Source organism: Drosophila suzukii, chromosome 2R, assembly GCF_043229965.1.
Source record: "Drosophila suzukii chromosome 2R, CBGP_Dsuzu_IsoJpt1.0, whole genome shotgun sequence".
Classification (NCBI taxonomy): Eukaryota; Metazoa; Arthropoda; class Insecta; order Diptera; family Drosophilidae; genus Drosophila; species Drosophila suzukii.
In genome coordinates, this window is record NC_092081.1 from 12,829,295 (window position 1) to 12,899,378 (window position 70,084).

The window sequence follows — 70,084 nt, forward strand, 5'->3', positions numbered from 1 at the left end:
TAAATTGTTAAATGCGAAATCCTTTGATTTTAATTACGCCGAGAATTTTTATTGCCAGACATGCGGATGCCGAACTCGGACTTTCGCTGCTTTTTCCAGCTTTTTCCAGCTTCCGGTGCTCCTTGCTGCTTTGCTCTAGCCAGGCAAATTAATTTTAATTGTGGTTTGGCTGACGTAATTAATTGCAAGCAAAAGAAGGCGAAAGCCAAAAAGAAATTCATCTAAAATATGCGCCGTGCTCGACGGCCTATCAAAACAAATCAAATGAAACGCATATTTCTGCTTCAATTAATGGAATTAATTGAAATTTAATGAACTTAATTGTTATGCGGCGGCCGTTTACTTACCTTACCATACCTTTTTCCACCTGCAGGCCTTATAAGGAAAATATGCAAAACGGAAGAAAGGAAATGACTGCCAAAAATGGCTCCGAATCGAAATCAAAGGCGGCGGCAAAGTACTCAAAGCATTTCCTGTGCTGAAAATTTAATAAAGTCCCCTTCGAGGCGCAAAGACAAAATGGCCACGCGCCTGTCAACGATTCCCACAGGAATCCCCTGGCAAGGATCCTCTTTTCGCCCCGATGTCTTGGCATTTATTTGCTCACCCCATCCCCTAGAAAATGTAAATCCTCCCCTCGGGTCGCAGGCATTTTTCAATTTCTTGTGATTTTTAGTATGGCCCAGCAAATGACAAAGTCTCAACATTTTAACAACGTATTATGGCTAAGCAGGATAATAACACTTGGACTTCCTTTCCGTCCTGCGCGAGTGTGTGTGATGGTATCTGTGCACCAAGTGTCCTGGCGAGTGTGTGAGTGTGCAAACAAAGCTGAAATAAAGATACTTCCGGGCCGTGACCAGTGACAAGCACTTTAGCTGCGGCCAGCGGACAATGGAATCGGAGCTGGGACCCCAAGCGATTGGAGTTGGGAACTCGGAGGATTTTCAGCGCGAATTTTGGGGGAATTCAGCCAGAATTTTATTAGGAAATTGGCCAGATCTTGGGGTAAACAGAATATCTGGAGCAGTTTGGATAATAAAAAACGGTCTCTTATAATGATTTTCACTGACTTTTGGTATGGCCATGTTCTAATTTGATGATATATCCACTAAGGTTCAAGTAAAATATATTTTAAGATAGAAGCATATCATAGGTACAATGAAAAGCTGTAAATATTACTTAAGTAGAGATACTATTTTTATTAAATCTTTTTTTAAATCTCAATAAATTAAAAAGAAAATCTGTGGTCTAAGAGCCCTGGCCATTTTCTAATTTGTTGATATTTCCCCTAAGTTTATTGTTTGGCTTCTTTGTGCTTAACTTTTGTTTGGGCCAGCGAAATTCGTGGACGCCAACTGGAGTTGGCCTGGCCGTTTGTTTGAGTTGGCCGGTGTGTGTGAGTTTCTCCTCCATTTTTTTTTATGAGCTGCCACGAGGATGCAGGACTTTGCTGGTCAACACTACACAAATTGTTGATGTGACCGGGTCCCGTGTCCCGTGTCCTTTGTGTGTGTTTGTTGTTGTGCGTCGTCGTCTTCTTCTAGTGTGTTGTTTGTTGCTGGCTCGTTCATTGTGTTTGCGCCATAAATCGCTTCCGTTTATGTTTTAGAGCCACACAATGGCCAACGGGCCAAGATGAGGGGAGCTGGAGCGGGAGGGGATGGTCAGAAGAGGAGCCATCGCCCTGATCACAAGCGTAAACAATAAAGTTTAAAACAACTAAGCAAGATACAAAATGTTCTACGGAATTTCATTTCAGACCCATACAGTGGAAAAAGTCAGTGTAGTCATTTTCACATAGTTATAATCCCAAGTTATATTTTATAAATATATTATATTAATTAATTATATGTTTCAAAGTATTCGTATTAAATGTATAAGTGCTTTGTTCATTTACATATTATTTCAGAAAGGTCAGTAGTCATTTTTACATACATATACGTTTAAGTTTTATCTTAAGAATATATTATAAAATTCAGTTATTTTATTTGGAATTTATTTATAGGTGTTTTGAAATTTTTTAAACATATACTTTAGGCTTTTTAAAATTCTAAAACTTTATACAATTTTTACTGTGTGGTTTTGTATCCTGATTTTCCCCTTGTCCTGTGTGTGCTTTATAGCCATGGTTTGCTTCACGCTCTTGACCATGTGACCAGCTAGCCGTGTCAGTCATTTTGAGCGCCGTTCCGCTTTTGTGCCCCCGGAGAAGAACAAATCTCATCTTTGTGTTTGCCCTGTTTCAGTTGCCCAGTCCCCTATCCCTCTCGCTCACACCTCCTCCGTCTCGCTTGCTCGCATTATCATTGTCCACGCCCTGGACCGGCATAAAATAAGTTAGTCCTGGGCAAACGTCCTGTCCCCGGACACGCAATAGCCCAGCTCATGTTGACTTTTCCTATTTTAAGTCCGTTTATTTCTTTTACACTTGCTCCATCTTTTCGCCTTGCCCCCCGCGCAACCTCTTCGCTGCCCTTTGACCCTAGCCCGCTGTTGTAGTTGGCGGAAAAGTTTTCCACTCGCCTGCCAAGTGGCAGGACACAGAGGAGCAGCAACAATGCCGTGGAAAATTGTGTATTGCATTTGCTTAGCGAAAACTTTTAATGATCCGGGGCCGTGGAGAAGGGTTTAAGGCCAAACCGGATCCAAAATGGTATCTTTATCATAGCAGTAACTAAGTACATGGTAGTTTCATTACAAGATAATACGACTAATTAGGGGATAATCCGCTGAAACTAGGAGTTGCTCCCAAACAAATATCAAAAATCGTTTCAATAAAGAGAAATCTCTTATAAACAACAATCAGATATGATACTTGGTCAAATATTCAATGAATATAATATCATTTCCCTAGTTAAGTATTGTAAATTGTTATGTTTTTTTTGTATAATGACAGTAATGCCAAGTATTAATAAAAATTTCCTTAAAGCACCAGATCGCGCAGCTTTATACGTTCGACCCAGATTTTATTTTCGTAATGCTTATCACTTGCCCCTGCTACGCATTATTTTGGTCTTATCGCCTGTTACGCAACGTTCTAATGTCTTTTTGGGGGCTAGGCTCGCAAGCTATTTCTATCTGCGTCGGCTTGTCGAGCATAATCGAACTAATCAATTTGCGTAAATAAACTGCTCACGGTTTATTATCGACTAGGTGCCACGTGCCGCGCTCAGTGGCGTCCCCGTGCGACATAAATCTTTATTTACAAAAGTGTAAACAAAAATTACTCACTCACGCGCATTCACGAGGGAAAGCGGCAAAATGGGAAATCGGAAAAGTGGGAAAAGTGGGAAAATGCACGGAGAGGAAGCGTGTAAAAGGCTGAAATGCGAAAAATCAACGACTTCGTCGTGGGGATAACAATGGGGGCTAACCTCTCGAACCCGAACTCCCCATCGGATGTGAGGGGGTGTGCGAATTAGCATGTGAGCCGTTACAAAGGCCACCCACTCGGGCACAAAGCCACCCCCTTCGGAGCCTGCTAATGGCCCTCCCGTGAGTCTGATGCTCCCGTTGAAAAGTCAACGATTGCCGCGCTGCGGAAATTAACGGAAAATCAGCAGCAGCGCACAAAGAGAGCGAAATGTGGGTAGGCGAGCGGTACAGGTAAGCCCCGCTAAGGCAATCTTGGTAATGTCGCCAAAAAATATTTCTTTAAAACGATGCTGACGTTGTAGAAAAAATTTAAATGTTTTTTTACGGATATGATATGTAAGTTATAGGTACATTTAAATGTAGTTAATTTCCTTATTGTATCCACATAAATATTGTTTATAAAATTCTTAATTTTAAAATATTGTTGGGATTAATATTTTATCTTAGATATATTTAATATATAGTTATTGGTAAAAAATATTTGATTAGCACTAAGACTTCTAAACCAATTTTTGGTTTTCATATGACAATCTTCAGCAATTCCTCAACTTTCTCAAATCAGCTAACCTACTTCAACTCATTTAAATTGTTAATCTCCTTCTCTTCCCATTCATATGTAAATTTCTAGTTATTAAGTAAACATGTAATTACAATTTAGTCCGGCCGAAAGTCTCAGCAACTATGGCCGATTCCTCCCTGTACCTTAAGTTTTAAACTTTTGGCAACAGAGTACAATAAATAAATAATATTGAAACTGTTATAATATTGTTATTATTAAAATATTTTAAAATGTAATATTTGGTATTATATTTTTTTAATACCTATAAAATACTTTGTTATTTCTAACACTTATAAATTTGTTTTCGGTAAATATATTTTATTAAACAAAATATCTTATACGGCCTACCGATCAAGGTTTTAAGATCTGTGCCAACAGATTTCCAAATATATTTTCAATTAAACCATGCATTAGTAAACCAATTTAAATTTTATTTAAGTTTTTTGAAAAACTATTTTTGCAAATAAAAATGGTTTAAAAGGAATTTATTACAAAATAAATTGGAAGTCATTTAATCATAACTCTTTCCTAAAAAATTGATCTTTAAAATTAAAAATATATTATTTTCTTCCAATGGAATGATCTTAAGAGCTTTAGGTTAAATAAAATCTGAAGTGCTAAGTTAATATAATAAGGTTCTGAGTTTGGGTTAATTTACAAACTACAAGTTGAAGACCTCTATAAAAGCGTTAATAGGTTTATCTCTCGTAATCGCCGTATATTGAATTTCCCACGTACAGAAGCTCCACTGTAACCGACGTTAATAGCAACAAATGGCGAAGGATGCTTGATTTAATGTACAAAGTTTTTGATGTTCCTCCGTGGGTAGATGATGGCGGCGACGTGAAGAGCCTCTGCACCCCTGCCCTTTGTCCCGTGTGCGTGGGTTAACTGTCTGCTCATTTCAAATTGTAATTATGGCCCGTTCCTCCGCCCCTTTCAGCCATTTCTTCACGGCCTGGTGTCAGTATCAGTCGGCTGATACTGAGGGTCCTGCTCGCAGGACTGTCAGTCAGTCGCGTTGCGTTGCGTTGCCAATTCAGTGGAGCAGAATGCAGCAAATCACGGGTTCTCGAGCCTCTATGTTTCGCATAAAATGTATACAAATTATGCGTATTTATCGGGCAAATTCAATGAACTGTAAATGGTGTGGAAGTTGTTGGGCGCCCGAGTGTGTGTCGGCAAAGGTGTTGTGGCATTGTTGTTGCGCGGTTGTCTGTTACAACATTAAGCCTGGTGGATTGGGGCTGAGAATGCGCACAGGTGTGTGTCAAAAGGCATGGCAGTTCCTCGGAGGAGGGTTGAGTTTTCCAGGTGGTGAACCGTGCTCATTAAAACGGGCGTGGGGGCTCAAACAATTGGTTGGCATTTAATTCCTTAACATAATGTACCCTTTTGGGCATTCGATTCCACCCAAATCAGTTTTCCGATTGCACCTCCCACAATTAATAATCACTAATAGCTTTGGCAAGCAACTAGCATACAAATCGGAAATCAGTTTCTATATTTGGCTTGATTTATTTCTATATTCCATTTAGTCATTTACCGTCAAACAGTCGAGCCATTACCTTCAGCTGGCCCAAGTTCATTGATTTGCTTTTTGGGTTCCCTTTTTCTGTCGAAGGGAAACCTTGACCCTTGACCCATTGACAGGTGGCAGGCGCATAAATATTCCATTGGCTCTATCAACGGGGAAAAGCGGAAAACTTTCACGTTCAACACATCGGCCCCACAGCCGTGTGCCAGTTATTAGTTAATAACTATTTGCTTTTTGTTTATTTATAATGTCTTAATTGCCTGAACGTGGGCCCCAATCCATCCAGGCATTGTAATTTAATGGTCGTCGCACAATTATTTTCCAATTCACAGCCCAATCGGTCCCAGGGATCCGTCGGAGTTCGTCCAATTTGGGACCCCAGTTGCCAGCTCCCCAGTTTGGCCGGGCTGGCTCTCTTCCCAGCTGTCAAGTTAATTTGCTTGCCGCACAGCAGGTGTTGAGTTTGGCTAATTAATAGGCTGCCCGAGACTGCCTGGCTGGCCCACAGATTTTTAACGACAGGTTTCAAGGGGAATCGGGAACAGGGAACAGGGAGCAGGGAACAGGGAGCAGGGAACAGGGATCCGGGAGCTGGGAGCCAGGAACGGGTAACGGGTCACGTCCTGGGCCGTAAACGCATCCGTATCCGCATCGCAAACTATGCGGGCGACAGATGGTGCTGCACGGGGAACAATTTCCACAGAGTTATACTTTATTTTAATTTGGGATTTAATTATTGCCGTATTTCCCTATCTTCTGAGTTTACTCATTCGTAATAAAAGTGCTTCATTTTTGTTTACTAGAATTTTAAAACGTCCTCAAAAACCTTTACTTTAAATAAAGATTTCATTGATGCAATGTTTCCATATCTTCCGAATTTACTAGGACTTTAAAAAATCGTATATGAAATCTTTGCTTCAATTTTATATACTACAGTTTAAGTTCAGATCATATAGGCTTTTAAAAAATCATGAAAAACATTTTCAAACTTTTTAAGCTTTCACCATTTTCCTTAATTGATTTTTTATCCATATAAATACACTTATATACGAGTATATTTCGAATTTATTAAGTACTACTTTTCTTTTCGTTTCGTTTCCTTTTAAGTATTCTTTTTGCTTGAAATATTTATACCATATTGCAAAGGTTTTTATGGTCTTGACTTATAACCACTTGTTTGTTGTGATTTAATAGATTAGATTAGACTTTCTTTCAGTGTGCTCCTCCTTTTTTATGGCTTTGCGTGTTTGGCATCGTTTTGTTTGGGGTCCGCGTTCCCGAGTTATAACTAATTTTTAATTTATGTGCATTTAATTGAAATTCGGCAGGGGCCTGCACTCAGCCACTCTCCTCTGAATTTGGCTCTGACTTTGGCTCTGACTTTGGCTTTGACTTTGGCTCTGGCTGTGCCCCTGACGGCGACTGTGACTCTGACCCACTTGCCAGACAAGCACGCATCGCATCACATTGCATCGGAGGCTTGGCCAAATGCCGAATGGAATCGCGCATCGAACATGGCCAACAAGTTGCAAACAAGTCGTCGCCAAAATCGCAGGCAACATAAATTTTCGCACATTTTCGGGCTGCGTTCGACAGGCAACACATGCAACCAGCAGGCCAGCAAAATAAAAAATCCAGAGTGGAAAGAGTTATATGGCCGCGCATTTTTGCTGCCTGCTGGCCGCAAATTTATTACGTTAATTAAAATAATTCTTAATTAATCAGAAGCAAAGATGCGGGCAGTGCCGATGGCCACGAAAGATGACCGCGCCAGATTCGGAGTGGGGGAAAAACCCTTTTGATGTCACTCTTCTTCTGCCCCAGCTGCAGCCAGTTTTGTCTAGTAATGCATGGGGCATCAATTATGGAGGAACCCCTTGCCCCATGTCCTCCAACCGATTTCCACTGCCCTCTGGAGACGCGCCCACTTGGCGAGTTTCTCACGGGACTCGCTTAAAAATGAATTTAATATGCTCTTTAGTTCAAGTGAAGAAGCTACGGTTTCAGCGGAGACAGTGGGCAAAAGAGTTGGAAAAAATTTATACCTTCTAAAAGCAGTAATATTTTTAGTTATATTTTCAATATATTCCAATGCTCTGATCCAGGGGTTAGGGATATGGAAGATAAGTCTCCAACCGGTTTAAAAGGTAACTCCAAAAAATATAATATAAGGGTAAAATATAAGGGTAATACAATAAAAACATGGATTTTTTTGTCAAAATTTTTGTTTTATACTCAAAAAAAAATTTTTAAGCCCCCCACTATCAAATCTTGGCCACGCCACTGTTTATTTCAATATCATAATTTAAAACTATATTACTTTACATCAAATCCTGATGAAATTTCCTTTATTTTTTAGAAACAATTTATTTGAAAATTGATATCTTTGGTCAAATTTATCTTGTTTTGGGGAATCAAATAGTTCTGAAAAAATCTAACAAATCCTTTCTAATAATATCATACCAATAATAATATTTAAATCGATTTTATCATAGTAAAATTGGAGTTACGGAACTTTGACTATAGTACTTACCCATTTATTTTAAGCATACTTTCTTTACCTAAAAATGTTTTTTAACTAGTCTTGATTTTTGATCTCCCGTTTGGAACTATTGTGCCACCACTGTGGCCCCGTCGAGCGACCCAAGCTGCACTTGTCCTCCATTCGCTGCAACTCATTACATTATTTTCGTGTGTTTATTGTTTCTTTGCAGTCTCTTGCCGCCAAAGCAGCAGCTCGACTGGCGCCCTATTGTTCCCCGTGGCCCCGGATCCGCGTCCTCCGGTCCCCCGGTCCCCCCTTTCCTGCGATCCTGGACGCCCGCCTCCTGGCCAGCAGTTTATTATGCAGCAACGCACCCCCAAAGCGGTTTGGATCGGTCGGTCGGCTGGCAAACAGACAGCGCCTGACAATGAGTTTTTAGTTTGTGCAGCGTTCATTTCGCCGCTTATCTGCGCTCTGGCAATGTTTGCTGTCATTGCAAATTTCCGAGTTTGACAGCTTACAAGCAGCCAGAGTCGAGAGCCCCCATTTGTCCCCCTTCCCGCCGTCCATGGCCTCTGTTCACCGACCGCAGGCTCAATGTCCGTCGGCTTTGGGCTCTCCCGCCGGACTCTGCGGCGCTGCTTGACGCACAGCGTCTTCGCTTAAGTGGCGCTATGCGTCGGACGTCTCATCGACCTGGTGCACTGAGAGAAATATATGATACTTCTGGTTAGAATTAAAAATTTAACAGCATAAGCAAAGGTTAAAGTTGAATTCATAAGGGCCCAAAGACACCTGCTTAAGTTTCGACTTACTGACTGTATATATTTTAAAAAGTCTTGGGAACGTAAAACATTTTTGTTAACAGTTATGTATTGATTTAATACATCATTTACAAGGCGGAGGATCTCTTTTTATCAAAATATAATACTAATAAACTATATAATAGTAACATCGATGCAAGAACTTCACTCTATCCCAATTATCTAACATTTTTAACAATCGAATTTAGGAAGTATCTATGTTAAGGTCTAATCTTATTTGAAATATAGTTCAAAATCATACAGGGCTTTGTCAGTACTATCAAGTATCCATCATCGAAAATTAGAGAACCTGATACCTTAAATACCTGAGTTTATAACTTTACTTGATTTTCCTAATATCTAACTATTTAAAAAGATCATAGAATATTATTTTATAAAAATTCTATTACCATGCAAATTGTTTCCAGTGCACCCACTCCCCGCTCTCATTCGCATTCTCATCGTCGGCGGTTATTAGTTGGCCACTGCCACTGCGTCGAGTGGATGTGGATGTGGATCCGTCGTAGATACGTGGATATGTGGTCTTAATGATGTCAGACCGACCGGGCGAACGGTACAGTGAACAATGCCAAACAGCCACGGACCTGATTAGCCATGTTGGCCCCTTTGGGTCTTGGGGATTGGGGCCTGTGTCTTGGCACCGCATCTCGTATATTGTTTGAAGATACACGTAATTAATGTGGACTTAGCAGTTTGGCACTCGGATAACAAAAGATATTGGCCAGACTGCACGGGTGGGGTTGCGGGAGGAAGCCTTGTCGGCAACGGGTAATGAGTTCAAGTCCTTGGCTTTGAGTTTTCCTCGAAGTTCGATTAAATTTATCTTGACCTTTTCTTTTAAATTAACCGTTCTGTAATAAAATAATAAAAAAAAACTCCTTTTAATTAAATTTAAACAGAATTAAACATTCTCAAAATAATTTTAAATGGGTCAATGGCTGGCTCATATAAATTCAATAAAACTGTGGCATATTATAGATGTAGACTTAGCTTACTTTCCGCTTTCCTAACAGCCCCTCAAGCCTTGTGCTAATAGTAATGACCATGCACTTTTTCTCATATTCTTGAAATATTCTCGGCTAAGGAGTAATCATATTAGCAGTCGGCCTGGCCCCGAAACCCAAATCCTTACCCATTTTTCCCCCTATTATATATGTCGATGCCAATTTAGCTATTACATAAGTGAGTCAGCTGAAAAGGAAACCAGCTCCATCCCGACCACAAAACTGATGATGGAACGCGAGTACAAGTTGGTTAGACGTCTCAAGCTGGGTTGTCAGTAAGTCGATTTGAGATGCTCATAGAAGGGGCAGAGTCATCATTACGTTGATTTGCAGTTCAAAAATGCATGCACTTATTTGCTACTGTCCATGATTTCAGCTGAATTTCTGCAAACCGAATTGGGTTTGGCCAATTCCCTGGGGACTGCCACAGTGACTGACTGACTGGCTGACTGGTCCTTGACTTGCTGACCCAGTTGGCCTTTGTTTCAGCCCCACCAATAATGTTTGTCCATAAGATATTTATTTGCTTTGCTTTTCCATTTGGAGTTTCCAATCTTTTTGCTTCTTCGTGTGCCATTTATTGCTCTCGAGATGTTTTCACTTGGGAGCTGGATGACGGGTTCTCCAAAGGTCATCCGCTGCAGGAACCCAGCAACAGTTCCGACTTCATCCATCCTTTGCCAGTCATCGGATTCCCCTCCGACTTTCACATTAGTTTGTGTGGGTCGACGTGCTCTATCGTTCATCGTTTATATTATCGGATCGGCATCAGCATCATCATCATCTCCAACCTCATCCTCAACCTCATCTTCCCCGTCATCGCTTTTGGGCCATGGCGCTGAGTTGGCCTTATCCGCTCGGCGCAATCGCCTCGCCCTCTCGCCTGGCCAATTCCTTTGATTACCGCACCCTTTTCGCTCTTTGTTCGGTCTTAGGTCATCATAAATTGTTTGCTTTCAAGTCAATTATTGATATAGGATTTGCAGCCGTGATTAGGCCGCCTCTTCCCCACTGGCCAAGTGGGTCAGTGGAGTGTGTCCGTGCCCGTGCCCGTTTGGGCCATTGTTTTAGGCCCATTCCCCTCGCTCCGGCGAAAGTTCAATGCCAACGCCAAAGGCAACTGCACGCCAAGTGCATTAGCTGCCCCCATAAACATTGATAAGCCGGCGATAAGGAGGTGTACCCACTCCCATGCCCATTTCGATTCCATTACGATCCGCATTCCCCGGGCAAAATGTAGCACTCATAATTTGTTTTTGATTGCCTGGCACTTTAGCCGGCTCCTCGGACCTAAGCAAACCGAAATATAAATCCAAACAAGTGCTCTCTGCGCCGTCTAGGGGACACTCGAAGCGCCGGGACAAACAAAACAGGACCGGGCTCAAGGGTCTTGGGGCAGGAGATAGGGAATCGGGGAATCAGGGACCTGGGAGCAGGGACCAAAGTCCAGACCCTGGTCCCATCTTTCCCTGTTTTGTCGGCTTCTTTTACTCTTTGCTGGCGCTTCCGTCGCTGCAACGAGAGATGCAAATGGGAATGTCTGGCAAAGTGCGCTGCGAGAAAAATTGTAATCATATTTATAGAATTTGGTAGAAATAAAAACTTTCGAAGTCGCAAAAGAAAAAGGTCCAATAGAAAACTTTAGAGAATCTCAGATTACGTTTTAAACTTGACATTTAAGTAATCGTGTAAAATATTTTAATAATTTGTATGAAAAGTAAACGCAAGATATTTAAAAAAATCGGAAAAACCTTTGAAGTCTTGTGAATGTTTTTCTATTGTACTCTCAAATCCCTCAGTGAGGTAGCCATAAAAATACAACTTTTCCATTGTTAGAACATGATACCATCATAAAATGTTGGTCATAAAGCTTCCAGAAGATGGCGTTTTAAATTAATATAATTTTTAAATTCAGTAATTTTACTTCCATATACTTTTGCTTCAAGTGTATGATTGAATGGAATGGGTCTGCTCGAAAGTCTTTTGACAATATTTGCGCGCCCTGACAATAAAACGCAAAGTGAAGTCTTGAGCTGCAGCTCCTCCATCTGCCTCTCCTGAATTTTAGTATTTCAGAATTCTTATATTTGTGTGCTTGTGCGGCGGGTCATTTAAATTTCATGCTAAATCAAAAATGCTTGTGTTTATTATTTGTTTTGTGTGCTGTGCCGAGGCCGAGGACTCCGCGGTTTGCTTTTCCTGTTTGTCTTTGAGTTCCAGTTCATTTCGGGCGAGTCCCGTCTGTGTTTGTGAGCTGATGTCTTTTCCTTTTGTTAGCCAAGAAGGCGCCCTTCTCCATCCCGCCTGCCCCTGCCCCTCCCACTCACCGATGGCCGGCGGCATCCTTTGTGGCCTACACAGGATGTCGATTACATTTGTTTACTGCACTCGGCGCACTATAATTTCCCCCTCGTTTAATGAACAGGTGCCCGTGTTGTTGTCGTTGCTGGAAGTGCATCCCCCCATCCCGGATCAACTGCATTTCCCAAGAGCAGGGGGTACTGGGATCCAGAGATATCGGAGACAAAAATGGCCATCTCCATCGCCGCTGAAATGACATTTAATCTCAAAAGCGCATCACCAGATTTACGCTCAAGACAAGATCAAAGCGTCAACTTAGCATTCAGCAGCCCACCAATCAGATGAACTGCGAAATCCACTCGAGATGTAAGACGATACTTGGACTTCTCCTCTGGATTCCAGAACCCTTCAGTGGCATCTTGAGTGGAGAACTGAAGTAATAACCGTATGATTTGCATTTGAATTATTGAAGAAGGGGCAGACTTTCCAATATTGACTCCATTTTTACAATCTAATTTATGTCATGAATAATAAAGTTAAGCTTAGAGTATTAGTATGTTAAATTGTTGTATTATAATTGCCGCTTTGCTTGTATTTTAAGAAATTTCATATATCTTAACATTACATTTTAAGAATTTATAGCCACTCCCTTAAAAACAAACAGACTTAAGACGTTTGGACAGATGCAAATGTGCTTAACAAAGTTGCATAAGTGGGATAAGCCATGTTAAGACCCAAGGTCTGGTGACCAGGGTGACCACTCCCGGCTAAAAGATAAATAAGCTATAACAATTTAATGACTAGGACTCGGATAGCCGAGATCGTGGGTGTCGGTGGAATGGGATCCCCAGGCATTACTCAATCAGCAGGCCATAAATGCAAGCTGATTAATGCAGCCGCCACGCCGAAGACAAGTGCAACATTTCCGGTGACAATGATGGGGACTCCATCGATCACTGAGAAAAATGAACTCCGGTATAAAGAACAATTCTTATATTTTGAAAAAACATGGAAAGATACATTTAATGCATATTGCAGTAACCATTTTTTAAATAATTTAATAGTAAGCCATCAAAAATAGTCTTACTTTGTTTTAATATTGAAAACCATTCTTAATAAATCTATATTAAAAACCATTAAAGGTGATCATGACATATATATTTACATATTTATACATATTTATAAAAATATCATATCATAATCCTTTAAAACAATCATACTTCTCCTTGGCTAATTACTTTTCTAATTAAAAATATATTTTTCTGTGCAGATTGGTTCTGGATGTAGACGACGTCATGCAGTCTGCGGATCACGGAGTGGCCATCAAACGGAGGCCACATTCGGGGCCCATGACAATGACAAGTGTCAAAACGCAGGTTGCACTCATTTAAATTGGCATGATTTACGCTTGCCCCTGCCCCAGCCAGCTACCGACTTGCAGCCCATCGTCTGTCATCCGCTGGATGCAACTGTGGCAATATGGCAAATTCCAACAGCACTTAACAAGCCGCAGCCCAAGGAAATGACAAACAGCAGTGCGCAGCGGAGACAAGACGCTGACAGGGCCAAAGGGATTGGTGTGTGGTATGGTATAGGGGCGGGAGGTGGGATATGGTATATGGGACATGGGAGGCGGGAGATCCGATCCGATCCGGATTCCGGATCGAGTCGCGTCGGGGCAGAGGGTCGCCGTCGCCCCATGTTGTCCATGTTCGTCGCCAAGTCGCCTCCATCCTCGCAGCCATTTGGTGTGCATGCAAAGTGTTGAATAATTTGTTGCGAAATATTTCTAGATACACAATGTCGGCGATTCTTGTGCACCGTACAAATACGTCAACAGTTAAATTAGGGAGTTCTTTAAAATGCCTTTTTCGATTCCTTACTGAGATAACTCAACTCTTTTGCTATTTCTCTAAACCTTTTGGTTTTCCGTCCTAAGTATCACAAGCCTAGTTTATATTAAAATGAAAAATCTATAAAATACGAAGATTTAATATTTAACACGGATCTTATAAATTTGTTGTTTTTATAATTTCTGCTATTTTTTCCAAAGCTTTTAGATGGTTCCAAGGCTGTGATAGGCCCAACTCAACTTAATATTTATGCCTTACAAATATATCCATTATTTTATTAAATACCACATGACCTTTCTATTTTTAAGAATTTTAGTAAGGTAGTACGGTTTTTATAATCGTGTGGTTTGAGTGACATACAGCTCTTGTACATTCAATAACAAGATATACCTCCTTACTCGCTTTTATTTCAACATAATATTGTTTTGCTATTATCTTAAAACGTATTTCAAAATATGAAGTTGCCCAATTTTCTAGATTTACCGTATACAATTTTTAAAGAACCAGCATTTTAAGGCTACTTTCCTTACCAAGGCGTGGAAAAGGGGGCATTTCAATGTGCCTTACTCACAGCGTTCTTTTTTTAATTTCTTTGGTGTTCTTTTGTCGGGTGCCCCGTGGCTTCGCTGGATTCCTGCGGAAGAGCTCTGCTCGGAGGCAAGCTTGTTAGTGTGCAACATGCTGTTGCAACGCCGGCGACTGCAGCAGCAGCGGCTGCAACTGCGCCTGCAACTGTTGCGTTGCTGCGTAATTAAGTGGGCGACAGTCTGGTAAATGCAAATTTCTTGGCCTTGTCGCACTGCTCGCCGCAGGACATGGCCAAATGCAGATGCTGGCGACCGATATGGCCGATAAGCCATGAGACCATGGCAGCGATGCTGCTGTTAGCGGGTTTCAGCTGCTGTTGCCGTTCCTTGTAGACGGCGATAAGCGCTCGCCTATGATCTATGATCCCGACCTTGGCTGGCAGCTCAGAATGCGCATACGCAATGTTGCACATTCTTAATTAAAATGTCAAAACTGGTTTAATGGCGTTAATGAACGAACAGCGCGCAGTTCGTTAGCCGGGCGAACAGGTCGCTCGAGGTTTGACAATATTGTTTGGTCCCGTCTTGTCTTCCCCGCAAAATACTTGGGATTCCTTTGGCTCAATGTTCATGGCCTGCAGATCGCTTTGCGGCTTTTGATCTGCCGGGCGATCTGGGCTTTGATTTATCGCCAAGTGCGCTGCGTTTTCGAACAAAAGCAGCCGCCGCCAGCGCCGGAAAATGGAAAGTTTTCCCCGTTGCCTTGACAGTTTGCGTAGCGACCGTTGATTTATAGAAATCAAAGCGCGGTCCGTTGGCCATTGTTGAGTTCGTTATCGTGGCTGGAAAACTGTGAGTTGAACTATGCCAAAAAATTGGTAAGACAACTCAGCGCTTGTTGTTTGATCATGGCCATTGCATAACAGAGTGTCGGCTGAATAATTAATGATTTTGATCGGCGATGCAAAATGATTTGAGTTTAAAGGATAAGCATTCGTGCTGTCTAAGAGCTGTCTTTTACCCAAAAACAACACCCACACTTCATGGTTATGTTGTTTATTTTCATTTAGCCATTGGAAACCATTTAAGGTCTTATAATTATGCTAATAAATTCTTCCTTTATTTGTTTAAATTGTTAACTCAACTGTGAGGAACCAATGCTAAAGCCCGTCCAACTCGTTGCATTCGCTCTTATTCAAAGTAGGCGCCTCTGCAGCAGAGCAACACTCGAAACAATTTTGATGTGAGAAGTACTCCACACCCAAATAATCATAAAATACAGGAAAGCACCGAATTATCTCCCTCGAAATAGCATAAAATATCAGTAAATTTTCATATTAAATTTTATTCCTTTAATATCACTTCCAAAACGATTTTCCCTGTGCACCGAACCCAAAGCTCGACTCTTGGGGGATCCCTTGTCTGCGAAGTTGTGTGATTTATTTGGGCGGCTCGGGTGTTTTTTGCTCTTTGTGCGCTGCGCTTTTTATTATGGCACAATTTTTATTATTTTTATTGGTGCGCACTCGAGTGGTTTTCGCGGCACGAAGTGGAGCTGCAGGAGTTGCAGGCCCATGACGCACCACCCGCACCACTTTTCCGAGGCTGTAAACAGAACTGCACTGGGTATATATGTGGATATGGATATGGATATGCATATCCAGGCGGGCTCAAACGAATATGCGCATTTATTATTTTACTTGGCTTGCTCGCATTTTGCAGCAACGATCTGTAGACACAATAAATTACCAATTATATTTTCATTTCATATTTCTGTCATTGATTTCGCTTCCAGACTGTGGCTCCATGCCTCAATGAAATGCGAAGGGGATGTGTGCCCCGCCCGGCAACTCAGTCGAAAATTCATATCCAATGTAAGAGACAGTTTGTTTTATCAATCAACAGACCAAATTGTATAACTTTTTTAATTGTTTCGGAAAGTACACAGACAGATTTACACAAAAATGCAGTTCATGTTGGGAGGTTGAAGTCAACAGCCCCTCAGGACATATAGATAACCATGTTGTTGCTCTTCACTTCTTTGTCTTTTCAGTTCCAATGCAAACAATATTGTCTGATATATCATAAAGAAACCTAGACCTGAAAAAAACGTTTATTATAACTAATATGCCATTAATTGCCGCTCCATCTCCTCACATGGGGCAACTAATATGAAAATAATTTCATATGTTTTCGTTCTGTCACTAACGGAATTCCAGCCTTTGCAGAGCCTGAAAATCTCGAAAGCAGTGGCTGCCACAATCACTGCGGACATTATCACTATCCACATCCACACCAGACATGCATTTTCCTAAAAAATTTCAAAAATATAGTTATAAATTGTAAACAATAATGGGCGCTTGGATACCAGTAAAGCACCCATCAGAAGACATATTCCAGCAAAAAGTCCAAAGCAGGCTATTCCCAAACTAATTTTATGAAACAAGCCAAAACGGTCGCCTGTAAAAAAAAATTAGCTTTTTAAGATCGTCGATTAAATCTAAAATATTCTCATCAATATTTACGGGTACACATATATGCTATAATTGCGATAGAAAGTATTATTACGCATATGGCCAGAATGCCGCTTTCCCATCGATAAGAAAGCTTATGGCGACAAAAATTGCACATTGTAATTTTGTTTTACTTTTTTTAAACAAAAATAATTTGACATTTTTTGTTACAAAATTGAATGAAAAATCATGCCACTGTTGATTTAAAACATACTTTAACTTACCGAGGGTATAAAAGTTTATTGAGAATAGACTGAAAAACTTTAAAATTAATGTGATACAATATTGTATTCCAACATTCTATATTCTATTACCAACAGATTAAAAACATTCAGAGATTTAGAAGTTATTTGTATCTATTTTTACTTTTTAAACTTTTTTTCGTTTTGACAAAAATATATGATAAGCAAGGTGTTTAAAACACAAAATACATAACAAATGGAACTTTTTTTAAACTCAATTAAATAGGAAGCATAATGTATACTATGTACTAAGACTTTTTACCTTAGGCCCAATTAAATTAATTTGTAAAATCAATCAACAACTGCAACAGTCTCCTGTAAGTAATTTGGATTCATTTCCTTCAGTGTTATAATTTTAAACTCAAACTTTAATGAAACTGAGCAGCCGGAAAAGTGCAATCTTAACCGTAAAGCCAAATCATCCCCCGAGTTCAGTTATCTGAAAGAAAAGCGCGAAAATCCCTTTGTTAGACTGTTTTTATTTTCGTCTGCTGCCGGGACCGTCTATATTTATTTCCTTTGCCGCTCTATAAAGCCGCCCGGCTGGCTTTGTGGAAAGCCTGCCGCCACATTAAGCCCCCACTCAGCGATTTCGAAATGGAAATCAAAAGTCGCCGTTAAAGTGTCTAGGAAATTGTGCATGCATTAAATAAATGAAACTCCCTTCATCCCGAAGGGCCGACAGAGTGACCAAGGGTCGGACAAGGAATAACCTCGGGTCCATGTGCAAATTAAAATGGGAATAAAAGTTGAAGGAGGGCATTTGGTAGGGAGAAAATGGTGGTCAGGGGTTGAGTTTAAAAAAATTAAAACACACTCCAGCTTGGCATAAACAAGTTCTGAGAAAGGGTAGGCGATGTTGAAGGAAGGAGTACTTTGAAACGCAACAAGCTTTAAAAGCAAGAATCTAAAATATTCGACAGGAATATATTTGTTAACCATTTTGTTTTAATAACTAACGAGAGAGATGTGCTAGAATTGAAAAAGGTAGTTGATAATATCAATTTGAGACCGTTTAAACATCAAAGCGCTCACTTTGGTCCTTCGAGCCGGATGATCTCATGATCCAGTTGATATATTCAAGTTGGTCGAAAATAAGGGCAAGGCATATAGAAATGCAAACTAATTATTTTGCACACTTCTGACCCCTTCCTCAAGTGCTTTTTAATTGCTGTGGCCAATTATAAAGTTCGGCAGAAAATACGAACTAGTTCCAAAAACTAGGGAAAAGCCAAAGGCACGTCAATGAGCACCGCACGTAATTCAATCTGGGCAGCTCAGTTTTTCCGGCCCTTTTGTCGAGCTTTGTGTGGGCTTACCTTGCGAGGGCGGGGCAGGGGCTATAATTATATTCTCAAATTTTCATGGTTCCCTAGAATTTGTGTTCTCAGCTCTGTGCCTTTTTTTTTGCCTTGCATATTTTACCATAATTTGCTGTTCTTGTTTGTCTGCCAGTTGTCCTGGCGAACAAATTGCGAATTGAAAACTTCGAAAACTAACGGCAATTACAGAATTTTCCGAAAACCGAAACCAAAGACGAGTACGAACCCAGGGCCCAAAACTTGGACTATTTGGCTGACTGTGCGTGTAATTATAATTTTCTTTAAGTCGGTTTGCGCAAACTTTTCTTTATGTCAAAGTTTCGACCCGCCAGCTCTCCCCATCTTTGCGACCGCAAATAATTTTGTGGAAAAGTTGCCGCCTTTCCCCTTTTCACTGAGCTCTACCGATTTTTCCATGTTGTTGGTAATTATGCTCTTTGTGCGACGCTGGCAAACTTTCGGGTACATCGTCTGAGTGTATTAGTTGTAATGTGCTTCGGTTAGCCCAAGGAAGCGAGCAAGTTGCCAAACTTACGGCAACAATATCAAGGAAAAACAAGCATCGGAGGGGGAAAAGGACCCGTCCCCCTGCCGTTTGTATTTTGGGAACTTACCTTTCGGTTCGACCAGATCCTTTGGCTAGACAATGTGTCTTATTAGCGAAGCTCGCCAGCGGCAAACTTTCCGATGATTTTCATTCACTAGAAGTTGGGCATCAAATTTTCAGCTAATCACGTTGGTGATGAATGTAATATAAACTTTCTGAACTGTTTTCCGCCATAATTGTTGGTCCTGCCATTCAGCAAATATTTCCAAAGCCACCAGCCGAATATTGGTAAACAGTTAAGGAACTTCAAGTACCATTTGTTTCGTTATAAAAGGAAAAAATAAACAAAAGCCAAAGGCAAGGAAACACTATTTAAATTAGTTAAATATCGAGGATACAAATTAATTTCTTACCTATTAGAAATGTCAAAAACAAAATGTTTCCAATCTTCCAAAAAATTCTAGAAGATCTCCAGTCCTTTACAAATTTTTGTAGCTTAAAAACAAATAGAAACATACAGCTAAGTGGTATGGCCAAGATGGCCAGCAGTGCTAAATGAATGTATTCCTAAGGAAAAAATTGTCATTTAATTAATCATTTAGACATAAAAGTTTATTACCACGTCGACCATCAGTTTTATTGTATACGCAAATCCAATAACCAAAACAATCGGAGCAAGGAAAATAATATCAAATGTGCTGAGGTTAAAAACTGTAATATTATTGCATGATTGATATGATAATAAATATTTAAAGGCGCTTAATCATCTACCATATCTCAAAAGTCCTATTAAAGTGGCCACGCAAACAATACCCACTATAATAAACCAAATATGCGCTTTATCTTTACGACACATTTTATGGAATTTTAAAGTTTTTAATACTCTGAGTTGACATTGAATTCCAAAGTAACTCCTTTAATAATTGCCTAAGCTCAGATTCTAATAACTGTCTTCAATATATCCATCAACGGTTTTCACCTAATGAATTCCATCCATAATTCCTTTCAACAAATGAAAACTAATTTTAGTTGCCTGGCACTTAACACCAACTCACGACTTGTCCATTTCGCCTAATGACCAGATATATGGCCATACTGAAATCGATGCTGGGGACTGTGATTTGGCTAACTGCGTCTGCATGATTCTCCCTTTGTGGCGTATGGAATGGCATTTTATTGGATTACTCAATCAAATATGTGCTGGGGGAACTCAGGTTACGAAATAGGTAAATTGGGCGAGATTTCGACAAGCAACCTGCAGGTAAGGGTAATCCGGTCGAACATTTCTCTGACCCGAAATGCAGATTTAACAGGGAAAGTTAGCCTTAAATTAAACTTTTTACACAAAGAGAAATGGAACTACACTTAAAACTTAAAACTGAAATGTTCCCCTTTGACAAGAAAATTTTATTTCTGAAATAAATTATACCTCCATTATATAGAATGGGTAGTTATCTTTAGATTATACTTATACTTCAATTATAACCAATCGATTTTTATAAACGGCTTCCGTGTTAGGATCAAGTAAGGCAGCCCTAGATAAAGACTTTTACAAGATTACCAAGTCTTAAAATATGGTTTTGGTTGTGTATATTTGATACTAAGACCCCTCAGACGGCAACATTCCACCGCTGCCATGCTAATTCGAATGCAAACCCTCGAACATCCTTGAGAGTTATGCAAAGCAGGAGCTGCCGAATGCAAAATGTGTTTTCACTTTTGTTCGTTTATCAAACGGGTGTCGGGCTGACGGGTTGGATGGTTTGCTGGCTGGTTGGCTGGCTGGCTGGCTGGTTTCTCGATTTTGTTGGCCGGGCGCCATGGTCCGACTCCAACTGCAATATGACCAACGGCAACAAATAGCTGACAGTAACAGCGGCAACGGCGCTGGATACAGCTGAAAAGCAGAAAAGGACCCGGGGCAAATTCACGACTCGCATATTGAAAACAAAAACTGCAGCCTGAGTGGAGTGAAGACAGGCACACGTGATGGGGGATATTGTGGGATTGTGTGATTGTGTTTACGGTGTGGCTACATGGATACATGGATGCATGGATGGATGTTGGGGGGCCTCGATGTGGAGCGGGTGCAGCTGCCCCAACTCGAAGTTCCAGCCCCTGACCCCCCAACCCGCTGGATCCCTTGAAGTGAAGCCAAGTGAAAATGAAAACAAAGTTTAACAAACCGTGGCTAACGAGCTACATTATTAAAACTTCAAAAATGCATAAATTTTCCAGGAGACGAATGGAGCGGACTGGCGGCATTATAATAATATAATGCATATCCTGGGCAGGCATTTGAAAGTTATTGACACCTTCTCCTCTCCACCTCACTCGGAAAACTCGTGACGTGATCGGTCTGTGGCTCCTCGGAAAGAAGGTGTTGCAACACAGACCAGGTTCCCCAAAGTTGCACGATCTGGGCAACGGGCACCCAATCCCCATCCCAATCCCAATACCAGCCCAACTGGAACTGCGGATCGAGTTCGCGACTCGGCTGCCAAGTGATTCTGCGCATATTAGTTGGCCATTAGGCGCACACCATTGTCAGCTGTGAACGGCAGTCAAAAGGCGCATTAAAATTCAGACGGTGTTAAATATTACAAGCGCCCCTCGCGAAAAAGGGGGAAAGGTTTCGCGCTGATTTGCAGCTGCCACTCAAGAGGTTTTCCAAGCGGGTGGAGTTGGACATGGACGAGTAGGAGGATCAGGGGATCGAGGAGGAGCTTGTGAAATGTTGTGGCGACGTGATATGTTAGTCGCGCGGGCCAAAACGTGGAGCGCTTCGGATGCGGATGTTTGGCAGACAGAAAACCACTTGTCGGGTCAACATGGGATGAGTATCACCAAAAATGCATTTACATTACAAATTTATTTGTAAAGATTAAATATTTTTCACGAATAAAGGAAAATCGTCTTAATTTTAATAGTACTTGGAAGGAAAATATTTGAATGGGTACCTTGTATTCTAGTTTTTCATTCCTTATTATTTAAATCTCTATGAACTTAAAGCCATCTTTTCACACAATACAATGATAAAGTACATTTTAAATGCTCTTCAAACTGAATTTGAAACTTTTATTGGGGTTTCAGTTTTGTTTAGTTAGTTAGGGATAACCAGTTGTGGTCACCAGAAATACAATATGTTAGAGCAAGGAAATATTTCGTTTTAAAATGGGTATTAGTGTGAGGCGTTCATATTAATGAAAGTGTCTTTGGCATTTTGGACCACTAGAACGGTGATCTTGGCATCCGGCGTGATGAGCACTTCATGGTATTTGGTACGAACTCTCAAGAAGGTCAAAGTTTGAGCTGGCTCCAATTTGGATAGGAATGCCTGGCACTTTTCCCGCAAGTTATCGTATAGACAGGCATACTGCAGGCTCTCCTGACGATCCATGGATGTTTTTACCGGAACACCTGAGTGGTTCATGATCAATATGTCCTCCACGCCAGGCTTTTCCTTTACTTTTCGAAATACTTCCTCCACATAACTTTTAGTGCGTTTTGGCTGCAAGGTTTTGATATAACTTGATTTTGTATGAGGTCACAAATTTGGGAACTTACATCAAGCTCTGCTACCTCCATTTTGAATAAAGTTTTTCGAGAGTTCTACAATGTTGACAATGTGTATAACCCTTTATATTTGTAGTCAAGTAACGACTGGGCTGCTTTATAGACTTTCCTAAATCATGTGTGTTTGTTAAAAATTCATGTTAAGACGATTTTCATATTTCAACATTTTAAAAAAACCTTTTGATGAAAGTCTATTAATTTTATTGATAAATCATTTGAAAGACCTACAGGTTACATTTGCTTTTATTATACAACTGATTTAAGCACATCATTTATCATAAGAGGGTCTGTCTAGACGTGATCTTTTTAGTGTGGATAGTTTTTTTGGGTATAGTTTTGTTTATATGTCGCAATGCAATGTTTGTGATGCAATGTTCGCTTTTGCCAGTGTGGTATGAGTTATAATTGCCATAAGCTGGCATTAAAATATTTAGTCACTGTTTTTGGTATCCGTGGCCAGGACAAACAGTAATAAATTCCACGGGTATCATCCCTGTGACGTCATAATCACGGGCATTAGATGATTTAGCCCGATGTCGAGCAGGGCCAAATTAGGCGGGAGTTATTTGCCAAAGCCGGCTCTAACTCTGCGGCCAACTCTAATCGGCTCCTAACTCAGCTGCCAAGCATCGTGGACGTGGACGGCCCACTTTCGAGGTGCGCTCCCAGAGCATAAAGTGCAATTATAGCGGTGCAGCGAGGAACAGGGCCATGAAATACCAACACCCGACAGCTGTAAACAACAATTTGCCGGGCGGCCATAACCGCATCTCGCATCGGAGACCAAATGCCAATAACTCGCCGAGCGAGCGCGCTTATAAAAAAGTTATTTAAAAGCCCGGCCAGCCAACTCGGCTGGAGTCCCAACAGTCAAGAGCCAAAGCCAAGCCAATCCAATCCAACAATGGCAAATGATGATGAGACGTCCAGTCGTTTCAGGTTAAACGCTAAGCGTTTCGGCAGACGCGCAAAAACTTAGACGTGGCCAAGGAGTCGAGGATGGAAACTTGAATGAAAATACCCCGAACCGAAGTGAACCAAAACCGAGCTGGAGAATCGAACGTAATGAGCAAATTTATGGTCAATTGATAATTTAGAGGCATTCGGTATCATCAATAATGGACCATTCGGATGCGACTCTGGATCGAAGATGAGGCATTGTTATTGGGACCAATGTGGCGCAAATTGTGCTAAATGTTTCGGCAGGCCCTACGCAATTCCCGGGCCCAAAAGGCACGCACATGAAATATATTTATGTGGGCAACATAAGGCGACCGTGGGCCGTATTTTATATAATTCGACTGTCAACCCGGGGAATTGGGTCAGAGGTTCGGCTTTTTGGCGTTGGGAGTCTGTGGCCCCGCCGCTTTTGTTGTCTAGGCCTGTTCTTGCCTCGCAATTTAACTCGCTAATTGAACGCTTTGTCTGACACATCGAATAAATCACACAATTTCCAGCTTGCACCTTGCAAGCCAGTCCACCACCAACTGCACGTCGCCATGTTTATGCCAATAATATGCCATAAAGTATAGAAAGGAGCCGGCACAATGGAGCGCAGTGCACATGGGGTCCAAAAACGGCTGGCTGCCGAGGAGCGGCTTCCTCTGATAAACTTTATGACATCGGAGGGAAGTGGAAGTGGAAGTGCAGCCACTTTGTCAGCGGCCATCCTGGTGCCCCGATCACTGGTCCTCCGAGCCAGATTCCCGGGCCCTTTTCCCCCCATCGAGTACGGCGCTAAAGTTTAAGCATTGCCCGAACTTTACGCACAACTTGCACACATAATTTACGTCCCATCCTCTGCTCCTCTGCGTAATTATTGGCCAGGAGCCGGGGGTTTCTCCAGTCGGAGGAGCCGGGCATGGGTTATATGTGAGTGCATTAGGGGCGACCACAAATTGTTTGGTTTGCTTTGGTTTAGCGCAAATTGTAGTCATAACTTCTTCCCGGGCTGCCGTCAGTCGGACAATCGGGCTTATGATGGCTCAAATGCACCTCGTTTGGCTGACGGAATTTAGGAAAGGTTAACTGGTCCTGAACTCCCCTCTATTACGACGTCACTTACTCGGGTTCGGGCAATAAGGCTCTATTAAGAAGTTGCACAAACATGGGTTAGTGGCTTTCGCTATGAGGTAATGAGGTTAATTATTGTTTAGGGCTTTTAGTTTTTAATTTTGTATATTTTATTTCGAAAATATCATTAAGGACTGTGTAATGCTTATGCTAAAAACTCAATAAACAAAGTCCTAAAATTATTTATCAATATATTTTATCAACTAACTAAGCAAGAATCCGATCGCGTGTAGTTGCGGTTCATAAATGGCTAAAACACTTTCGCCACTTTGTGGCTTTTTCCCTTTAAATCTTTGTATAGGGAAATATTTTCAGAGCAAAAAGGATTTCTGAGCATTCATCGATGTAAATAAATAAAGGTATCATTTTGTAACAGTGTTATTCAATTGCACTTTGGCTGCACTTGGCCAACAATATTACCACCTGAGCCAAACGTAAGCCGTAACCGTAAGCAGATTGGCCCATTAAGATGACCTCTTTGGTGGACGGAACCGTTTGTGCCGGCAACTGCCGCAAATCCCACATCAATCAAATTGTCCGTTGCCCCAAACAACAGCTACATATAAACAACTAATGTATCAACAAAGGCTTTGTGTGTGTACTGCGGGGCACTAGAGGCAAATTAAACCCGACTTAAGTAACCGCTAAGCACCATGGCGCAAATGCAAATTATATTGCCCATTAATCGGCCAAGTCCATCGAAGTCGGGCCCGGAATTCCGGACCTTAAGAGGGAATCTGTGGTCACTATCCATTGTAATAATAAATATTAATTATTTTTTTATAGGGGGGGATAGAAATCGCATGGTGTCTTAAGTATGCAGTAAAAAATAGTGTTGTCATTTGTAATAAATTCATGGTACTTTTGACTGAAACTATATGTTGCATATTTAAGAGTGATTTCTTAAACCACCCCTTTTTTAGTGACTATACACAGCGAGAATTCTGACGTTCTCATCTGAGTTGAAAATGTTATTAAAAATATTTGTGCTTGAACCATTGTGCTTGAACCAAGTTGAACTAGCGGAATTTACATTGTATATCTCAACAACTAAACTATTAGTCCAGTCGTAGTGTATACTTATTAAAAAGTTGTTAAATAAACTCAATTTAACTTTTCTCTTCTCATTATTTCGTTCTAATATTGAGAACATTGATACCAAAATGTGCTCACACGGTTTTCAAGAACGAATGTTCTCAATTCAAGAACAACGTATATTTGTCTCTGTGTATGGTTTTTGTTTCGACTTATGAGTGTCGTATTTCCTATTAAAAATGCTCTGTAATAAAAACTGTTTTATATTGGAATGACAGTTCTTGGGCTGACAACCAATGTTCCCCAGTTTACTGGGCCTGCAATTGGCTTGCATGCAGCACATAATATACTGTCACGCCCCCCCGGCACTCACACATGCTGAAAAGGACACCTGAGTCCTGGCCCAGGACTATAAGTTGTTGGAGAACAGGGAGCGGGACTGGGACTGGGCCTGGACAAACTTCCGAGCCAGCAGGATGTGTCCTTCGTTTTCTGCATTGATTTTGCATTTCCAAGGAAGTAGCGCGGAAACTTGTTAGTCCGCCATCCGCCCAACCGATCCTCCCCGCACCGCCAACCCCTTCCAGCTCCACATAATTTGCTTTGCATGCAGTTTGCAACAAGGAAGGGAGACACGAGCCTGGCCCGGGCTATTACGCTGGCAAATTGCAATGTAATTAGTTTTTACATTTCTATATAGTCGGCGAACGTATAATTGTGGAAAATGGCATTTCTAGTTAATTAATGGCCTCCTGGGCTCACCCACTGCCAATGCCAATAGCCCCATGCCAACCGGAGCAGTGCGAAAACTTTCTGCACCACATTTGTTGCCGCTTCTCGGCGTGTGCAGTCAACAAAAAAAAGAAGTGCAGCTGCCACGCCCCCGCTCGCCCACTGTCAACCTTTGGCAACTTTGCTTGAATTGCTTGAAAAATTTAATTAAAATGCTGGCTGCTCCACTCGTGAAAATATTCGTTCAATGCGCACCCCTTCTGGAATCGGTGGGAAATCCTGTCAGGATAGAGGGAGTCCTTGCTGCCCTCCGAAATGCAGTAACAGCCACAAGCTGTTGATTCAATTACCAATACGTTTGATAAAAATTGCACATTCAATGGGCAAAAACGGTTCCCTTTTTTACATATGCAGGGTATATCTTTTGTGCTGCCAATTAAATTATTTCGAATATCAATGCAAGCCAAGGGGACTTGGCATTAAATGTCGCATCAGTGGCAATCTCAAACTGCATTATAACGCAAATGGGTTTATGTTTAACAGTCACTTTGACTACCAACCCATCGCATCTTGTCATCTTTACATTCCCTGTCTCCTTGATATTTACATGAACAAATTATTGTTTTAAACATATTCAGATGTGCAATGCAAACCCCCAGTACTGCTGCGTCTTTATCGGAGTGGTGGCGATTCTTTCAGGATTTATCGAAGGAGGATACAAAGTCTACCAACTAGGTAATTATAATTACCAAAAAAAGTAAGCCACAAAGTAGAAGCATAGTTATAACACCTCGATTTCACTTATAGCCACTCTTAGTTTGAGTTATATGGCCCTGGCAATGGTGTTGGCCTGGGCTCTCATTATCATGGCCGCAGTACTTCTGATTCTAGGTGCTATTAAGGCAAGTAATCGTGAAATAAAGTAAATCATTTCTTCACCCCTTCCCCTTTCGTTTTAGAAAATCCGCTTTCTCTTGCTTATCTGGATAATAGTCTCACTGGTTTGCGGAGTTGCTCTGATCATTTTAAAAACTGTAATATATGCCTGCTATTTTTCCTATAATCCTGATATAGCCTATCACATTTTTGGAGCCAGTTACATAATATTGTTCGTATGTTAGTCAACTTAATATTGAATTTTCAGCAGCTCTCTTATGACAACAATATCTTTTACTTTTCAGTATTACTGTTTTTATTCCTGTACTTCCCATATGCGTATAGGCGTCAACTGGAAGATGAGCTATACGAATAATGGTTGATAACCAATAAAACGATTTTCACACCACTGTTTTTTGGTGTCACTAAGTTGATTTTCAGTCAAACGAGAATTTTGGTGCCGTCCTGTTCCTTCAAAGCTGAAAACCTCCAATGTAAAAAATAAAAATATTTTTCGTTACGAACCATTATAAATCTTTATAAGCGAATCTTTTGTGGTATCAAAAAAAATTTTCTGCGATATCAACAGAAACCAAAGAGACTATGCATTTCATGTCAAATTATTCAGTAAATAATTGAAAAACAGATCTATTTTTAATGTTACAAGCAGTTATAATCCAATATCTAATAAAATCGATGGTGAATGGCATACATTATTACATCGGCTTTCAAATCAGAAATGGAAAAGTCTTAATGAGAAGGTATTAAAATGTGCTGCAATGTGAACCACCAGTATTGTTGTGTCTTTATCGGAGTGTTGGCGATTATTTTAGGACTCCTGGAAGTAGGATTCAAGTCCGACGAGTTAGGTAATAATGTAAATAACTCTATAAGAGGTATCGATCCAATTCTATAGTACTTATTTGATTCTGAGACATTGATAATTGGTGAACTAAAAACAATTTGAATTTATTTTTAGCGCATTCGGATTGGGTTGCTAATTCTAGCTGGAATAGTTTGATGTTGACATGCATTATATCCTGGGTCTTCATGATTTTAGCCGCAGTTGCTCTCATTGTAGGCGCTATAAGGGTAAGTAATGATCTAAAATAGTATATAAAAAAAATCGTTAACATGTTCCTTTATTTTTAGAAAGACCGCAAGTTATTGCTTACCTGGATATTAGTCGCATTGCTTTTCGGAGTGGGTCTGATTATTATGAAAATAATAATATTTTCATGCTTCCTTTTTAAACATAATGAAGAAAGTCATCAACTTCTTTTTGGCAGTTTGACGATAATTAACATATGTTAGTAATTTTAAATTGTATTTCAGTAGCATTTTATTGACAACAATGTCTTTCACTTTTCAGTATTGGTATTTTTATTCGTCTACTATCCTTATGCATATATGCGCGAACTGGAGCAAGAGCAGTACGAATGAATTCGGTTAAGAGGCTTTTAAAGCATTGATTTCAGGATGAAATTAAAATATGTGTACAAGCTTAAACAATAAAATTTATATAAATTTATACATTTTAAAATTGTGTTCTATATTTTATCATATTTAATCGGTTTTCGTTCTTTAATTCAGACTCTTATTTTAAAAAAAATCGGCGGCGAAAAAATGTAACTGCGGTTTAGTTTAAACGACTTCAGTGAGATAGGCTTCGTAAAGGAAAATCTTTGTCCTTGCGGCTTAATGGCTAAAGAGTCTTCGGAATGGATTGGTTGGAGATCGTCTGACTTCAGTGACTTCTCTTCCTTGGGAGACTCCTTGCAAGAGTGCTCTAAAGTTTTTGAAGTCACGTTGCTCTGGTGCCGCATCATTTCCTGCGAATTCTTGTTAACAGCATAAAGGCGACGACGCTTTAAGCTTTTCAAATCAGGTGACGTTTCCACCGGCTTGGAGACTTGACCTTTGTCAAAAGGTCCAGGTCTTACCATCGATCTTTCTCCAAACTTAAGGACCCGACCGAAAGTGTGTTGCGATTTCTTAGCCAAGAGCAGAGCACTCAAACAGCGGTTGTACGCTGATCTACCGCCAAAGGTCGTGCGTCCCTGGTAAAGATGAGAACTTAGTGCGGAGGTCGATTTCGAGACCCTGGGTGAAGTTTGGTGTAGTCGCTCGGTGGAATCTTTGCTCCTGGCTCCCTCGCCATTTCCCTTCTTTAAGGGATAAAAAGCTTCATTAGACAATCCGGTTTCATTCTTGTCCATTGCGATGAACGCTTCGATGATATACTAAAATCGGAATTTTCTGAGTTTCAACTCGTCAATAAAATACAGTTTTGGTTGTGTCAAAAAACTTGAAACTTTTAACTTAAAAGGCAACTTTACCAAAGCAAATCCAAAGCATTGGGCGTTACCAAATTAAACGCTTTCTTCACACTTCTTAATAAGTCGTTGACCTTTTTTTACCCAGCCTTTTTTTTGAAAGCTGAAAAGACATATATCAAATAATAATATTTTTAATGTTTCTAATGCCCAACACAATATCATGGATAAAATGGAAATCAAATTAACTTGGACCTACAATTCAAAAAATTCTGAAAATAAACATAAATTTTAATGTAAATATATTTAAAGGCAATAGAATAGCAATCTAGAACGGTTCTGGCCTTTCTGCAAAGGAGTAATATGACCAACTAAACAGCAACTTTAACTATGCATACAGGAGTCCCTGTCGCAGATCCATCGAATGTCTTTACACTCCCCATCACTTTTGTGAACAGATTTACATTTCGGAAAATATTGAAATGTGCCTAAGAAAAAACCAAAGGCCTTTTTGCATTCTATTGGCATTAGTGACGATAATTTGGGGACTTACGGAGATCATATACGGTTCCTTCCTTTTAGGTTAATATGTTTATAAACAGATCAATCAACCACTATCTGAACCTTGATTTTATTTTTAGCCGAGGAAGGTATAAATAATTGGTTGCTGGCGGCAGTCGTGGCCTGGACTCCCATTCTCATTGCCTCGATTTTTCTGATTCTAGGCGCACTTAAAGCAAGTATTTGTTTAGCAAACTAAAAACAATATTCCACCTGAAATCCCATCCTGTTTTTTGTAGAAAATTCCTCGTTTCCTGCTGGTCTGGATAATAGTTTCGTTGGTATGCGGAATAGCTCTGATTATTATAAAGACGGGATTGTTGATATATTTGCATGAATGTCAAGTAATTAACGATATTGTAACTGCCATTTCGAATATCATCTTTTTATGTTAGTCAAAAAATACTATTTGCTATATTTTATATTTATGCTTATACTACTTATATTTATACTTTTCAGTGCTGGTCTATGTTTGGGCATTCTACCCCTATGCATACATGCGAGACATGAAAGAACAACTGTTGGAATAAACTTTTTTGTATTATATTTATCTGCAAGAGGTTTCCTTTTTGCACTTTTCTAAGGCTACAATTTTACACTGGCAATTATACGACTTTTTTTATGTTTAAAAGGATGGTAAACAAACCCTTATAGCATATTTTAAATTTAAAACAAAACAAAAAATGAAATAAGGGAGGGATTTTTATATATGTTAGAATTCCGCATAAAATAAAGTAGATATGTTCTTGATTAGTATCAACAGACGAGGCGCTTCGCTGAAATTTAACATTCATTACTCTCGATATTTCGATAGCTGCACGATTCCAGTTTTTTATTGAACAAATAGCAGGCAGTGACCGTAGGATCCAAATTTGCATAAAATAACAGAAGCAATAACAATGGGTGACAACAAATCAAAAGCGAATGGTAAACCGACCGCAAATAGAAAGTGAAAATCAAACACAAAACGCTACCGTTTGTTTCTGTGCTTTCCTATCTCGACATTTTCTGGCCGCTTTTCCAGGTCTTTTGTGTTTATTTGTCGGGCGTCTAATTTAAATAAACATTTATTTGTACAAAGGCTTTAATACGTTTGGCAAATGACTTCCTGAATTGTGTGCAGCGAGTGCAGCAGGGTACCACAGCCCAACTGCTGGCAGTTCGGATTGCATAATCGGTGAGACAAATGCAGGGGATTATGAAATCCTTCGCTCACAGGCTGAATATCCAGCTAAAAACACGAGCGGAGACGCCACCGACCTGGCAACAACCTGTCGCATTTTTAAAGCGATTAACGGCACGATTTCAGTCGCTGCCTGCCAGCAGCAGCAACATCACAGCAGCAACATTGCAGCGGCAACTGCAGCACAGCAGCAGCAACACGGTGGCAGGCTTCAGCACAAAAATTGAAAATGAAATGCTTTTGGCAGTGCCAACACTCTTGGCCTGCAGTTGGGCCAAAAAAACTCACTGGGGTCGGGTATTGCCAACTTTGCAATCCTTATCCTGTCGATAGGAATGGTTAAAACAATGGATATTAAGTCTTAGCTTTAAAAATTGGTAAAATCATGCGATTGGAGAACCGAACTAAGAAATTTCAGCTTTAAAATGATTGAGGATTCTATATTATTTGATCAAAACTATCCAATAATTATATTTATGTTCATTTTTTCCCTTTGCTAATATTAATTTCTTAACGTTTAGATTTAATAAAATAAATTTTTTTTAAATTTATAGAGTGTATGTAGGTATTCAGTGCCTTAGTTATAGCTCTCCTCTGGGCATTTCCTGTATTTTTTAACAGGGTAATTCGTGTCTATGGCGCTGCAACGAAAACATTTGTAAATACTTACAAAGCATTTCCAGCAATGGAACAAATACAAAATAGGCACCGCGGTCGCGGCTGCAATTGGAAAATTGTGAAAAATAAAATAATATATTGTGCACAACACTTGCATACTTGGGCCTAAGCCATTGTTGCCGCGGCGCTGTGAATTCCCCCACCATGCCATGTAGTTCCACAATGAATGACCTATAAATAAAGTTGGCAGCCAAACAACTGGGCCCAGAAATGGCAAACAGCGTGAATTGTGCAATAAAAAAAAAATAATGTGAATATAACAACCGCAAGAGCCAGATTTTCAATTGGTTTGCCATCCCTTTTGCTTTTCCAACGATACTCCCGTTTTTCCGACTGACTCTTGACCTTACCGGTTTTCCAAATGGTTCCATTTTGTAAGTTGCTCTTGAGTGGGCAACTAAACTATGGGGATAGCTAGTAAATAAATATGGATGGTAGGTTTAAGTACCATGAAATTATGGATTCTTTTTTAAGCATAGTTTCGAGTTTGCTTTGATTTTATTTTATCCTTTTGAATGCTAGACAGATAAGCTTACAAGCGAAGAGCTTTTAGATGCTACAGCCTCTTGAGTTCCTCCTATACTGTATAGAATTCATACCCTCACATCCTGGAAAAGCTTTTATCAGCTCCGATTACACACTTTAAGCAACAAAATTGTCACTTTAAATGCAGCGGTGGCACAGGGGGCGCCTTCAAGTGGATGGACACCTGAGCGGACGAGTGCTGTGGTTGCCCCACCGCAACATTGTTGCCAGAAAACCACCGTAACCCAAGCCAGGCGGAGGGCTACCCACCCAGGACATCCAGGACAGCCAGGACATCCAGGACATTCAGCCAGCCAGCGAGCGTAAGCTAACTCAACTTAAATAAATTTAATTTAATTACCAGTAAAAACCGCATGAGTAACTTCAGCCCGAGATGAGAGCTGAGCAGAGCAGACTGTCGTTATCCGGCGAACTGAGATGCGATGTTGAGTTGCATGTGGAAATAGAGCACCTGGTGGGGGTCTTTCCCCTGGGTTTATTTAGGAAATAACATTTTTGTGGCAACACATTTTTGGATTTCGTTACGGGGCTCGTGCCAGGATGCTGAGTGCTGCTCACTCTCGGCTGCTCCGTTGAGGTCAACATGCATTTTATCATTTTAAATAGCAAAGTAGCAGCAGCTGGAGAGCACTCGACACTCGGCGATAAATAACCTTAATGTAGTGCCGGGGCCGGGGAAAGGTCGTGGAAAGGTTGGGGATGGGTATGGGTATGGGTGTGGGTCCCCTTGCCTCTCGCTTTGGTTACATGTTTAATTACGAGCTGCACAATCTCAAAGCATACTTTCGGGCGGCGCTGAAAAAAGTGCTCGAGAAAGTGTAGTAGAAAAACGGGCTGCAAACGGGGTGTTCGTGTGTGAGTGAGTGAGCGAGTGTATCCGTGTGACTGTGCAACAACTGTGTGCGGTTGTGTGCGGGTGTGTGGCAAGGTCAAGTCGTCACTGCTCCCGATTATAATGCAAATTGGCCTCGCAGTGTTTGCACATGTTGGCAAATACTTGAGCGGTGCCACAGCGGTCCTTGAGACACATTACCCACTCACCCACACACCTGCGCAGCCACACCCACACAGGCGCACTGGGGGAAAGTTCCCAGGCGGCCTAATCGGAGGACCTTTGCCTAGAACGTAACGCATCTTAGAAAGTATTTAGCTGGGGACTTGAGCTGAGGGACCTTAAAGCGTTGCAAGGAAAATATTTTTTGGACTGGTATTCAACATTTAAAATCAGCAGAATTGTTTACCACTTTCATAACCATGATGGTATATCAAAATCAGTTAAGTTCAACTTAAAAAGATATAAAAAAAATATACACTATTTTTATTGAATCAAACATTAAAAAAAATCTATTTAAATCTATCTTAACCTTTTTTGCCAATATTGGTTGTGTGAGACCTTAGATTACCTTAGATGGTAATTATTTACCAGACTATTTGTGAGCCTAGCTTGCTCTTAAATATTTAAGAATAAATGGATGCTTTAAATGCAAGCATAAATTCAACTGAAAAGACCACTCTGTGCACTTCTGAGCAGATGAGTGGCAGATCCTTTTGTGTAATCGCCGCTTAAATGCATTTCATAAATCGTTTTACCAGTCCAGCCTTGGGAAAAACCCATTCATCGCCCTCGTGAGCCGTTGCCTGGTAACCTAGTTTAATAAATAAATCGCAGTTTTTTCGTGCCTTAGCCGCCGCCCCGCGATCCAGCCGCGTCCCTCCCCCAGGACTCCTGTGTCTTTTTGTCTTCGGCAAGTCATTCATGTGTGCAATCTGTGGGTGTGACTAATTCAATTACAACGCCCAATTGTGCATGCCTCGGCATGGGTACCCCCAACCCCCTCCTTTTACACCGTGATTTTTCATTTCGTTTTCACGCTTTCACCGTGCATGTGCAGGTAGTACGTATAGTATATATATGGTATGGCATGGGATCTGTGAACGAGCATTACTTGGGCTTTGGACTGTCGACTACGAATCTCTATCCGTATCCGAAAACGAACCGAACCACGACCCACTCCCTGTTTTCTGTGCAGCGGGACATTCACGTTTCGTGTCACCCCGGGACTTAATTGTTTTTTGTCACACGAGTTATCCTTTTTGGGGCGTATCATGTTCGAAATTGAAATTAACTGACAGAGCAGCGGTGGTTGGGTAATGAACATGATTTGTGCAGTGCGAAATTCTGGTAGGGAGTGGGAGTGGTCGCAGAATCGTTATGCCTGCCAGCCCTGCGAAGGTCTGGGAACCTAAGTAAACAAAAGTGGTTGGGCCTTTGACAGTCACGAAATGGGATTTGTTATACAAACAGTGTCGTAAAAAAATAAAAAAAGTAACCCACATGACACAAGGAATATTGGCTACGTCAATCAACTGGAAAACCATTAACTAATAGTGCACTGCCGACTACCGAACTGAGTTCGCACTGTACCGGTTAGGGAAAGCCTCCAGCTGAACTATGTATATATAGAAGTATAGAAGAAGCCCGGTGGCAACACCTTCGAAAAGCCCATTTTCCTGGGAGCCGTCGCTGCTGGCACTTCCCCATCATCATCGTCATTATGGGAATGCCTCCTGGTGGGACTATCGGCGGCCCAGCATCTTGATGATCGGAGCAGGAACCAGAGCCATTGCGAAACGTGATTTGTAGGGTCATCATTCAAAAGGCATCGACTACAAGCGCGGCGAGATCCCATCCCATCCCATCCGTCGCGGCGAAGGAGCTGCAGGCCGGGCAGGGCCCAAACCAGATCCCCGACGATTCCGAGCAGCAGCCGAAAAGAAAATTAAAATGGTTATACATTCATGTAATTTAACGAAATTCAATTGAATGCCAAGACACAACAACTGCCCGACCAGGGGCCAAACTAAACTAAAGCGAACTAAACCGAACTCCCAGTGCAGGTCGGATCTGACTGCACAGAGAGAAAAGTCCGGTTTTATTTCGGTTTGAAATAGTTGAATTGAATTGGTTACAAATATATAAAAAAAACGGAAGCTATTGTATATCATTTGTATCTATTGAGTAATGACAAGATGGCAGTGATCTTAATAATATTTTGATACTAGCACTGTGAACGGCGTAGTGACGAAGAGCACCAGGTATATAAGCAAAATTAACTACTTTATTCTTACCTATAAAAACATATCTACATAATTCTATATTTTCCTTAATTTTATTAAAATTGTTTAGAACTCTTACGTTTGTAATGTCTCAATCGTATGTGATCTATATATAAAGCGGTCCACTCTAAACTAAGAATCAACGCATAGGCATATCCACTTACAGCACTCTATAAAAATATTTTATAATCTAAATTGTGCAGCCATAAATTGATTTCCTAAGGTTAATGGCTTCTAACTGAAGAAAACTTTTATAATTACTAGTATTTAATAGATCTACAACTGTGTTTCTGAAGCTGGTGATGGTTTTATGTTGGCTATCCGGTTATTTGCAACAATATTCCGAACTCAACATAGATTTTCCCCAGTGCGGATGCGCTGTCTGAGCCGATATTGCCGATGCCAAGCGTGAGATTATCGGCGATTGTATGCAGCGATGATGATGCTGATGAGGATGAGACTGCGGCTGGGACTGCAGTTTTGGCCTGGCCGAAGCCGCCTTGGCCCATGGCTCCCGTAAGTTGGCAGTGCACTCGAGTGCCGACTGCAGTCAAGTTCACTTTTCATGCCGGATAAGGAGGAGATGGTGGGTTCGGGGACTGGGGACTGGGGACTGGGGATCGGATCTCAGACCGCAGTGGCAGTCATTGACTCGGGTTATCGCACGCCAAAAACGACAAAACAGTTGCATGCCCAAACCCAGAGCCCCCAGAACCCGAGAAGAGCCCAAGTTGAGGGCCAGAATCTTGGCAAAGTCGAGTCCCAGGGCCCAGCGCTATCTGCATTCGATCAAATTTCCTGGGCTTCTGTTGCGGAGAGGCGGCGGCGATCATATTGAGCCCGCTTTTGACATTTTGGACACAATTTGAACCTTTTACTTTTCGGTACCAGTATGCGAGCACACGATTTCCAGCTTTGACTCGGATTTCCAGGAATCGCGCGACTCCAATCGGAATCCAACAATCCAGCCAAGCGGCTCTCCTCCGGCGTATGTTTTGTATTCGCCCTGACATTGATTGAGAAATTGATTTAAAAATCGTTTTTGCTGCGCTGATTCTGATTCCGATTTCGATTCCAGCTCGGGGATGCAGAGATGCAGATCCCGGCCGAGATTCGCATCTCTGGCAGGCGCTTGGCTGACTGATCCATTCAGTTAACTGGCCGTGAGTGCCCTTCAAATCGGTGAAGTTTTCGACATTTAACAGTTTTGATTTAAAAACTTTTCAGCTTAATTGAAAGCCCTGCGAAATGAATGTGTGCTCGGTCTGCGATTTCAGCAAGTGGCCTTTTGAGGAGTGCATTCACCTGCCAGCTGCATTTATAAAACTGATGTTATATATAAAGAGCCATTCTAAATGAAAAACAAGAAATATAAAAAAAAAATTCGACTTGGCAAAAACAAATTCTTAGAGAAACATAGTTAAAGTGATAATAAAATGATAAAACAAAGATTTTAAGGTATTGCTTTAATAGGAGATACTTTAAGGTTGTTTTCTGTGAAATTAAAATATCATAAAATTTTCTTATCTTCAGGGTAACATTGTTACTAGTAATAGTTATAGTTGAGATAATTAAAAACCTCTTTGGTTGACCGCCACGAAATGGATCATTTAAATCCCAGTTCCCACCACAATATCCAGAGCGGAAGGTTAACAGGCCGCATCCCATAACTCAAACTATCAACGAGTATGATGAAAAGAGCGCAGATACATATCAAATGGAATATTTTGTTATGCTCATTAAGAACGAAAAGGCCGCAGACAAAGCCGGACAATCAACACCCCCAGCCCAAATAATTTATAATGTCTTAATTATTTCTTCAGTCTGGGCCCGAAAGCAGGCCCAACAAATTGTTTATGAAGTTGGCCAGCGGTGAACTAACATGGCAACACTTCCTCTTCTTGTCAAAAGGGGCGGGGTGGCAGGTCTAACTACGCCTCCGAAAATTATATGCAGCAGATTAGTGGACGTGATAATTCGTTCGACGCGCTGTTCCCCTGGAAAACTTTGCTGCCCGTTCCGCTCGAGTACCTCCAATAGGGCCAAGACCAGGCCCGAAAATAAACGAAAATTACAGAAAAAACACAGAGAGAGAGAGAGGGGCGGGTTTATATGAAAACACAATTTTTCCAGAGCGACCAACTACTAAATTGAAAATTAACATATTTCGGCAGTAGATGCTATCGCACTTTGGACTTGCATTTGTTTTGGCCAGAAAACAAAACACAGAACAGAGAACTGGCTAAGGGAAAGGAAAAGGAAAACGAAAAGACAGCAGCAGCAGCCAGCAAAGGTTAATTTAATTTTCCATTTTCCGGCCACTGCCAAGACAGAAGGAAATTTTTCATTTTTTAAATTGATGGCCGGAGTCGTCGGCTTCCTGTCTTGGCAATTGTCTTGGCACAAATCTCAAGCCCACCGCAAATTGAAACTACAACGAGCCATGGCCATTGTCCTTAGCGATTGAATAAGAATTATGCCAAGGATACCACACACTCAGTCGGAACCAGGGACAATTCCACGTAGATGGCTGTCAAGCCGTTTTGGAGCATTGTGATTAATGTGCTGCTCCTGCTGTTCCATCCACATTCACTGCCTTTGTTGGCCATCCTGCTGCTCCTTTTAGCCATTGTCTAGGGCTCTAGCCGTTTTGGCATGTTTGTCATTTGGGAAATTGTGCGGTGGCTCTAATGGCAAAGACAAACAGCCTGCAGGTAGCCGGAGGCAGTCGGCCACACTGGTTCCTAAATGCTCGATTCGGTTTCAGGCGAAGCTGAGTCGTTCGTCCAGACTAAAAGTCAATGAATTTGGGGGAATCTGTCTTGCAGGATATGTGTTGCCCTTTTTTCTTAGCAACAAGAACTCACTTTCAAGGAATTAAAAAGGAAACCACTGTTACTGTTCGAAAAACACGAGATTACAGCCTAAAAGAAACTTAAACTTCACAACAACTCTTCAACTCTACAATGTTTTTTTTAGATTTTTTTATTTTAATTGATAAAATATAAAGAAATACCCTATTATAATTTCATTTTTATTAACAAAAATCCTTAGATAACCAAAAGTGGTCAAGACTTAACATGAGTTATTTAAATGTTTTTATTATTTATTGAATATTAAGTGATAGTCAGTATTCAAAAATAAAATACAAATTAAAAGGTATATTAAAGGTGTACTATATAATGGCGGATAAACCTAGATCGATAAACATTAGAGAAAATACAAGTTCTACTTATGTAATGTATATTTTAATTTTATACTGCTTATAATCTTAATTTGCTTTTGCTTAGGCTATTCTTATATTACTATACTATCACTATTATTCCTGTTATTAGTATTACCATCACAACAGTGAAATAATACTAATACACTGGTTTAAGGGTACTGTTTCAAACAAAGGGTGTTTCAAAATATATTAAATAGATATAATAGAGTTCGATTTTCAGTTTCCACTTTGAAAAGCGCCATTCTACGAGGAGTTACCCGCCTTGGATTGATTTCCCCACTTGCTTACCCGTCATTAAGTCGAGCAGTCAGTCAGTCGCACAGTCGCTTGACTGATGGCCGTTGCGCATGCGCGTCGAAGGCAGCCATCGCTGACATTGTAGTCCCAGTTCGAGGCTAAAAACAAGGTGGATGGAGATGGAGATGAGGTTGAGGTTGGGGATGGGGTAGCTCCTTGAAATGCAACGACGTCTCTTTGGTGCAAAATGTTTGCAGCGAAACCTGCAATTACCATCGCCAGCTTTGATAGCTTCTTGCCGGCCACTTCGTGCCACTCCGCCCTTCTCCTCCAGGTTCTGCAGGCATTTAGTCTTTGTTTCGACAGCATTTGGTGCCCTAGCCGACAGCGAAACCAGCAGGATGCAGTTCAGCACTTCACTTCCAACTCCCAGTCAGAGCTCAAGCCCTAGGAGTAGCTGAGTCTGGAACTGGAGCTGCAGATGGAGATTCAGCCTGGTAGCTCGCCAGTTGATATGTTGTTGAGTACTTTTAATTTGCATGCTGTTAATGGTGTTGCTTCATATTAGGCCAGGGCCAGTCGAAGGCAATTCAACTGTGGTTGCACAGAAAGAAAAGAAATATTATCTAAAATGAAATATAGATAAGAAAATACATTTATATAATATATTGATCAACCAAAAAAAAATGATGTTCAAATTATAAAATTGATATTTAATCTGTATTAATTTTTAGTTTAAACTCAGTTTGATTGTCTCTTTTTTACGTGTAGAACTGCCTTCAAGCCGGAGGATATAGAAATAATACGACTACAGAACTGGCATATTAATGGCAGGATTGCAATCGAACTACCTCAGTTCGAAGAAAGGTAAGCTAAAGTAAGAAGTAAGGAGTAAGAATCCCTTTACTACTTTGTACTATGTTGCTGTTCGACAATCCCCAGCATTTTCCCCCGCCCCAAGAAGCCCGTTAAATTAATCGCAAGGCTCTTTTCATTTGCCATTAACAGTTAACCCGCCTGGGGGGCATTATTTCACAGCAGAACGGCAATCGAATTGCGAGTCGATCTCCCCTCGCTCTGACAGCCAGATTGCCGCTCTAATGGCCATATCCATGCCTATATGCACATGTCAGTTGGCCCAAAAAGATGCGGCAACGATAACCCAATGGGAATGACACAACCCCGGTTCTGCGGCGGAGCCGGGGGACGGCGAGAACAGAACAGAAATTGCAATTGAAGTTAATTTCAGCAAATTGCATGCCAAAATGTGTTAAAGGGAAGAAATTCCCAATCCGAGCGAGAGACTCGCAAAGGGAGCGAAGAAATGGCGATCGCAGCGCTAACTAACTGACTACTTTGGGCCACAAAATGCAGCAACAAGAGCAGCAGAAGCAGCCGAACGGGCAAAAAATTAAATTACAGGCTTAGACTTCGATTCGAAAAGTATGGGAAGTCGGGGAGCTCGGAGTTGCTTCCTCCACACACAGGAAAATAGGGGGTTACCTTTTATTACCTCTTAGAATACATGTGATATTAAATAGCTTTTAGTTGTAGAGGCCTGATTAGACCTATAATTATACATTAACTTTTACAAGTTGTAAAAAGAACTCTCTAGTAATGATTATTTTCGGTCCTTGATTACAACTAGTGGTCTTAGAATTTTATAGTCGGTAGATTTAGTGCTCAATTTACTAATTAACTATCATTAAGACTTTGTTTAAGGCTCTTTATTTTCATAGGCTGTTTAGGCCTGCAATCTATTTTAAGTTTACCATTAGTAATGCACCTGCCATAGGTATCCTTTTTCAGGAGAGATCTTATATTTTGTTGTAAAATATACTGGAAAATCTCGGCTTACATTTATTTATCAAGAGATCTTGAAAAAAATATTTCTTCTTGCTTTTAAATGTATTCCACATTTGTATGGCAGCACTGATAAGGACGGGAAAAATTAAATTTATCATTGTTAATGTTTTTAGGAGAGCATACTAAAGCTCTCAATTTTTTATAAGCCATTAAGAATTGATTTTAGTACATTAGTTAACTTAAATTATTCAAGCTTTACTTTACTTTAAGTGTAAATATGAACATTATTATTTTTGCTGTGCACAAAAGCCGGCATGAATGAGTGACCGGGCCAACTGACTGCCTGACTGACTAACTGAGTGAGTGAGTGAGCGGGCCGGCGAGTGAGTGAGTGACTGGCATGCCCCTGCGGATGGCCATGGACGTGCAGCGGACGGTGGACAGCGGACAGCGGACTCCGGCGGACGGGGCATCACTTAAGTATCTGCGCTCGCGGTGCCCACCAGGCTCCGCCCACCGAGCTGCAGCCGTCTTAGCCCGGGCGTCTTAGCCATTTCGAAGGCATCGGGGCGCGAGATTACTCACGCGAATGTAATTTGGCAATTGCTTATTAGCGCTAACGCGCCGCCGCCGCCGACTCTGCGCCAAGATCCGAGGCTTTGGCACAGTGGTTTTAGGATCCAAGAAAAAACTAAGAAACCCATTTAGACTCTAACCTATTCACTTCTATCCGAATAAAGATAACAGTTTCTGTTATATTTGAGAAGTATCCGACCAAAAAGAGTTATATATATTTTCAAAATCGATATACCATTCAATCGCAAAACATATTTGTGTAGATTGTAGACTAACCTTTACATAATTTTGAAGAGTACTTGTTCTATTTTATAAGGCAAGCCACCATTTTTCCTTAAAAGTGTGGTTCGATGTGTAACATTTACATTTAAAATGCAGACGTGTTTTAAAAAATACACCTAAAATACATTTTTAATTCCGAAAAAATGTTGCTGAGCAATACTATCGATATTAGGTCCAAGCCATCAATGATTTCCCAATTTTAAAACAATCGATAGTATCGATTGTGCTATCAATCGTTTTTCCAACCCTAGTAAGGATCTTACCCTAGTACCCGGGTGAGATACATTTTAATTTATATATCTCTGGTTTTTCTTGATGTTAAAACTTCTATGACTTAAGTTTCGTTGCTTTTCAAAAATATCAAAGAAAAATATAATACAATATATAAAATTGTAATAGATAGGGGCTCTTCAGCCGAAAGCAGTGTGCAATGGCTGCGGCAATCGAACCACTTATATCACCTTCTTGTTAGAACGAGTGGCGGACCAGCCGGCTGTCGATCCTCGATCCCCATTTCTCGGTTCTCGGTTCCCGGTCTCGATCCCCGATCCTCGTCGCGATCGGTGGGCAGGGTCTTCTTGGTCTTCTTGGTCTTCTGGTCGTCAGAGCCTCTTGCGCAATGCGAAGTGCAGGAGAGGACGGGACGGCCCCGGGCAAAAGATGGCACTGTCCGATGAATGTGAATGTGAAGTGCAATAATTTTCTTTTTTATTATTATTACATTTTTCTTTCTTTGGCATTGCGGCGTTTTACAGCAGGACGGAGGAGCTGATGCCGAGAGTGTTGAAACATTTGCGCGTCATTTGCAGATTCCTTTAATATTATTAAGTTTTGGTGGCTTTTTTGGCGGGGCTCTTGAAACGAGATTGCGGCGACGACATGGCAGCAGAAATTTTAAGCAATAAAAGATCGTTTAGCCGTTTAGAGCCCCGGGCAGTTGGATAATTCGCTTCACAGTGGGCTGAGTTCTTTTCTCAGTCCCTTCCCAGACAATTTGATATTTTAAGCTATGAGCAAGCTGAAAAGGGATGGTCGTAGCTAAGTTTACAATATGTTCGTCTCTCTCGAGCTTAGCTTTCTATATACCACGTCTAATCAACCCCCAGTAGAGGCTAAAAAAAAGGCGGGGTCTCTTGAGAAAGAATGATATTTCTAGCCGGGGGCGTGGATCCCCATCCCCGCAACCGCTGAGATGTTCCGCCCCTGAGAGCATTAATCCAGAACAACGGCAAATTATCCTAACTGGTCCGTTCTGAACAGACAATTAAAGAGACGATGGCGGCCTGCGGTGTAATTCAATCTGCATATGGAACTGCGAATCTGGATGGGGCCCTGGTAAATGGAATCACGGAGAGGCCCACAACAATGAGCTAGACAAAGGGAACTCGGCCCGAAAGTAGAGCGAAATGCAAAAAGCATGTACCACTACCAAAGAACCAAAGAACAGGCCCAAATGGCTGGAAATTCTGTCAAACGAAAATACGGGCGTAGATTTCTATTAAAGCGATTCGGACGGACAATCGACCTTTTGTCTTTTGTAATTTTATGCGACAATTTTTTTTCTGTGCCCCCAGCTTCCTTTTCGGAGGTAAATTAGAATACGGCCAAGGAGGGAGCCTACTACAAAGCATTTAAGGAATGCAGGGAAAGAGTATTGAATAACATTTTGATATGCTTAGAATTCGGTTCGAAATTCGAATGGATATGCCAAATGTCAGCGGCAGCTGCGTGCGGCCCTCTCAGAAAACCAACCTGCCCCTTTTCCCAAAAGAATGCGATGAAAAGGAAAACAAATTAAATGGAAAAGGCGGAAAAGAACTGAATGTTCAAGTGCAATTGAATGGAAATGAGGGACACGCCTTCTTTTCTGGGCGGGGAGTACTTAGAACTCGAACCGCTGACCACGCAAAACACATTAAAATTCAAATGCTTTGATATACCAATTAATTTTTTTTTCTTTTTCCTTGGGAAAGCAACTTGAAAAACTTTGGGTTCGGAGTTGGGAATTTGGAGTTTGGAGCTTGGAGCTTGGAGTTGGCTTGCCTCAATTAAATGCAACGAGACGCGATAACAAGATTATCCGCCGCAGACATCTTGAGACAATATCTATAAGCCATAAAAAGCCAGGACAGCACCGCAACAGCATTCTTCAGCTTCGGCTTGCCAAATTGGCGTTTTGGCAATGAAACGCAAATGTTGCCGGCAAACTTGTCCTCCTCGTCGTCGTTCTCGACGTCTTGTCATTGATTTGAATTTTATGCGCACGCAAGAGGCGACCAGGAAAAAGCGAATTTCCTGGCCGACTCACGGCCTTATTTGTCAACCCAGACGCAGGCCATGTGGCCATGTTGCCTGTTGCCTTTTGCCAATCCCGACGATCTGTTTTGACTGCTATACTTTTGGCAAGTGCCCGGAGTTGAACTCCAAAGTGGTCGAAAGGGGGCGATTCGGTGGTTGGGATGCCAATCTGAAGTAGTCATGACTCAGCCGCAATAGTGCGGATAATTCCAGTCATCATAAACTTTAATCAAAATGCAGATTTGCCAATTAGGCATTCAACTTTCGACAATCAAATGCACAACTTAAACTACAAATTCGATTTGCCCATTAGCCATTTGATTATCTCCAAATGCCACACAATTGCATAGCTTATTGATTAACAAATGTCTAATCACTTAGAGACATTTTAAAAATGGGTGAGAGCATTTAGTACAAGTTGTGCCATTTAGAAATTCTAAATTTAATTCTTCTTTGTTTCTTAAGACCAAATTAATGCTAATAAATGTTTAATATTATCATTCAGTGTCTTTCTATCTATAAATATCCAAGTTTTCCTTTCCCTTCAGTCGTAAACCCATCCATTTACCGTAAGTATTTACCCAGGCACAAATTTAGGCATTATTCTTGGCTCCAAATCGGATTAGTGCCCCGGCAAGTGTCATGTGCAATTGTCTCCTTGTCTGCTGACCTTATCGCAGACTTCCCCTGACTTCGGCAGTCTTCTGAGCTCTGGAGAATGCAGAAGAGACCCTCTGTTCGAGCCGTGCTAACAACCTAAGCCAATCCCAGGCTCAGGCTTGCCAAAAACGAAAAGATCCAAAAAAAACAGCCGCGAAAAACTAGTTTTGTGCGACTTACCCAACTCGAGCTGCCAGACACTACTTCCCCAGCCCCTTGCAACCAACTTTAACTTCAACTCCTTGGCCGGCTCAGGGCGCATCAAGTGTTCGCTGAGGCTTGTTAAAGTTCATTTTCGATGCAACGAGCTGCAATAATGCATAATTGTGCTCATTAGTCTTTTTGGGGCCAACGATCGTGTATGAATTTAAATTTTAGCGCGGCCGGCCGAGCTGACAAGCCAGAGTGCCTGGCAAAAGGCAGTTGAGCGGGCCCTAAATAAATACAATTGGACAGCAATGGTCCGGACTGGATCGGCTGGAAGTGAGCCGAGCTCAGCTGAACCGGACTACACTTAAAGAAATACTACTGTCTTAATACCGAGCACATTATTTTGTAGATTAAATGTTTCGGAAATAGTGGATTTATTGATTCTAGACATTGATAGACATTAAGTAAAAAAAAAAAGTTTAAGCAAATATAATGACAGAGAATGATTGAGAACATCCCTTGAAAATGTCATAAGTACTATCTCAAAATAAATGTGCATTGTTTTTTCTAGAAAAAAAATGTCAGTGCTGAAATACTTAATTTCAAAAGGATATCATAATTAAAATCAAAAATAATTTATCTCATAAGGGTAATTTTTGCATTCGCATGGTAAACTTAAAGTTAGATTTAAGCCCAGACAACGGATGGAAACTTGGACTTTATAGTCTACTTTATAGTCTAATTATGTTTTACAGTGGCTTTAATAAATCTTAGATTAGTAAATACATTAAGTAACTAATGAAAAATACAAGAAAATAGAATTATGCAGGTACACATCAAATATAACTTGATCTATGGATATTTGGCCTTCTATAAAGTGAAGCATTTTGTATAATTTTCTTCCAAAAAATGTTCAATAAGTGGACTCTATGAAAGGTAGAGTTCAAATACAGACTAGACAACCTTTTCATAAAAATTGAAATAAAATATGAACCGTCGAAGTTGTTTTCTGTGTAATCTGCATTGGCGATCGCGTTGTCGGCGCGAACTTGAAACATTTGCGCGCAGGATTTACGCGTCCAGTTAAATTTACGACTGCGCACCTTTGCATGAAATTGACGTGGCATTTTATTTAACCCCCCCCCTGGATTTTCTGGCTGAGGTCAAGACGAACGTGGGCCGAATCGAGTGCGAGTTCGGGTTCGAGTGTGTGTGGGTAATATCCGCGGAGTACAAGGCTTGTTAAGTGATTAATCAGCGCCAGATATAATTTGTGTCTGCGTTAATTTTTTCCTGCGAATAAAGCCTCCTTGTCGGATGTCTGGATCCGCAGGAGGAGTCTCGTGTAAATTAGGACGTAGCCACCAGTTGGCTTTTGGGCCAAGGAGCATTCGCAGGCAGAGTGGACGTGTGAAATTACCGACAATTTCTTAAGCCAAACGCGGCTCTTTGGGACCAGGGCCTAACTCGAGGTGGGACTATCACTCATGTCGGCCAATGTACTTGATTTGGCAATGATAAAGGGAAGACTTCAAAGGCGAATTTTAATTAACTTCCTGCTGTAGATAACCATATCTTATCTGCGAAATATCAAAGAGGTCTAAAAAGGAGTACTGTGTTGAATTGGTATAAAAGACAAAACTTATACAGCTTAATACTCTTAAAAATGTATAACAAGCACAGAAATTAAGGATATTTTTTATTCACAAACCTTTTTTTTCTGTGAATATTTCTTTATTTCCTTTGAAACTACTATATCATTTGAACAGTCAAACAATGCAGCCGTTGATTTCCCAATATAGACTTATATACCTCTTTCCCATTTACCTACAGAACCGGAACAGTTTATTAAGCGAAATGCAATTATGGACTTTCATTTGAATAAATCATCGCATAAGTGATGAGGTTTACCCCGCCAATTCCGCATATATGCATTGAGAGGCATTGAGCTGCGCTAAGTTATGTAAGAAGAGGTCCTGGCGAAAGGACAACTGCTCATTCCCTGGCCGGCAGCGAGTTGCCTTCGGATCAATCGAGCTTGGGAATTTGCGGTTCCGAACAAGAGGCAACTGAGGCATGAATTACGGATGCCTGCGAGGGAAGTGCAGCCAGGCGTTAGATGAAACGAAATCTTCCGGAGGGTTGCAGTCGCCTGAGAACGCTGCCAAAATCGTCACAAACAAGCAAACAAAGCCGGGCAATCTTGTTATCGAAGACGGGGCTGTATAAACTACTTCAGGTAATCTAGGGCTTAGAAATGCTAATCGCCTTTATTTCGGTATATATGTATACAGGCAGCAGCAAACAAAGGCGACCTTTTCGCTTTGTCACCGACGTTGCCCCGGCTTTTGATAATTGAAACCGTAGAGTTTTTCGGGATGGCAAAGGATTCGTTGGGTTTTTTCCTCTATACTGTGGGGGGCTCTACGTCTACCCCTCCATTTGAGTGTCGCTTGTCGAGAGTTATTCGTGCGATTATTCCTGTATTCCTGTTGGTATCTGTGCCGTATTGTGGTTGAGCTGGGACATTACCAGGCCCTCTCCATCCCACTTCCAGGCACTTCCTTTGCATAGGAGTCAGCCCCTAAAACGCTCGCTGCTTTTTGATATTGCCTCGGATTTCAAGGGGCACCCTTTTTCCCCCGCTCCAAATCGCAAAAGGAAGGCAGTGGTCCTGACTGCTGTCGCATAATTGCAGGTTGCAGTAAAGGGGCTTTGATTTTCGGCTGCTTTGCCGCGGTTTCCCTCTTTTCCCTTGTGTTTCGGATTTCAGATTGTCAAGTTGTCCTTGCCTTGGCCCTCTTGGTCCTGGCATCAGATGCGTTTTTATTTGTTTGCTATCTTTGTCCCTGCGCCAACATCATCAAGAACATCGCTATCACCATCGCCATCACCATCGTTTCGTTTGACAATTTTCCGCCTGACATTCAAGATTTTAATCGCCGGCATTTGCCATAACTAGATTCTTGGGGCTTGGCGTTTGAACAGTCTCGAATTACGCCTAGCGCCGTTTGCAGGAGGGAAAAATCTTTTACATTGAGTATGACTAAACAATATTTACAGGAGCTATTTTGAAGGGTTCGAAAATATGCTAAGACGCAGTATTATAACAAAGATTATAAGTATGATCTAGAATCTTGGACTATAGCTTTCCAATATATTAATGTAAGATATGATATGGTATGTCCAGAGGTCTTACTTACATTTTCTTTTACTTTCAGCAAAATTTTTACTAATCTTATCCTTTCATTCATTGCTAAGCTTGATAATTATATTTAGATAGATACAAAAGGTTATAGGGAGTCCCTTTTTATATTAAGATTATTAAATATATTACCAATCCCACACACAAAGTCTCCATTCTGACATCCGGTATATCCCCCATTGGGTCTTCTCAAGCGTTGACAATGGATCTGCCGGCAATCTCATTTAACCCAAGTACCCATTTCCCCCGTTGCATTTTGGCCAAGAGCTCATTACGAGCCTCATTATTTAAGGGAGGGGTGCCACAAAAAGGGAAGACAAACACAATGCCAAAAAATTAAAAGCGAAATTAAACACATTCAATTATATTTTGTGAGCAATTTTTCGCCACGCAAAGTTGGCCAACCTCCCCCAGGGTGAAAGGTGAAAAGTTATTCCTGTTGCCTGTTGGGTTGCCATTAGCGTTACGTACAGTTCGCCACCCCCAATGGATGACCCTCGGTGAGGCTTTGTTTTTTGGGGGCAGGTGGGGTGCCCCCAAAAATATGGAAGAGTAATGCCGAACATCAGCGCTTATAACTGTGCCGCTTATGAAGTTAATTTATCAGCAACGGAGCGGATGAGCAGGCAGTCAGTCAGTCAGTCATTCGCTCATTCATTCATTCATTCACTGTCAGCCGGGCGGGGATTATGGCCAGGTTAGCAAAGGCAAAGGAAAATCGAGGGCCAAATCCAAACGGCAGGGGAAGTGGTTGGCTTTTTGGTTGCCATTCTGGATTGAGCCATTTGCTGGGGCGGACATTCATTAAGCCATCAAATTGCTGAAGACAAATTTACCCAGTCAAATGAATAAGTGAGCAGGTAACGAGGGCGTCCATTGGAGTTTCGCTGTTTTCCATAGCCGCCTTTCTAGCGAACTTATGTGGCACTCCTCGCTCTGAGGCTTAAAGCTGCCCCAAATAGTTGTGTGGCAAGTTGCTTTAACTTGTAAGCAGTGGGAAAAGTTATGCTCCTTGGCAACTTTTTGCAACTGCTCCACCCCGCTCTTTGTTCACTTGCAGAAATTCCTGCTTCAATTTACTTTCAACATGCTTTTTCAAGGAGTTTTTCTTCTTGCTTTTCCGGGTATCCTGGCTCCCACACACACACACACATATACATATATATGTGTGCCTTAAGGATAAGACGCACGCATACTAGGATGAGTGGGTGGTTTTAGGGGGTGTTGGTGGAAAGGCTCCAGTGCCGTAGACATTACCGCAGCCGAGAGCGTGTTTTACGTTCATCTGTCTACTTAACGTTGCAGGACTCATCCCCAGATCCTGTTGGTAGGACCTCCGCTTTTCCGCTTTTCCCCTTACCATTTCCCATTTCCTTGCCGTCGTCGTCTGCGTTTTAACGTACTAATCCTTGCTTTTATCTCTTGTTTGACTTTTGCTACGCGCACTCCATACACTGGCTCATTTAATGTCATTGTCGCTGCCGCCTTGCCGCCATTTTCACCGTTTTCCCCCGCTTTTCCCTTGCTTTCTCCCTGCTTTTCCCATTTCCCCTTTTCACCACCCCCGCTGGCAATCCTTTCCAAATATTTGTCAATTTGTATGCGCAAGTTTCTTTTCAATTCGCACCACACGGCGTATGCGTGTCATAAGCGTTTCTTAAAGTGTTTGTCCTGCAGCCTTGATTTCGCTGCTACTGAAAGTGTTTGCCCGGGTTTCCGCTCATCGCATTCGAATTTACATTTATTTACCTTTCATCTTTCGTAGCTTTTTCCACCGTTTCTGGTCGTATATTTCATTAATCAACGGCACGTGACCGAGTATTAATTTTTAAACCCATCGGGAATGGCAGAGTGGCTAGCTGTTTGTTTTTTATACCCATATACCGAATGTTAAAGCAAAAGGTTTTGTGTAGCAAGAAAATAGGGTACTTTTCAAGTTCCCAACACACAACTTTTAATTTCCAGCGAATTTGTGTTTGTTTTGGCACTGGCTTACATGGCGTATGCGCGCTAAACAAACAATTCGAGTTTCTAAAGAGGTTGCTTATCCCAAATTGAATTACGTTTTCCTGTTGATTCCTGGAAATAAAGTGAGTACTATGAACAGTTGGGAATTCATCTTTTTAATCACGGTTTTAGCTTACATCCTTTGCCAAGTTCCCTTTTTTCCCCGAGAGCAACTCTTCTCGTCTGGCACACATGCAACACAATAAACCCAAATTAGCCAGATGACAATGACAAAGAGCCTTTTGGACCAGCTTTGTGGACTGGAATGCGTATTTATTATAATTAACAAAAATTAAAAGGGCTAAATTGTGCTCGAAAAGTAAGTGTCGTTCGTTAAAGAGCGGGAAAAGCGGATGCGGATGTGGATGTGGCTGCTTGTGTGTGCCTCTGCCATTATATAATAGACATTATCAACGCTAATTCAGTTATTTCTTAATTATAAACTACTTACGCTGCGAGCGTAACAAATTTTCTAACTCGGCGGGAGCTGGGAAAATGGGTTGGTTGGAAAAGCGGATGTCTTGGAAAACTCGGGACACGTGTGCCGTTGTCTCAGTTACACTTTTTGCTGCATAATTACCCAACTTGTGTGTAGTTATGATAGCTCGGATTACGCTGCTGCCGAGCAACTTTGGCCGCCTTCTGCGATGGCCAAACTCCGTGAAAACAAGTCGAAACTGGCCGGAGGCGCCGGGCGTTTGTTTGCCCAATTTGCTACCCCTTTCGGCCCGCGGAGGAACTACAATTGGCAACTTACCCGCCCGTCTGGCAAAACACTTCAAGCAGCGAACTTTGATTGAAATATAAAATTTTAATGAGGCGGCGGCTGTTGAGCCGAGTTCCGCTGCCAGCAGAATAGTCGTTTTATTTCGCTCTTTTGGTATTGTAAAAATCGAGCGAAGTAAACAAGGCGGGCAAACACAAACAAATGGAACTCGAAGAAACAATGATGCTGGAATCGGAATCGAGTTAGGGAAAGTGGGGTGGTTGCCGGATTCGGGGGGGTTACTCTGCTGGCAACTTATAAGACATTTTCGAACAGACAAAAGATAAACAAAACAGAGCAAACTGCGTTGTTTTCTAGTTGCTACCTTAACATTTATGATGTTTGCGTACTGCTACAACCGCTGGAACAAGTATTCGGATACGTATTTGAACATATAATTGAAATTTAAAACAATATTAAAAGCAATCAATAGATATTATTATTATTATTTTATTTAATAAAACACTACATTATTTAAAGAAGTTCAAATTTTGAAAAGTTCAATATTATTAACTATGGTAAAGTATTCCTCTTTTTCTTTACCTGAATTTACCTTTGTATAATAATATACAAATCACCTAAACACAACTTGGTTACCACAGAAAGGATACTTTAAATCCATACCTAGAAGAAATATAAAGTTGATCAAACGAAAAGCAAGTAAAAGAAATATTTGTATATAATTAAACCATTTGTTTTTAGCTAAGGAAGTATTTGAACTATCTTCAAATTCAAACAGGTTCATTATTATTACTTTTCCACATTCCACCATTGTAATTTATTCCTCTTTTTCTTCACCTCAACTTTCCCGTCAGCAAAGTACGTAGCTCAGCAGTTGTAATAAAAATCAAATCAACGGACCACAATTCGGTTACCAAAGAATCCAAGTTCTGGTTCAAAGAGCAGAAACGAATGTTAATGGTAAATGAAGTATTAATTAGCATCGAACTACTGTGGGGCACCAACGAGAAAGAAAAACACAGACGCAGAAAGAAAACCCCAAATGGTAAAGGGCGGGTCACAAATACAGTGAATTACTGGAAAGACGAACACACAACACACACAGCGGCGAGAAATGATTAATTACGCTCAAGAGTTGCCAGAGTTGCCTTTGAGTATGATTTATTGTAATTTAATTGTGGCACATTATGCGGTCGATTTGGGGTTTGCATTTGAATGGCATTTTTGAGAATGGAAATTGCCAAACAAGATGGAGCAAGATTGAACCGACATCAAAGCCGCTGGCGAAAAGTTTTACTTGTCTTGTGGGAGGAGGCGAAACAAAAGCAAATTATCATATCATCGAAAGTTGAAGGACCCACAGGAGTTGCCAGGCAGTTTCAATGATGAGAAATGATGCCCACTATTTGTAACAAAATATCTGAAAATGAAGCAATAGGTGGTGAACAGATAAATGTGGCTTTAAATGTTATATAAATGTTTCTTAGTTTAGTTATAATATAGTTATAATTATTTAAGTATGATTAGTATTAACATTTTTAATATAAATTAAATATTTAGTTAAGATATATTGTTATAAACTTAAGATAAATCTTTCCCAAAACGATTCTGATAATCCAATCTTTAATTCATTTCTGACAATACAAACATATATCATATCTCCTCCCTTGAAAAACAACAGAATTTCGGCTAGACAATAGCCAGGTTGGCACCTCTCCTGTTGCCTCTGTTTTTGTTTTGGCCGTCCGTCTGCCAAGCCAGCCAGGTGAAAGGAATTATATATTCCCCTGATTATAATTTCATCAGCGGCAACACTAAAGAATCATCGAAGGCACGCCGAAGACAGCCATCCACTCCATTCCACTTCACTCCACTCCTCGCGATGTGGTTGCAATGATTGAGTGGTGGGGCAGGATGCGCCCTCCCCGAACTTATTGACTGGCAGGAGCAGGACCTGGAACTGGAGTCCTCGGAGCCCCGTCCTGGCAAGACCTTCGCATGCCCCAACAAGCTGGCTGGCAGACAGAAATCAATTGTTCCCATTATTATAATGAGATTACTTACCTACTGAACGACAAAACGTAGTGCCCAGAAAGCAGCCAGCAAGTCCTTTCGCCTCTTTTCCGATAGATATAGATGTATAGATGGAAATAGATGTGTAGATGGCAGCTCGCTCTGTGTCGACGTTCGCCTGCCAATATAATGACTTTAGTAGTCAGCGGAAAATGCTGGAAAATTGCTTGGCAAGTGCTCGAGTTGAAGGTTTCGCTCGAATTTCAGGAGCCCCAATAGCAGCAACCTGAGCAGCAGCAGCAGAAGCAGCAGCAGCAGGAAGCACATTTTTACCTGTTTTCCTTTTTGTTTTCCCCTATATACCAGTGTATTTTCCCCCACCTGCCCACCTGCATTTTCCCCAGCAGCGTTTATCAGTTTTGCATTGCATTTGAGCTGAGATTAGCGGCGGCATCGCTCCGGAAGGGGGCCACAACGAAATCGAATCGGTAAGTCGTTTAATGGGATTCTGATTTTGCTCAAATTCCTGAATAGAGAGAGTGGATGAGGGTTTGCTGCACTCCGATTGAAAATTAATAAGCCACTTCCCAATAAACTGGAAGATTTCGAAATTTTGATTGGATGCTGGGAAAATTAAGTTGTATTCGATGAAGTGAACTCAACATTTGTTTCTGTCCCACTTGAAATTATAGACTTAAATGCATTCTTTGTATATAAAATCCTTACGTTAATTGTAAGATTATAATTTTTATTACATTTAATAAAATACTCCCTGCAACTTCTTCTCTATTGTGCTCACATTAAATGGATTTTTCACCCCTCCTATTTAATTTTATTATTAGCTAAAAGCCCTATTAAATGCTTGTTCCCAAGACATTTTTCATTTGCAATGAACTTGTTCCATTGTGGCAATGCCCAGACCATACTTTCTTTAGAATGGTACTCATACTTCTGCAAATGCGTTCACATGGACCGACTTCCAGAAGAATGAAAGCGGAAAGATGTGTGTCAAATGCCTCAGACAATGGAAAGTGAAGCGCCGTCCAGTGGAGAATAAACAGTTTGGGAAATGCCACAGGGCAATAGATACTTTGGAGCAATGTTTCGAGTGTTTGGTTTTTGATCTTAACCCACATAGCAGCATACGCAGCTCCAAAAAAACAAGGCACCCTGCATCTCTTGAGCGAAGGTGTGAAGCAACTTTCGATTTTCACAGCCAAGTAAACAACAATTGAAATGAGTAAGGCCCCAGTAAATGGAAAAAGGCAGCCGTGAAGAAGGAATGGTGAATGGTCAATGGTCTGGACACGGCTCAATTTCAGGCAGACGGAAAGAGTTGGCAGCCAGCTACAGACACTTATGGCAATATCGATTAACGAACCGAAGATGGAACTCCATTTGGAGCCATCAACATCTTCTGGGCACTGAGAGAAATATTACCTTAACTCGCAATTTTTTACTGACATTAAAATATTTATGTTCGATTATTTTAAAATTTATATTATAAGTTATATCGTCCTTACTAGGCATTGGAATATATGGAATACAGTTTTCTTAACATTTGAATTATATACAATTTAAGAAACCTTTACTTGATTAAGTTTGAATATAATTATGGGTTTTAGAGAAACATTTATTTATTATGTTTTTAGACTAGGACTTGGAATATAATGGGATATCTAATCAATATTTTAAATTAGGCAGATAATGCAGTTATAGGGCAATGTCATGGGTTTTGGATAACCATTTATTTCTAATGTTTTTAGAAAAGGATTAGGACTGTAATGGGATGTCTAATCAATATCTTAGTTATATAGAGGTATGTTATGTTTGAAAATATTCTTTATTGGTACCCAAATTCTTCTTAATTGATTTCTTTTTTAATATTTTTTCCCGTGTACAGCTTAAGTGCCCTGCAACAGATTCAATGGGTCAGAAGGGGGAACGGAGTGTGAATATCGCATGTCAGTGGAGGTATAATTAATGCGGGTCAGACGCCGATTACAATGCGCCGACTGACAGCTTGAAGTGTCCATATGTGCCTGTCTAGGAAATGGCCAACGGGCAATGACAAGTCGAAAGCCTGGCCAGAAAGAAAGAAAAGCAATGATAAGCGAATTTGCCCAGCTTAGCTTAAATGTATCGCCCGCTTTCTACGACGTGAACTATTGAGCCCGGCTCTCAATGAATTTAATATTTATGGTTCAACAGCCGCAAGAATTTGTCTAACAATTTAACATCCGCCTTCTTGTCCTTGTGGCCCGTGGAAAATAAATGAATTTCCTATGCAAATGCTGGAGCGCGAAATAAAATTTAATGTCGAGCAAAAAATGCTCTAAGGACGTGCCCGCAACAAAGGAGGACTAAGGATCCGAGGAGCTGGCACATTGTTGCAGAAGAAAAATTAAACGCATTAGGGAAGGCGAATCCTTGTCGTGTCCTTAAAGCGCAGCAACTAAACTAGCATGGGGGCCCTATCGATTTATGCAAAACCCAGACTTGCCACCGCCCCAAATGCCTGTCATTATTGTGTTCGTTTAGGCATTGTTGCCCCAGTCATTGTTGTTGGTCTTTGGGCCCGGTTAGCTGCCGCCCGTGACAGCCATTCACTCTGTTTGACTTTGGAGACAGCCAGGAACTGGGTCACCGGCGGATGGATGAGCCACCGGCGACGTCCTTGTCCCAGTCCCAAATGAGATCCCTCTGACGTGCAACTGTCGGCGGTGGGCGAGGCAAATCAATTGCCGTCGATAAACAATTTGCAAAAATATTCAATGCATCCTCAAGTAAAGCCACGCAACGAATGAGCCGCGGCCTGTTTCTTGGCTGTATCCCACCTCGAACTCAAGGTCCTTGGACAGGGAGTTCTTAATGGGATTGGCATTGGGATAGGAAGTGGAAAAAAGAGGAGGAGTCCTTGGAATAATATTTAGCTTTAGAAAAATTAAGTGCGATGGGGGAAATTCTTTGCTTTTTATGTTAAGATACATCGCACTAAGTTTTTAATGACTTTAAAATGATACTTTATACACCATAACCATATTATTATCTTTTTTCTTATGAGCTTTATTATGTGGAATGACAATAGGTTCTTATAATAAGAATTTATTTTGAAGTGGTAGGAAATTGTCTATAAGTCTATTAGTTAGAAGATTTAAATATACATATATGTATGTTTTTTTCAGTGATACGTGATACGTAAAATCAATAGGAAGCGAAAAAAAGAGGAATGAGTCCTTGGAATAATATCAAGCTATAGAAAAATAAAGTGCTATGGTGAAAACTCTTTGTCTCTACATTAAGATACATCAAATTAAGTTTATCATGCCTTTAAAGAAGATCCTTTTTAAACCATAACCATGTTATTATCTTATTACTTATACGTTTCATCATACGTTATGAAAATAGGTTTTAATAATACGAATTACTTTAAAGTGGTGAGAAATTTACTTTAATTTTAGTTTACTTAAAAAGCTTGAAAAATATGGAATTCGGTATAAAATTAGAACATCAAAACCTTAAGGGGCCTTTACTTTGCTCGTCGAGTTTTCCATTTCGTGCAACCGCTTTATCTCTACATCGACTATTGAAGTCATATTGAAATGTTCCGCGTGCACTTTGAGGCCATTTGGGAAATCATGTAATTTCATTTTGAGCGCGAACTGCATACCTGTGGGCGTGGCACCGCCCACCGAGAACCAACCACCGAGGAACCGCACCAACCCCACCGTCTTGCGGTGGCATTTTGCATAAGAACGGGGGAAGAAAGTTAATATGCTTAGAGCCTGGCCCTCTGCTGCTGGCACACAACAGCATAAATTGGCTAATTAGGCGCAATTAAATATCCCTTTTGATTGCGGTTGCCACACTCACACTCGCTCGAAAGCAGACATCTACTCACGCACACACCCACATACTCTGTCATAAGTTTTTGTTGCAGTTTTTTGCCCCTTCTGGGAAATTTTGGGACAGGGGAAAAGTCGAGGGTGTTCGTTGGGCAACGCCCGGTCTTAGAAGCCTGCAATGTCCACCGCCCACTAACAGACAGACAGCTGTTAGTATTCTTATAGTTATACATCACAAGTGTACCTCCAATTGTAATATACAAATACTTTAAAATTAAGAATATTTAAAGAAAGTTTTTAGGACCCGTTTTTAAAAACTGTTATGTATTAGTGTTATAAAACATATTTGTAAAATGTAAGTTAAGCTGGTTGTGGGGCTAATAAGATAAGTATAATATCAAAAAATACCCTGTAGAATATAAAATAAATCTTTTCGTACCGGAAATAAGACTTACAATCAAATATCCCCAAACACTTATTAGAAAGTGAAAAAATAAGGAATGTTTTTTTTAGTATATAATGAATACTATTATTTTGGACACAGCTGTACCCATACTCGTACACCCACACCCACAGAAGTTTTGCCACAACGTGGAAAAAGTTTTGCCGCCAAGCACAAATGTTATTTTCGACGCTGTTTTTGCCCCTTAAGGATAGTGCCGGTGCGACAGAGATAGTGCGAGCAGAAGAGTGAGAAGGAGTGAGGGAGACAGGATAGAGGGAGAGCGGAAACGGAAGTCGGGACTTGCCAACCGCAAACTTTTCATGTAGCAAAAACGGCAACTCCGAGAAACTCGAGCTTTTTGCACACCCGCGAATGTGTGTGCTCAAATAATTGAGTTGGCATTGGTCTCTAAAAACAACATAATTACCGTAATTAATTGTAATTAAAGTCAAATAAATTATGTGCAATGAAAAATTTGCCTATTCTGTTTTCTGTTCTCTGCATTTATTTGTTCCGTCTCGAACAACTGTAACAACTGCTGGCCCAAAAAGCCGTCTAGACCCATTGACACTTACAAGCGCCAACGCTGTTGGCCTTCTAACGGTTTCTGGCATCACGCATACAGCGACAGCAGGCCCAGCAAACAGCAACCAGCAACCAGCAACTAGCAACACCGACTGGCAACCAGAAACACGAAGTGAACCACAGCAACAGCAATCCCAAGGAACGTCTAAAATTTGTACCTACAACTATTTCAGCTAATTCTGCAGCACATTCCCAAACAACACTCCGCGTTTTAGGTTTCCCTCGGCTTCTCCTTCATGAGAGGTGCTGAAACTCTTCCTGCGATCTTGAGAAAAGCAAAACCAAAATTTTGTATCTGCTGCTGTTGCAGACGCACAGTGGTTGTCGCTATAGATGGGCTCAGAAGTCCGGGTGGGGAACTGTTTAATTTATGATTTATCACACATTGATGCTCACTTTTACAATATTTTTAGAAGGTATACCAGGAAATTGTCTTTTTTAAGAAAATGCAGGGACTATCAATTATCTTAAAGTTAATGTTAAACAATAAGTATTTAAATTAAACGTTTAGGAATCTTCAAAATTTTGGAATCTTATTTGAATTGTAATTAAAAGTGTATTTAACATGCCATTTTTTTTTTAATTTGTTATATATTAGTCTGCAAAAAATCCCATGAAATCCGATGTCTTCTAAATACTGTGACCAATTCAGTAAAATATCTTATTTTGCGGCAGTACTTAAGACGTAGAAAAACACAAATAAAATTAAACCTTTATATTTGTTTTAGTAATCAAACCAGTGCTAAGATGATCCTAACGACTCTACATTTAGCAGCTATGCTGTTTATCACCTTGAAGTTCATTAAAGATCCCTAAAAATCCCTTTCTATAGCCACTGTATCTTCTGCCCCTCCGTCTTTCTCCGCATTAACCTCTTGAGATCGCGTTTGCCGCGACGCATGCGCAAAATGCCAAACAATTTTCGGCGCAGCTGTGCCCGACTGAACTTATCTTGGGGATCTGGATCTGGTCTTCCCCCACCATCTGACCCCCTTTGGAGACCCACAGCGCTAACTATGCTGACAACGAGAAGTGCCGAAAACAACCAAGGCAACGGCAAGAAAAACGGCAACAAAAGCGGCCAGAACGATCCGGCCTGGTTAAGCTGCACTCGTTTGCCTGTCGCTCATTTGGCGGCTGTCCATTTGGTTTCGCTTTGGTTCGTTCTTGTTAACTGTGAAACCAGCGAGGGGCGCGCGGTTTTGGCCATAAGTGGTATAATTTGGGCTGCTACATTATGTCGCACACACAGATGCATGCACTGAGAGAAAAGCTCGGGGTCTCCGCACCCGCAATTAAACGTGTGGGCAATCCAGAGGCGTTTTGGATTTTCTGGTGTCTGGCGGTCAAATGAGTGGGTTAGTTAGTGGGCCGTGGCTCTGATTGGGCATTTGGTGGCATAACTAACCCGCAATGTGTCCAAGTAACACAGTTCCAACTACTTTTGGGTGCAATTGCCATTGCCATTGCAGTTGCAGTTGCAACAGCAGCATGTAGCTGCTGGTGATGGGGAATGCGTGATATGGCAGAGATTTCGGGTAGATAGCTGCTCGACAAGCGGCCTAAATGGACACACGGCGCAGATCTGAGGGATTAGGAATGTGATATCTGGGAATTTGACTAATTCCCCTTCCGCACGTTCATACAGACTTCCCACGCACATAAGAGACTTCCAGCGATAGGATGGATGGGTCAGGGAAACCTCATAACGAGGGTAACTTTGTGACTTCCTCAAATCAAAAAGAGTAAAACAAAAGATTAAATAAAACGTGTGTCTACAAATTATGACCAGCAGGCGGGGTTTGAAACCCTAGACTATCTCAGATCGGAGTTCTGTCCGAAAGACTAATAAATTACCACCGAATGCGGCTGCATAATGGGTGGTTCCAGCATCCAGCACACGTGTCTGTCGACCTTATCTGGCCACTGCAGTTGCCCGGAAAAAGGGGGCGTGGCTGCATGACCTTCGCCAAGTTTTTAGCCATGTTTGTCATGTTTACACCTCCCCCAGTTGCACAAAAGCAATCCCCTGCAGCAGCTGCCGCCTGTACTTAAGACTGATATGATAATGAGGGCTTCCTCTGGCCAAGTATTCCGCCGAAATAAATCATGGTTAAGCCCCACTATGTTAATTGGCCCAAAAGGGCTGGCCCAGAGAGTCGGGGAGCAGGCCAATTTGAATGCAGAAATTCCAGCCAATTTAAACAATTTTCGCCAAAAAACAAAGCAGTCTGCAGTCGGCACTTGAAGAGCCTCCGACAAACACTCGAATACGCAAATTTAAATAAAATCATCAAGAATCGGAAATTTGAATTTCCGAAAAGAGGCACTCAGCTGGTAGGTAGGTAGCAAGGTAGCCAGGGAACCCAGCCATCATTCCATCGAGTCGACTGGCCACTTCAGTTCGGGCTTGAAGCAAACTTTTTGGTCTGCCAATGTCGGTGTCGCTGGGCTTTTTAACCTGGCCGAAATGCCGGTCCGTCAGCCAGTTAGCCAGTAAGCCAGTCAGCCAGTCGGCACCTCATTCAAATGGCCCCCGACGTCTGTCCGTCTGTCGGTGGTTCCTGGCCGTCCCGTCCCGAAAGTCCGCGGCGGTTCTACGGACTGTGTCCTAAGTGCACCACTCGACTGTGCCCCACCACAACGTCTTCTCGAAATGTTCGTTTCGATTCGCCACGGTCTTTCTTCCACTGTTTCTGTCCCAGCCCACTTTTTGTTCCTTTTCTCCTGGAGTGCATACAATTGAAATAATTTCCGTGTGCCCCCCCTTTTGGGTCCTCGAGTGCAGCGCACTTTTTGCATAATTAAATTTATTTTTTAGTTGCATGCCATCGTCTGTAGGTGGTACTCGGCATAAAGTAGTCGTAATATTTTAATTAAAACTACTTTTGTTTTCAGGCATTGAATAGGTCTTAAAGCACATAGCTCGACGGGATGTTACCCATTCCATAGTTAGATAGAAAAAACCTTTTTAAAAACCTTGAGTTGCATATAGCCCATTTATCAGTTCTAGTTTTTGGAGCATAAAAAGTGAAATGCCAAAATTTTATGCATTTAATCTAGCTGTTGGCAGCTGAACCTCCTTTTGCCTTCCCTAAAAATAGTAATAATAGTGCCTGCGCATTGCCTGTAAGCAATTTCGCCAGAAAGTAGGCTAACAAAATTTATGTCAACTGACTGCGCACAACTTTTGTTGGCCGCAGACCCGCCCCCGCATTTTCTGCACACAAATGAAGGGATGACCAAGTAACCAGTCTGGGCCTTCTGGATTCCAACGGAAAAGCCTGAGAAAAACTAAAATGTATGCGAGGAAAGAGCGAGCGGCGAGCGAATAAAAATAAAACTGTCCAGAAATTTTAATATAAGCCACTGCCTTGTTCTCTGGCCGGGAAACTGTGTCACTAGGCACTAGGCACTTCCCCGTTCTTCCCCTATTCAGAATCTGCCACCTTGGCTGGCATCCTGGATGTAACCAAGGATGCCTGCATTATGGCCGGGCTTAAGGCCAAAGCCCAGCTTCTGTTGCAGCGCCTTTTTGCTTTGGCAACCAACGAACCGTTCCCGAACAGAAAGCCAATTCCTGCTGCCGTGTGGAGGCATTTTGTCTTTGACAAAAATCTAATACACGGCAGTTTGTCTTTGGCTTTGTTCCCCAAAAAGTTCACAAGTAGAGTAGGGACAGGAGCTGGAGTTGGAGCACCTGGATCAGGAACTCCAGCGGGGGAAGTACAAATCTTGTCGCCACTTGCGTGTGCAACAGTGGCAGCAGCAACTCCAACTGCAAGCCCCGTGTTTTACATGACAAGCGAGTAAGTCTTCAGGGGTTAAGATGGGGTTAAGGGTCTTGCAGTTGTTACGACGGATAAGTAGGTGCAGTTGCTTTTTCATCTTTCGATGCTTCAAGGACCTAAGGAACTACAAAGCTGGATTCAAGTTCAACTTGAACTATATTAACTTCAATAATACTGGCTCCAGAGCCTTTAAAAGAACCACATAGTCACGGAAAGCAGTTAAAGTCAAAAGATTCTATTAGGAAATATAGGCGAATGACATTTCAAGATTTTTACCGAAACCGTTCCGGTTAAATATTTGTCTTCAATGAGCCTTAAATACATTTTTCTATTCAAACTTTATTTTTATGAAAAAAGAAACGTATTCCTCTTCAACTTTTAATGTGTTTTTGTTTGCCAACTAGCTTGAAAAAAACCATTTTCTAATTAAAATGTTGCTTAAATATAAATCTGTATTAAACGTTTATTCTTTCTGCTTCCTGCTTAATTCTTTAGTTATAGACATTTTCGGTTTTCTATGGTTCCATGTAAAGTAATAAGATCTCTCCCAATAAATTGTACAAAATTATGCAGCACTCATTTTAATACAGCATTTTTTAGTGCAGGTACCCAGAATTTTTTATGCCGATCATGCTTTAGTCCTGACAGGTGGTGGATCGGGCATAAGTCGAGCTTGGGTCCCCACCAGGGCCAGAAGTAGAAGAGCCACGGTAGTCAAATAGGTATTCATCTTAAGTAACAGCGTGTTGTTTTTAGTGGACTTGTGCCAAAGGTTGCGCTTTTATACAGTTTTCGGTCGATCAGAAAGGAAAGCTAAAGTCGAGTGGCTCGACTATCAGATACCCTTTTCTCTGTTGATCATTTTCAAAGTAAAGTTCTAGAAAAAATCTTTTGTCAGTGGGTTACCAACTTAGGATTTTTAACCAACTTATTCATAGCATGTAAAATATTAAAGCAGATGATACAATTTTCACAATGCAGAAGGTAATACCTATTAGGTCAAAACAAACTCTTCCTTCTACCTCTTACATACTTTTCAACGAAAATAATATACTGTTCTACTCTAACAGTAACGGAATTAAACACGAATCTAATTCATTATGCATTCCGATGCGGTTAGATGTGAAAAATCGGTAGAAATAACACGTCGTTATATAAACTACTACGTAAAAATATAGCCATATTCGAAATGGATACTTTTCCGACACAAACTATCTTAAAGGACCTGGATTCTTGCCCCCTCCGAATCGTTTTTCACTCTGTTGACAGGTTTTAGCGTTATGGGCCTCTGTGGACTTTAAAGTGGGTGTGGTACCCTGCTGAAATAAACTTGCGCTGCACGAAAAGCTCTAGAATCTGCATGCCAAATCCCAACTTTCTAGCTTTTGTATTGATCCTGATTAAGAATATATTTACCTTATAGTTTCAGAAATGCTTCCTTTTACCTATTACATATTTTCTGACGAATCTAATATCAAAGGAAAACACCTCTTAACTAGGTAAAAAAATAGTGACGATCGCACCTTTAACACAAAAAAGTTCTGATATCATCATTTCTGACGAAAATGTATAATACGATCTACTGAGCAAACACACTTTTGAAATTTTAAAAAAACGTTTTTATAAATTTCCAAGAACAACGTTTGGGGACAAACTGAAAACAAAATAATATTTTCATTTTGAAAAGTACCACTACATCTCGTTTTGGGTATAATTTTTGATCGGAGCATCGGATTTAAAAAAGGTGTCAATCTACGCGTATTTTCTTTAACAATACAACTAAGCTAATAAATTGGGTCGTTAGTGCTCAACAGCCCCAACATATTAAATTGGTATGCAATCTTTTTTGGTTTATGCGATACCTTATGATACGTGTATCAATCGGACCATAACAGTATATCTTTTTATTTTCTTCGTGTATATAAAGTAGGTTCACTACGTGTACCGCCGCCCATAGTAATACCCTTTCACTCTACAAGTAACTGGTATAATAATCTGTTTCGTTCTAAGTAACCAATTTGTCTCCAATTTAATTGTACAAGATTATGCCACACACATTAAAATACAGAGGGAAAACCAAGTATTTTTGTGCCAATCATCCTGAATTTTTTTCTGGGAGCACTTGGTCGGAAATTAAACGAGCCGGGGTTCCCACAAGGGCCAGAAGTAGAAGAGCCACGGTAGCTAAATGGGTCTTCATCTTATATAACAGGTAGTGATTTTTAGTGGACGTGTGCGAAATTTTTCTCTCTTATACCGTTGTTGACGATCAAGGTGAAAAGGTAAAAGAAATACAATAAACTGTTCTACTCTATTAGAAACGCCTATCAAAACAAATATAATTCATTATGGACTCCGATGCGGTTATAGTTTTAAAAATATGACAACGCTATGTAAATTACGATGTGAAAATATAGTCATATTGGAAATGGATACATTTACGACGCAAACTAGTTTAAAGGACCTGCAGTCCTGCCCCCATCGAATCGTTTTTCAATCTGTTGACCATCTGCAGCTGCAAATTAGGTCGCCGAGGCTGCTTCAGTTGTTGATGTTGCTGCCGTCATTGTTGTCACATTCGGTCGGAATTCGCTGGCAATTTTCGCAAACTGCTGCAACACGACGGCAACAATGCCGGCACATATGTGGCAGGACTTCCCATTCCCATTTGCGATGCCATTCGGAAACCCTTTCTGGGACCGAGTCCATGTTCCTGGCGTGGCCAATGTCGGTTGGCCAATGGCTTTTAATTGAAAGCGGCATATTCGGAGCGGCAGCGAGCCCAGTTAAAAATTGTAATTTCCATTTCCCCACCGACTTCTTGTAGTCTTTTTTTTGTTTGTATCTACCAAGCGGCTTTAAAATTGCCCCTCGGGGCAAAAGCAAAAGCAATGGCAAGTTCCTCGGGCCGTTCTTTATGTTGCTGTGGTTGCTGCTGCCGCCAAATTAAATTGGCTTTAAATTGACACCTCCGGTGGCAGGATATAGCCAGCACTCGCACTCTGGGCCCCCACACATCCGTGTTGTTTAACTTTATTAAGGATTTCGTGCTGCAGCTGCTGCTGTTGCCCTGCTGCCCTGATGCCACGCCCCTCTTGCAGCAGCGGCAGTTAATAAAGAACCAAATTATTGTGTTGTTCACACTTTGACACATGAAACGGAAATTTAATTAAGGATTTTTTCAATAAAACCTCTCGTTTTATGGCGAACTTTAAGGTTCAAGCGATTCACTCGAGCAGCTGGTGTGCTCTGTGTGTGCATGTTCGTATAAAAAATAAGGCACAAATTAGTTTGCATGCAATCGCCATCGCCATTGCCACTGCCATTTCCATTTGGAGGCGATACGGGGCAGTGGCCCCAAGGAGGAGTCCGCTCCCGATCCCGGGAAGATGCCGCTGGCAGGGCGGCACTTCAGTGTGCAGCAACAAAAGAACTAATTAAAAAATTAATCTAGCTTAAAGTTCCATTAGAGCGCCAGCGAAGTTTGCGGCAAGCTTTTCCCGAGCAGCTTGTTATGATGGTGCGGGGGGGAGCTCTAAGGGGGAAATGGAAAAACTTTTCTAGTGCAGCTCGCTGTGTGCCAAAGACAAGGACAACAATGGCCGGGGCGGCATGCCGGAAGTGGGGCGGCGGAAACCGGAAGCGGAAGTGCAAGCTGTGTGCGCAAAGAGTCTGCGAAAATAAGGCTGAATAATTAAATTGTCCTTGAACGGAGCCAGCCGAAACTGAAATGGCCAGCAACTGCAGCAGCATGCATAAAATGTATGCAACATGCAGCCGGCAGAAACAAAGCCAAGACGAACTAATTTAAATGCCGCACTCAACGGCTGAGGGCTTAAAAAACTATAACTTATGTTCATTGCGAATTTATGACAAAGAAAGTGGACCAGGACCGCTTCCATACAAAAGACCGGACTGGATCAAAAGTGAAAGTACGAAAGTAAAGCAAGTGCAATTACGACTGGGTCAGATCGTTAACTTTGACTTTGGACGAGGGATTAAAGGTAAATCGGCTTACGTTATGCCGCTCTTGAACAAAGCAGCCGAGAATTATGAGAAGGTGAAGGAGGAGAAGGAATTTCTCCGGTCAGAGAACTTTCCCCGCCAGAATTCCCTTTTGAAGTGCTGAGTGTGTGTGTCACTGGAGGAAATCGCCCATTGGGTTATTTGTTTCCCCTCGACCGGCACGCATCGTAAAATTGTAACTGACTAAGCAAATGTGGCAAAAAGAAAAGAGACCGCGCCACGCCCCCTTGTCGGCATCGTAAACACCCGTAGAGCATTAACAATTTCCATAAAATATATATACCATACTTACGTATATGAGAGAGATATAGGCGAGATTCTAAGGCGGCCTAACGAGTGGCCGTTCGTCCCATCACGTTTATGAAAAATTCAAAATGCTGACGATTTTTATGCCCCAGTCAGGGACTCGACCCTCGATTCTCTGGCCGGAGATCAGAGGAGACACCAGAAGACATAAAAATGTGCCTGCCAGTGGGTATATGCTGCATACATAGGTGCCACGCCCAGTGCCATATAAATTCTTCCAAATCCGGCGGCATTAAATTGGTGGATCTTCTGTTGTTGGCACATTCTCGTCAGAATTCAACATGTTTCACAAGCAATAAAATTGCATTTCTCACATCATACCGAGAGGTGTCATAAATGGCAGGCAGACCCCGCAAAAGGGGTGGACCTTACAGCACAATGCTAAAAATCCTCGAGAATTGTTTACCTTTTGGCTTTTCGGGCACTGAAAGGGGTCATTGTCTAGCCAAGTGTTTGAGTGGAGTTGGCTCAAGTTCTGTTTGCCGTCTCATTCCGCATAATTTGACAGACAGACAATCACGATTGATGGCACTCGGGGCATTGAGCTCCATCCGGATCTATCTAAAATGACGGGGGAATGGGGTATAGGGATAGGACCCTTCAAGCCAAATTACATGCATTTAATCAAACGCGCTCGAGTTCCATTTGTTGGCTTCCCGGGAAACTTTTCAACGCTCCTGCTGATAACGAGTTTTGTGCATTAAGCTCTATTATAACGCCCAAAATTACAGAGACACAATGCCGGAGTGCTCGAGCTGAATCCTAGTCGAATCCTTCGTCGTTTATCTTGGCAAACAGCCGGCGATTGCCTGCTGGGATTGGAAGGGACTGGTGGATGGAATGTGGGTAGTGGGTGGACCTGCTCCTGCTGGGAACTGCGAAACACTCGTTTAGTGTAATTGGGCCAATGGCGCTGCCAGCTACACCCACGCAACTAACTGAAATCGGAGCGATTCGGGGGAGTGGGGTCCTCTGGTAACAAAAACTGCAAACTTTTTGGGCCGCCAGCCCCTCAGACTTGGGCACGGATTATCCCAGTCGTACATACATACGTACACTTTTGCGTGGACGGGAGATATTTTTGGGCCAAAGTTTTATATTTTATGACAGCCAGACAACCCGACAACCCAACAACCCAACAACCCGACCAGCCAGAACAGAGCCAAATAGTCAGACAGATGGAGGAGTGGCAGCAGCAGCGTTTGAGCGACACTTGCAGCTCGACGTTAGATAAACTTGGACGCCAGACTGTATATAATTACAGCTAGATGGCATTACAGTTACACTTTCACTTGCCAACAAAAAGTGTGGGGCTTTCGGAGTCGCACATGTCAACGAAAAAGTTAGCTTTGAAGTGCCCTGACCCCCGGCTGACCCCTTTTAAAGTGTCATTGCAGACGGAGATTGTTTGTGCCCAGATAAAAGGCGTACCACCACAGCACTCGTGAGTCATTTATGTAACATAAATTCAAGACAATCGCCCGAAGAACAATTGAAATTTGTAATTATTTTTTAATTGAAAGGGGCCAGAGACAATGGACTTGATAATGCAGGGAGTGTTTGGACCAGAAACTGATTAAAATCATTCGCCGATCATTTTTCTCGATGACTATGTAATTCGGTACTTGTTAGTACATTTTCTTATATTAAAATGTCAACTGCCAATCAGTCCTAATTTAAAGCATTATAAATCTAAAGGCAACTCAAACTGATGAGCTTCCAATACTATAAAACATATTTACTTATATTAAGCTGTTCGGAATTATAGCTATAGTTTCCGATCTATTACTGACCAGATCATAATACAATCTGTAAGCTAGCATATCTTCAAAGTCTACAGATTTATTTACTGATTTATTTTCAGCATTAACCTTTATGAAATCTATACTGATCTTTAATTCGTGAACCTATTTGAACCTATTGAAACTGGATCATCAGCTCTGCCAACCATCTGTTGATCAATCGCCGCGCTCTGCCGAAACGCCTAAATGAATCATAAATGCATTCGTTCAGCTTTGATTATGTCTCGCCCACTCATAAATGCAATTCTGGATCGCCCGACGAGTTGAATCGAATCGGTTCTATATCAGATCTTGTTTGCTCTTCGACGCGCATCATCGCTGACAAATGTAACACTTAATTTTAATATCGCACATCATGACTGGTTCTGCGCGCTGTTATTGAGTGTAAGACGACGATTGGATGGGTATGGTGAATGTGGATGAGATGCGGATGAGGATGAGGTTGGTGGGGCTGCCACCATATGGCCACATAAGTATCTGGAGGATGGGGAGCGTTCGGATGAGTTGAGATGAAAGCGCACTGCCGCCGTGCCATTGAATCGCAAAAAGGGAAACAAAACAAGTGGCACTCGAGGGCCGGGGAACAAGCCTAAATAAGTGGATGCCTTGAATGGAGGGGGATGGCTTATAAATATGACTCTTTTATTTTTGCACAAATTATGCAGATATATACCGTGTGCGTACTTGCAATTTGCGTTGCTAATTTGACAGCCGTCAATGGATTTGTCTTGGCAAACTCGGGGGTCTGGGGTCTCCTGCGAAGGTGTTTTCTGGCCTCTACTCGCCAAGATGGAATGGTTTGGGTCGCGTGCCCCGGGCTTTGATGTTCGAGCCCAAAGACTCAAGTCTCGAGCAGAGCTAATTAGCCAGTGGACCATGTGCCACCAGCGGCAGCAATCCCTCAACACACGCCGGCCAAAATTCCCTGGGCAACAGCTGCCGCCGCCCGAAAATAAAATTTAATTACGCAGATTTTTACGCCTTTGCCCATAGCTCAAATAACACATTCGAAATTGGGAGCAGAGCGGAGCAACGACTATTTCCTTTTGACATAAAAGTCCCCTTAACAAGCGTTTCAACAAATCTGTCCGCACTGTGCACAATTAAAATGCTAAAAAGCTTCACAAAATATAAATTTATATGCACGAGCAAGTGTTAAAAGAAATAATAAGGCAGCGAGTCGAAATATTGGTGCTCTTTCATTGCCCTTATTTAAGTTCTTTAGTTGAAGATTTATATAAAAAAGGTAATATTTTTTTTCTTCTATTAAGTTTTTCTTAAAAGTGAATGAGTAGGGAATATCTTTTGGTCACATAAAGTTTGAGCTAAAAACAGAGGAATTTGTTTTATAATTTGTTACCATTTATTTTATTTTGTTTGCCGATGGTCAGTTCTTTTGTGCTTTGGTTATTTTGTAAAATAACGCCAATACCTCTTTAAAGTTTTTTTTTGGTTTGAGGTAACTTGCTTCAAAGTATATACTAATGATATATTAAAATTAGAATAGTTTCTCATAAGAGGCTTAATTTTATTAATCTTAATTAAACCGGGATTATTGAATTTAATCGATGCTCCTCTTATACTTACTTTGTTTGGGGTATAAAATCAACGCCATGGTGCAATCATCATGCAGTTGACGTGCCCGTTAACTTGATTTATGAGGGGGTAGCACAATTGGGACGGGGGACATTTAGCCCCCAGCCCCACTTACCCCTTTTTTGGGGGGCGGCGGAGCGGCGTGTCCGTGGCAGATCAAAAACAGCTGCGCTCATGGGGATGACTCGCCTACAAAAGGAGTGCTTAACACTCGCAAATGCCTTCTGTTCGGCGCTGTTCTTTTGACATTTCAACTGTCATAAATGGCAAATGCAGTGCCCCCAGCTCCTCAGCCGTTCCAACCGAGCGCCTTTAATGCCCATGTGGAAGAGATTCACATGTTGGCCCCCGTTGATTGACACACAACGAATGCTGAATGCCGCCGCATCTTGCCACCCAATCCCTCCCCAGGCCACCAGTTACTTGTGCAACTGCTGCAGTGCATCCGCATCCACAACTGCAACTCATATGTATCTCCAAGCGACTCGACATTCGCTGACTGACTGTCAACAATTGGCGTGAAGTATTTGCAGTCGGGGCCTGCGTTCCTTGGGTGCCATTCGGATAACCCGCCTAATTAATTTCAATTAAAATGCCTAGACAGTTAGTCAAGCGGGGTGAGGTATTGGCTCCGAACTAGCATAGGCCTTTTAATTGATTTACGGCTGTCAAGTAATTTAGCCCGGCGACAAGCGAATATCGGTAATAAAATCATTATGATACGCAGAAATGTTAATTGCGAAGTGAGGAAATATT

At 41.4% G+C, this 70,084-nt stretch overlaps 7 protein-coding genes across 11 annotated transcripts; 3 read left to right on the forward strand and 4 right to left on the reverse strand.

Annotated features, from left to right (window-relative positions):
- Positions 1-16,335: 16,335 nt before the first annotated feature.
- LOC108018779 (uncharacterized) lies at positions 16,336-17,201 on the reverse strand. The gene is made up of 4 exons (XM_017086364.4): positions 16,994-17,201; positions 16,837-16,928; positions 16,626-16,779; positions 16,336-16,568 (listed from the first exon to the last, which is right to left on the reverse strand). The coding sequence occupies exons 1-4, from the start codon at positions 17,097-17,099 to the stop codon at positions 16,459-16,461; spliced, it is 462 nt and encodes a 153-aa protein (XP_016941853.3). The 5' UTR covers positions 17,100-17,201; the 3' UTR covers positions 16,336-16,458.
- Positions 17,202-19,473: 2,272 nt separating this feature from the next.
- On the reverse strand, positions 19,474-19,948 carry LOC118877058 (uncharacterized). Its single transcript, XM_070994688.1, has 3 exons — positions 19,864-19,948; positions 19,712-19,803; positions 19,474-19,659 (listed from the first exon to the last, which is right to left on the reverse strand). Exons 1-3 carry the CDS (start codon positions 19,946-19,948, stop codon positions 19,474-19,476), a joined length of 363 nt encoding a protein of 120 aa, XP_070850789.1.
- A 2,198-nt stretch (positions 19,949-22,146) lies between these two features.
- LOC108018781 (dynein light chain roadblock-type 1) lies at positions 22,147-22,741 on the reverse strand. Its single transcript, XM_017086366.4, has 2 exons — positions 22,660-22,741; positions 22,147-22,603 (listed from the first exon to the last, which is right to left on the reverse strand). The coding sequence occupies exons 1-2, from the start codon at positions 22,678-22,680 to the stop codon at positions 22,274-22,276; spliced, it is 351 nt and encodes a 116-aa protein (XP_016941855.3). The 5' UTR covers positions 22,681-22,741; the 3' UTR covers positions 22,147-22,273.
- Positions 22,742-26,587: 3,846 nt separating this feature from the next.
- LOC108018766 (uncharacterized) lies at positions 26,588-27,769 on the forward strand. Of its 2 annotated transcripts, none has more exons than XM_065863714.2 (5): positions 26,588-26,777; positions 27,147-27,243; positions 27,316-27,410; positions 27,468-27,616; positions 27,690-27,769. In XM_065863714.2, the coding sequence occupies exons 1-5, from the start codon at positions 26,721-26,723 to the stop codon at positions 27,727-27,729; spliced, it is 438 nt and encodes a 145-aa protein (XP_065719786.2). In that variant the 5' UTR covers positions 26,588-26,720; the 3' UTR covers positions 27,730-27,769. The 2 variants fall into 2 exon arrangements, with proteins under 2 accessions (XP_065719786.2, XP_065719785.2); XM_065863713.2 differs by having other exon boundaries at positions 26,590-26,777; positions 27,468-27,624.
- A 99-nt stretch (positions 27,770-27,868) lies between these two features.
- LOC139352181 (uncharacterized) lies at positions 27,869-28,909 on the forward strand. 4 transcript variants are annotated; one of them, XR_011603715.1, is made up of 5 exons: positions 27,869-28,145; positions 28,218-28,253; positions 28,364-28,476; positions 28,537-28,693; positions 28,757-28,909. XR_011603715.1 is itself a non-coding variant. In XM_070994847.1 (4 exons), exons 1-4 carry the CDS (start codon positions 28,154-28,156, stop codon positions 28,825-28,827), a joined length of 441 nt encoding a protein of 146 aa, XP_070850948.1. In that variant the 5' UTR covers positions 27,884-28,153; the 3' UTR covers positions 28,828-28,907. The 4 variants fall into 4 exon arrangements, 1 of the variants encoding a protein (XP_070850948.1); XR_011603713.1 differs by having other exon boundaries at positions 27,870-28,253; positions 28,541-28,693; XR_011603714.1 differs by having other exon boundaries at positions 27,871-28,261.
- A 64-nt stretch (positions 28,910-28,973) lies between these two features.
- LOC108018767 (uncharacterized) lies at positions 28,974-29,603 on the reverse strand. The gene has a single exon (XM_017086347.3). It carries the CDS (start codon positions 29,601-29,603, stop codon positions 28,974-28,976), a length of 630 nt encoding a protein of 209 aa, XP_016941836.3.
- A 261-nt stretch (positions 29,604-29,864) lies between these two features.
- On the forward strand, positions 29,865-30,771 carry LOC108018780 (uncharacterized). The gene is made up of 4 exons (XM_017086365.4): positions 29,865-30,242; positions 30,302-30,396; positions 30,461-30,611; positions 30,681-30,771. Exons 1-4 carry the CDS (start codon positions 30,143-30,145, stop codon positions 30,749-30,751), a joined length of 417 nt encoding a protein of 138 aa, XP_016941854.1. The 5' UTR covers positions 29,865-30,142; the 3' UTR covers positions 30,752-30,771.
- Positions 30,772-70,084: the final 39,313 nt, after the last annotated feature.

Bases quoted from the DNA above. Each gene is read 5' to 3' on its own strand.
- LOC118877058 (XM_070994688.1), bottom strand. From the start codon at position 19,948: ATGTGTCGTAAAGATAAAGCGCATATTTGGTTTATTATAGTGGGTATT. The intron at 19,804-19,863 runs GTAGATGATTAA...ATAATATTACAG, and splicing joins AATAGGACTTTTGAGATATG to TTTTTAACCTCAGCACATTT. The intron at 19,660-19,711 runs GTAATAAACTTT...TTTTTTCCTTAG, and splicing joins TAAAACTGATGGTCGACGTG to GAATACATTCATTTAGCACT.
- LOC108018779 (XM_017086364.4), bottom strand. From the start codon at position 17,099: ATGTGCAATTTTTGTCGCCATAAGCTTTCTTATCGATGGGAAAGCGGC. The intron at 16,780-16,836 runs GTATCCAAGCGC...GAAATTTTTTAG, and splicing joins TTCTGATGGGTGCTTTACTG to GAAAATGCATGTCTGGTGTG. The intron at 16,569-16,625 runs GTGAGGAGATGG...CGTTTTTTTCAG, and splicing joins TTTCATATTAGTTGCCCCAT to GTCTAGGTTTCTTTATGATA.
- LOC108018767 (XM_017086347.3), bottom strand. From the start codon at position 29,603: ATGGACAAGAATGAAACCGGATTGTCTAATGAAGCTTTTTATCCCTTA.
- LOC139352181 (XM_070994847.1), top strand. From the start codon at position 28,154: ATGTGCTGCAATGTGAACCACCAGTATTGTTGTGTCTTTATCGGAGTG. The intron at 28,254-28,363 runs GTAATAATGTAA...ATTTATTTTTAG, and splicing joins ATTCAAGTCCGACGAGTTAG to CGCATTCGGATTGGGTTGCT. The intron at 28,694-28,756 runs GTTAGTAATTTT...TTCACTTTTCAG, and splicing joins TTTGACGATAATTAACATAT to TATTGGTATTTTTATTCGTC.
- LOC108018780 (XM_017086365.4), top strand. From the start codon at position 30,143: ATGTGCCTAAGAAAAAACCAAAGGCCTTTTTGCATTCTATTGGCATTA. The intron at 30,397-30,460 runs GCAAGTATTTGT...TGTTTTTTGTAG, and splicing joins TGATTCTAGGCGCACTTAAA to AAAATTCCTCGTTTCCTGCT. The intron at 30,612-30,680 runs GTTAGTCAAAAA...TATACTTTTCAG, and splicing joins TTCGAATATCATCTTTTTAT to TGCTGGTCTATGTTTGGGCA.
- LOC108018766 (XM_065863713.2), top strand. From the start codon at position 26,721: ATGCTGGCTGCTCCACTCGTGAAAATATTCGTTCAATGCGCACCCCTT. The intron at 26,778-27,146 runs GTGGGAAATCCT...AAACATATTCAG, and splicing joins GCGCACCCCTTCTGGAATCG to ATGTGCAATGCAAACCCCCA. The intron at 27,244-27,315 runs GTAATTATAATT...TTTCACTTATAG, and splicing joins ATACAAAGTCTACCAACTAG to CCACTCTTAGTTTGAGTTAT.
- LOC108018781 (XM_017086366.4), bottom strand. From the start codon at position 22,680: ATGGAGGTAGCAGAGCTTGAT. The intron at 22,604-22,659 runs GTAAGTTCCCAA...AAAACCTTGCAG, and splicing joins TGGAGGTAGCAGAGCTTGAT to CCAAAACGCACTAAAAGTTA.